General features: G+C 38.2%; 2 protein-coding genes and 1 long non-coding RNA gene across 5 annotated transcripts; 2 read left to right on the forward strand and 1 right to left on the reverse strand.

Moving 5' to 3' along the window:
- Window positions 1-21,909: 21,909 nt before the first annotated feature.
- Window positions 21,910-25,051, reverse strand: pax1a (paired box 1a). The gene is made up of 5 exons (XM_088433058.1): window positions 24,669-25,051; window positions 23,711-24,340; window positions 23,087-23,220; window positions 22,606-22,819; window positions 21,910-22,308 (listed from the first exon to the last, which is right to left on the reverse strand). Exons 1-5 carry the CDS (start codon window positions 24,670-24,672, stop codon window positions 22,217-22,219), a joined length of 1,074 nt encoding a protein of 357 aa, XP_088289184.1. The 5' UTR covers window positions 24,673-25,051; the 3' UTR covers window positions 21,910-22,216.
- On the forward strand, window positions 25,046-34,554 carry LOC148413077 (uncharacterized). Its single transcript, XR_015867773.1, has 3 exons — window positions 25,046-25,090; window positions 26,113-26,169; window positions 31,410-34,554. It is a non-coding gene; the product is annotated as an uncharacterized LOC148413077 (long non-coding RNA).
- A 30,542-nt stretch (window positions 34,555-65,096) lies between these two features.
- On the forward strand, window positions 65,097-67,965 carry nkx2.2a (NK2 homeobox 2a). 3 transcript variants are annotated; one of them, XM_088433303.1, is made up of 3 exons: window positions 65,097-65,124; window positions 66,215-66,482; window positions 66,739-67,965. In XM_088433303.1, exons 2-3 carry the CDS (start codon window positions 66,218-66,220, stop codon window positions 67,323-67,325), a joined length of 852 nt encoding a protein of 283 aa, XP_088289429.1. In that variant the 5' UTR covers window positions 65,097-65,124; window positions 66,215-66,217; the 3' UTR covers window positions 67,326-67,965. The 3 variants fall into 3 exon arrangements, with proteins under 3 accessions (XP_088289429.1, XP_088289427.1, XP_088289428.1); XM_088433301.1 differs by lacking the exon at window positions 65,097-65,124 and adding an exon at window positions 65,782-65,935; XM_088433302.1 differs by lacking the exon at window positions 65,097-65,124 and adding an exon at window positions 65,782-65,935 and having other exon boundaries at window positions 66,769-67,965.
- The last annotated feature ends 4,124 nt before the right edge of the window (window positions 67,966-72,089 follow it).

Genomic DNA, 72,089 nt, shown 5'->3' on the forward strand with positions numbered 1-72,089 from the left:
TTGCCGTTTGCGGTTATTACTTTTTTTTAATGCTCTGGAACTTTTTCTATGTGGGAAGTGATGATGGTGTGTTATTCTCTTGGGCACTATGCTGCTGCACAACTCCCGTCTGAGAAGATAATAAAAGTGGCCACTTCTCACAGAGCACCACCAACTAGGAAATGTTCCTCCTCATTTTTGGAAGGGGGAACACACCCAGACTCTTAGCAGATATTTAAGTTTTATGAAAAACAGCTTGACAGTTGCACCAACGAAACTCGGTGCTGGGCATCTTTGACTCGATGAATGAAGACAGCTGAAATGGATTAGTCTAAATGTCCTTGGAGGGAAAAAAGAAAAGGAGCTTGCTACAGAGTTAAGGAAAATATGACAACACAACACTGACCACTTTGTCCTCCCAACAGATGTGAAGATCAACTTTTATGGTGTGTTACATCTGTAGCAGAAAAGGACAAAACTATATTATGAATTTCAATTAAGTCTGAGGTGATAATGAAAAATATCATGTTTGTGTTGTTTTGACAAAATTATTTAGTATTGTCTTCTAAATCATGTTTTTGGACCATAAGTCACACCGTGTTATGAAGCGCAGTTAGCCCCTATCCCACTGAGGAGCGAAAGTTGAGTAGAAGCAGCTCTTTTGATCTCATCAGGGTGTGTTTAATACACCAACGTTTGCCAAACGGTCACCAGACATTTGTGTGTACTGCTCATGTAACAAGGAAAATACTGAACATGTTCAACATTGATTTTAAACTTTTTCTAGTCTTGGAAATGCGCAGGGTAAGAAGGTACATTGCTGCACATCAAGGAGAAAGAAACTAGAACAGCAATTGGGTCAAACTTTATTCAACTTCAGTTTGACGTGTATACATAAGGTGAACGTGATTATAAATTAATAAATAATGTGTTCCAGAAAAACTGCAAATAAGTTAATTTGCAAATGGGGAAACGATTACTCAAACGTGAATATAGAAACATGTTTTCTCACAATACAGTATCAATAAGGGTGTCAAAAAAACAGATTAATTGCAGTCACATCAATTAATTACAGTCAGTTGAGTGATATGAATTCTCATTGCATTAATCTCATTTCTTATCTTTAACTTTATGCTTTCTGAATGTTGAGTAATTTTTTGTGCATTTGGCTACTTGTGCTTGAGTTGCTGGGATTTGAAAAAAAAAAAGTCAGTCACACCCTGAAGAGGACACTGATTGGCTGTCATTGTGTTTAGCATAACCTGATAAGCTCTTGTTGTTATGGCGGAAAAGGCAAAAGAAAGGCTTGAAAATAGAAGAACACATGAGAGTTGTTGGTGTGATGAATGGTAAACTTAACCTAAAAAGAAAACACACCGATGGCACCTTTGATAAAGGTACTGTGATTATGCATTCTTTGGAAGAAGTAGCTTGCTCACCATAGAACAAACTCAAGTTTAGCCTACCACATAAATGCAAAGCACCCAGCTGTGACTGCAGCTACTGCTAACGATTGCAACAAAGATGCTCTTTGGCAAAACTTGGATAAACTTGGGAACACGTTTGAGCAAGTATTGGACAGACAGAATGGATGATGTTTTATTTTGTTTTACATTACAATTATTTGGTGAATAACAAAAGAAAACAGCCTCATTCCTTCTGATTGTGGAGATTGGAGCCAGAATTTGGGACTAGTCTCACATATAGCAGAAAGTAAACATACAGTAACTACTTACAACTAAAGGCTTTTCGAGGAAGTAAATGACAGAAGACACTTTTATATTGTTGGATGTCAATCTTTTGATTTGTCACTAAATTACATTTTTTTTAGGTCATAATAAAATAGATAAATTAGATTTGTTAATTACAGATCTCAATCTCTTAAATTTTAATCTCTTGACAGCACTAAATTACCAAATGGTCTTTCTGTCAAGGAGCAAAGCCTGGCCTTGTTCAGCTTCTGATATCAGACATGATTGTGCATTCACAGCAGAAAATGCTGCTTCAATAGCATACTATTGGATGAGTAAAAAATGCAAGCATGATATCCCATGATCTTAGAACACCCAAACCAGAACACTAACAGGAAAGCTGTATCCATATTTTGAGTGAGCATGAGGAATGGAATCACTTCATGATCTGTGCCTTTTCAGTTTCAGCATGCACATATCTATAACCTGTAGCACTGCGGGCAAAATGCCAAATTGCATCATTATTTAGCATTAGCATCAAAAGCATTCTATTGCGAATAATAATAAACCAGCCAAAGTCAAGTTTGGCACTTTTGGATTTCGAAGATATTATTGATGGGCATCTGAGGAACAGTGAAATTAATGTCATAAGAAAAAAAATATATACATTTATTTCGTTTTGTGTTTTTTCTTTTTTTATGTTATGCAAGGAGGGGGGGTGTTCACAAAGCTCTTGCTTTCACGTTCTTTAGAGACTTAAGTGTGAAAAGCGTTCCAATATTCGTCATCTACCACCCAAGTCGATATCTCCCACTTTGACGTTCCTCCCTCCACTGCTTCTAGTCAATGTGCCCCCATGTAGGAAAACGCTGCACAATCAGTTGGACCACAGCCCGGTCAGATTAGATGAGATTGGAAAAAGCACGTTTTGGCACTTTTGCAGCTCTTCAGGAAAAGAATGTTGATAGCAATTAGGATAAAATTCATGCTTTTCTTGCACGCCAACCATCATTTTAAAATTATTGAAATGTGCATTTCCATTTGATTTGGACTGTTTGAAAAGAATAGCTTGCCTGAACCATCTAAAGAGTAGACTTACAATGACTTTTCTGAATATTCAGAAATGACTGGAACTTTCGGGGTGTGAGGGACTTTTATAAAAACACATATTGTAGCCAGATTCATCCCAACCAGTGGAAAATAAAAGTCATGATGATGTGCAGACATATGGACCCTAATTCGCTTTTTTTCATTCTCATCATCAAACACAGCTAGAAAACTGAAGTTTAATTTGCAGGGTGTTCAAGACAAGTATCTATTATGAAATTGTTGTAAACCGAATGGAAAGTACAGCTAAAGGTTTTGACTCATTTTTTTATTTTATTTTTTTATTTTCATGACTGTTTATATAGATTTCTCATAGAAGGCATCACAACCAAGAAGGTACACATGGAACTATGTGCTTAACCTAAAAAGGTAAACAAAAAAATGAAAACATGATTTATATTTAATTTTCCTCAAAAGAGAAGCATTATCTCTATGAGCTTCGAGTGACATAGTTTTCAGTTCACCGTTTTGCCTCATAGAATAGAATAGAATAGAATAGAATAGAATAGAATAGAATAGAATAGAATAGAATAGAATAGAGAGCCTTTATCATCACTATCCAGCAGGTAATCGTGCTTTGGTGCATATGAAATAAACATGAACAATCAAAAGAATGAATAGAAGATGGTTAGGTTTGGGTGGCCTTTTAGGAGTTGGGGTCTCACTGGGGCCTTACTTAGGCCTCCCTCTGAAGCCAGGCCTAGGGAGAGGCTAGTTGCTGACAACCTGGCAGGCAGGCCTGCACCAATGGGTTCCGGCTGGGCACAGCCCAAAAAGGTAATGTGGGTCCCTTTTCTTATGGGCTCATCACCTGTGGGATGGGCCATAGGGATCCGGTGCAGTGTGAGCTAGGCGATGACCGAGGCGGGGTTCTTGGCAGTCTGATCAGCGACTGCACATTGCTCCGACCACCTTACGGTTTCAAGTAGCCTTCACACACAGGTTAAGTTCTGGTACCAGTCTTCTTAAGAGAGGTCGGACTCTCTTCCACTCTGAAGCTGCCAGCAGTGATCAGCACTGGGCTTGTACTTTGGGGTTCACCTCGGTGGCAAGAGATCTGCCTTTGGGTCGGGGGATGGGTGCAAGTTATCTACATAACAATGTAAATTTTAAAATGATATATATATATATATATATATATATATATATATATATATATATATATATATATATATATATATATATATATATATATTGCATCTGATATATTTTTTTGATAAACAAAAATTAAAGAAGGCAAAAATAAACAAATCAGTAATTTACCACACATAAAACATAAACTGGGTAACCGAGTCTGTCCTGTTTCCTTGACCTAAACTTAAGCTTTTCTTTCTTCGAATCACGTAACATTAATCCGATAACAGTCAGATAGTTTTGTTTTAAAATTATTGTATGCATTTAAAATAACAGCAGATGACTTTGCATGATATTTGACTTGGAATGGAAGTGCCCCCACCTGGGAGGACAGCTGATCTCATCCTTTGACTCTGAGGATAAACAGACAGATCCCAAGATATAAAAGGGGGACACTCACAATATTTAGCTAAGTGATTCAGGCAAGAGGAAGGTTACCCACCTGAGCCTTGGGAATGGCTTTTGTGTCGGTAGACAGGTCAACAGCGTATCCATTTTCACTAGCGGATGGGAATGTGTTTGCTTAGCCTATCTCTGGTCTCACTGTTTCATCCCGAATGACTGATACGCTCACTGATATTCCACATATCTTTGCAGCAAACTGTTAAAATTCACTGGCTATAAATATAATAATGTATTTAACTTACATTATAGGAAACATGTTGTACCTGAAAGAAAACTGTTAAACTAAACATTTTGTGAGCAGGTTACCTGGTGAAGGCAGGTCAACACCTGTCACACCTGGTTAAGCTTTTCACTCAGCAGTGTCTCATCTTTGGCTTTGCCTCTTCTTTATTTGGATAAGCCCCTCTTAAATGGGCATTTTAGGCACCTCATATGACAGGGGACAAACAAAGGGATTTTTTATCATAATACTGAAAAGTCCAAAACAAAAAAGACTTCCTGGAAAGACAAAAAAAAGAAAAACAAAAAACATCCATAATTGTGCCTGAAAATGAGTAATAGGTTTGATTTAAAAAAAAAAAGAGATTGTAATATTGGTTTACAATCTATCTTTGGACCTATTCATACCTGTTTACTGCACTTAAAGCTGACTATACACCAGAGCTATGAAAAAGTCAAATTTCAGATATCAGTTCACTTCAAAAAATGAATATGGGTTTGCTATAGATCCACCTGACAAGATGTTGAATGGATTTGGACATACAGGAAGTGGAAGTGATATCAATGCAACTCAGAGAACCTCCTTCTCATCACAAAAAGTCCAAAATATTTGGTCAGCCATTTGAATGGCGTACATAACACGCATTTCTGCAAAATAACATGCTCCACAACCATCATATCAAAAACGTTTTTACCCATGGCAAAAAAGGTACTAGGTAGGTAACCAGACTGACCACGGCTAATTCATCCCTGATGAGGAACTTGAAATTTGGATCACATGGGTCACAGAAGCCCCCCTCTGGAGTACCTGGTGGCTGGGCCTGAACCCATGGAACCCGGCACAGCCCATATAGACGACGTGGGTCCACCCTCCAATGGGCTCACCACCTGTGGGACAGGCCAAAGGGTCGGGTGCGAAGAAAACTGGAGGGCGGCCAAGGACGGGAACCTTGGCACAGTGAAAAATATACTCAACATGTTCCATTAAAAGCAACATCATACAAAATCTAAATTCATGATTCACTGTTATGAAAATAAAACATTCAGATGGGTATAGCTTTACAACCAATTTCATCAATCTTCAAATGTCCAAAATGTCATCCATCTTTGACCCAACACACTTTTTTGCATTAACATTATAATATATTTTGGCCCATAAACTAATCACCTATTCAGCTTTTTTTCCTGGAATGTACATTGCATACTGTTGTTTAGTTAGGTCTGAGCAAGTTTTAAGTGATTTTTTTAGCCTAAAAAAGGAAAAGTGACTCTAACTTAAATTAAACATTAAACGTATTTACTTGCTACACATGAAATTAAAATGTTAAACCATGTGGGTGTTAAATTCTTAAAAAGCTAATGTTATTTTACAGTCTTGCGTGCTCCTAGTTTCTTGTGTGCTCCTTTTTTCTCATGTCCTGCTTTTTTCTTGTGCGCTCGTTTTACCTTGGATGCTTCTCTCTTATGAAGTGTATTTGTTTGTCTTTTGTTTTCCTTTCCTTAGTTTTTTTGTTTGTGTGATTTGCACTTCAGAACCACTGTCAATGCGTGCTGACAAGATTAATCACTGCACTGACTACATGTGCCGCAATTACAGCAAAAACAATTCGTCTCAAGTCATTACTTTCATTTTTAGAGGTTAGATTGGGTCATGTATTAGCAAAGCAAGGCCTGGATACTACAACATATAGTATAGTAATACAACATTCATGTTTGACAGCTTGTCAGAGCAGTGAGACAAGACTAATTACAGCCTTGTCTTCCCCGGGGGAGCAAGAAAGTCCGACCTTGTATTGCGCGCATGTAATCACTCTGACATGACAGGATGAGCCCTCCTGTTGCCAAATATCAGTCATGAGTGACATTAGTCACCCCTTTGACTAATTATTTCACCTTTTGCTTTTTTTTATTTCATGTCCTGCAAAAAAAAAAAAAAAAGTATCTGGCACAGCTTATCAAAGCCCACAAACTACCATATGAAGCACAATTAGACCTCTGCAGCTATTAAAGCTCATTTGCCGTATCAACATAGTATTTCACAAATTATACACATTCTGTTGTGGCGCATGCAGATGATAAGGACCCTCCTTGGAGATTGGGGCAAATGGCTTAATTTGGGCCTTTCAGACACACTCATAGTGAACTTTGGCAGTGCCTTGGGTGCTCCCCTTTTTCTACCGCTTAGCCGTGAGCTATCTCAGCCTGAGATCTGAACATGGCAACAAAAGAGTCAGCATTCATATCGACGAATAGATCCCCAGGTCGACAGGGGTTACTGAGGTGGGTGGAGTGTTCAAGCTTGGAGTTGTCGAGTCAGGCCAGAATGCATCATCAGTGCCAAGTTTTCTGTTGTAGGTCCATTGCAAGCGTGATCTCTGAGTGTGTGGCATTGTAGAGGACATCCAGATGGTTAAGATGGAATTCCCTGATTGTTATTGAGAGCTGAACCCAACCGGTCCTGAAGCGATCACTATCGGCCAGCGCTCCTTGAAGCACGCAGCTATTCATTAAAGATGCTTATCGCAAAAGGCTGAGGTGAGAGAAAGGTTTTCAAGGGCAAATTGCTCAGTGGTATATAAGGCAGGCGACGCCGGCATCAATTAAAGATCCTTCAAAAACAATATTCGCAACACCCTTTTGGCTTTTCATTCCAGTGGTTGACACATATTTCAGCATGCACGCAAGATTACGGAAACATGTTCCTGAACAATAAACTAAACATCCCAGCATGCAACAGGAGATCAAGGCAACACTGCAGGAATTAGACATGTTCAGCTACCTTCGGAAACAAGTGTTGCGTGAGGCAGCTATTATCTCTGTGAATGTCATCTCATATTTCATTTAAAAAGAAAGTTGATTGGCAGGTTTCAGGAGTAAGTGTGCAAACTCAAAGGGATTTTGTTAAAATTTCTCATGGTTGGGCACTTTACATAACTGTCTTGCGCTATAATCTTATGAATTTATTAAAATGGCAAGTGGTGTGTCTGTGGTGGTAGTTCACAGCAGTAGAGGGCTCCCTTTTCCCCTGGAGTATTTTTTTATCCCTAATAAACAAATACACGTTTGATCTTACATGAAGAAATGTGTCAGTTTAAGTTTTCTTGGTGACTAAATTCTGATTTAATTGGCTTTCAATTGATAGTGAGTACAGATCACTTCCATGACCTTCAAGGTCTGCCTCAGCCCAGCATGGTATCTTGGCACAATTGCTTGAAGTAGACATGTCTATTTAACAATGCGCCTCTTCTTCACACCAGCTCGAATGATAATGATAGCTATCACCTTGCACAATTAACCCTTGTGCGGTATTTTGATCATTGTTTGGGACGTTTTCTTCCACATCATTCTCGCTGTATTTTATTCAAAGGAAACACATACCTGGTAGTGTGACAACTAAGTGGTTCTGCCATGTTGAACTTTGACATGTTGTCATCATCGTGGTGAAATTTCAGCTCCCAGGTGTTTTTTTTTTTTTTCCAATGGGTTCCCTTTAATTTGAAATGCCTTTGATGTAAAGGTCAAATGATTGGACAAAATACTGCAAGAGGACGAAAGGTAAAAAAAACTGGCAATGAGGTGAAGCTAGGTGTATGAGATCTTGCGAGATAAGAACACAATGAAATTTCTCATGCTATGCAGGCTCAAGGAAGAAAATCTATTTTCTTTTGGCTGTTTTTCTTTATGCAACAAAGTACACAAGATAATGCATTGCATTTGTAGATATTGTAGAGAATTATTTTCACCTGTATAGCACGCAATCCCACAGTGTAATTCTTACTCTGTTCACCTCACCAAACATGACTGTGTAGCAACATTTTGGTATTCTAGTTGAAGAAAAGGATGGTCAAATATTTGCCGAAAAGACAAAAATAGTTTGTAAACACTGCAAGGTAATTGTATTAATTAAACCATTGAGGAAGAGAGGATATCTCATTTGAAAGCCAAAGCTGAAGCTGAAAGCTGAAAAGCAGCCTCTTATTTTATGGTTACATGCACGTTCTAAATCAATAATTTTCTTGAAGTCCATTCAATTAAAAGCTAACGTCTCAAAAGTGCAACATTTAGGCATTTCCTTTTCATCGCAAATTTTGTGAAAATCATGTCTCATCTCATCTTGCGGATTCTTGGAATGTTCTTGGAGTGTGAGTATCTCGACCCATCCTATGAAGGTAACAATGTTTTTAACTTATTCTTTTATTACTTTTATTTTATTTTACTGTTCTGGTTTGCTGCCCAGGAAAAAACATCATGTGACTTGCATACCGGGCTGTACAATTATAGATGCGGGAGTTTCATCCAAGCGTAAAAAGTGATGCATCTTGATTTTCATGTCAGTCACAAACCTCATTTTGCCTGATTTTCATATTGGTGCGAGCCTCATTCTGCCTGTTTTGGAATTTGGCAGCCTGCCATGCTGGCCATTCTGGTGTACCAAGATCATTTCCTTAGACATGAGCCCGGCACATGTGAAAATTTAGTGGTTGAAGGTTGGCAAAACATTACAGCTGCTGAAACCACCTCTATTGATACTGGACTGCATGGACAAAGAGATGTCACCACAGGTTCACGTCACAGTAGTCATCTGTGATTGCCCTGGCCATATCAGTAATTACAAATTTCATGTTGATTTGTTAGGCAGCAAAATCAAGTTTGCTTTATTAAATTATGTCCAAGCAAAATTGTATTTAATTTATTTAATTGAATATGCTTATTATATATATATATATATATATATATATATATATATATATATATATATATATATATATATATATATATATATATATATATATATATATATATATATATATCAATCAATCAATCAATCAAATTTTACTTATATAGCCCTAAATCACCGAAGTCTCAAAGGGCTTCACAGAATGAAAAGAGGTCGTACAGAGACATCTTTTCAGTATAGGGTACACAACAGCATCCCCTGTCAAAGCTCCCAGAAGGGGAAGGAAAAACTCAAAAAACCCCAAATTAGGGGAAAATCAGAAACCTCCAGAAGGGACCACAGGTGGGAGGAGCCCCCTTCCAGGCCCACAGGTTGAAGTGGATGCTGCATGTACCAGACACAGAAACAACATAGATTACAGAAAACATAATGTGCTATATAGTGCAGTGATGTCTTGACAGCAGGCAAGGCCATTGGGCAGGAACCATCCCACATTCCAGCCAGGTGGACTGCAGACGGCCGAACTCCTAACCCATGATGGTCGACCAACGCAGGACCCAATGGAGGCGGTCAAGTCAACCCTCACCATCTAGCTAGCCCCCTCCTCCAGCCGGAAGAGGGGGGCAGGAAAAAAGAAAAAGGAAGAAGGCTACAGACAGGCTAAATTAACTAAATGCTTTTGAATATAAATGTGTTTTTAGTCGGGATTTAAAGATTTCTACTGAGGTGGCTGCGCGAACTTCCATAGGTAGGGCATTCCATAGTACTGGCGCGCGAATGGAAAATGCCCTTGATCCCGCAGACTTCTTTTTAGCCCGTGGGGTCGATAGCAAACCGGCATTTTGCGATCGAAGTTGTCAGGGCGGAACATAAGGTGATACTAAGTCGACGAGATAGGAAGGGGCTAAACCGTGTAGAATTTTATAAGTAATTAACAGCACCTTAAAATCACATCTCATGTGTATTGGAAGCCAATGCAGGTCAGCTAGAATCGGAGTAATATGATCAAACTTTCTCGTCCTTGTCAATATATATATATATATATATATATATATATATATATATATATATATATATATATATATATATATATATATATATATATATATGTAAATATATATATATATATATATATATATATATATATATATATATATATATATATATATATATATATATATATATATATATATATATATATATATATATATATATATATATATATATATATATATATATATATATATATATATATATATATATATATATATATACATTCCTCATTGCCACTTCGCCAGATGCAATGTTGAGACCCCAAAACCAAGCTCTTCAAAGCTTTAGCTGCTCAAATTTTGTCCATTAAGGTAATGAAGCAAAATGTTGACAAAGGGCACCTTTGAGTCCAAACCTCACTGGGAAAGAGTTCAAGTTACTGCCAGCAATGTGGACTAAACCCTGACATTGGCTGTACAGGGATCGAAGAGGCACTTTAAAAAGAAATCATTATAAAAAAATACATAGTTTTCACAGAAAAATATTCAACTTAAAGTGTCCTCTTTTAGGATCATAGTAGAGATCTGTTCATAAAAATAAATCATTAACTTGACAGGTAACGAGAGGTAGCAAGTTGGGTCGAACCATTCTAGTATGGGGAGGGAAGAATCTGGCTTTTTAAAATAATGAAATTGAATAACTGACTAAACATATGATTTATTTTATGAATTTACATTTTCTTTAAACATTTACTCAATTCAACAATTATTCTAAAATGATTTTTACATGTTTATTTGTTTTATTTAAAATCTTTGAGTACCCCCTGGAGTTCCTTCAAGTACCCCCAGGGGTACCTGTACCCCTATTAATGATTACTCATTTATTAAACTTCATGGCTGCTTGTCATTATGAGGATAACAGTCACCAATCCTAGTTGATTTCTGTAGGCGGGATGCAACCTCATTGGATCATTTGCCAAATCCATGACACATAGGTCAAGCTAAGACACAATTAACCGTCACATTCACACCTGCTATTTAGAATATTCAATTAAACTGAAACTTAACATTCATGTCACCGGAAATTGGGAGCAAGCAGATTTGAATCCCGAATTTCAAAATGTGAGGCAGTCATACAAGTAACTAATGTGCCATTTTGGATTTGCTCGAGGGGATTATTTCACCAGGTAAATTTAGTAGAATTATAATCATTACATTTTGAATCACCTGTGTTTGGTCTGAGTTGTGTATTTTTATTGTGACGTTTTCTGCCTAGGAGTGCCTCTGCCATTAATCTTACTGTGTCTCTGAGTGACACAATGGATTATCAACTAAAACTTTCGGCCACTTAAGATGACTACTGATGTTTAGGCTTTCAAGAAGAAGAAAGAGGAAACAACAATTCTTCAGGTGGAAAAAGCAGACACATGTAACCCATGTATTGTGGAAACCTTCAGCAGCCTGTAGTGTTATCTGGACAAACTAATATTTACTCCAGGACAGAGCAAACACACTCATTGACCCGGGTTTTATTGACTTCTTTGGCATTGTTGATGGATTAACTAAAATGTTGAAATCTAACTTTAAATCTTAATCTCAGTCTAACAGATTCCCCTTTGAGAGGATATCAGTCACTTAAAAAGGAATTACTCCAAAGTTAGAAGCAAACAACATGAACTCATGCGTTGACCCCGGAATGAGAACGAAGCAAGAGCGGCGCTTAAACATCACTGATCAGCTGCTACACTGTCATTGCACACATTGTCATGATCTGAAACCTCCCACAAGGATGGGAAAAAGAATCAACAACCGCCTGTTTCTCCTTTTTTAAAGCCATGTTCAGAGGAATAAGAGATTTGCTGCAGTTTGAACATGAAAAGGCAAAATAACGACTTGGCTTAAAGTTTGACCACAGTGTGGTGAATCTGTGTTTGGGTCAGGTCTGCTTTGAATAAAAACTGATTTGCCTTCCCCCCCTAAATTTAGTCTCCAAAATTACACACTCGGAAGAACATTGTAGGAATGTAAAAGGCCTAAAGGTCCTCCTCCTCACCAGTGTGTAATGAGAAACTACTTCTCCAAGGGGCCCTTCATGAAGGCAAACAAACACCTGCAAGGATGCGACGGGAACTTCCTTCAGCTCCCTATAAGCTCCCGATCAACACCCAATTGACCAATTAGATTCCTTCAAGTATGAAAGTAGATGAACCCCTTTGCTGCTTCACATGTGGGGAAAACCTAAGACTAGAAAATCCTCCAATATGAAATTCATCTGCAGAAACAGATGAGCAGATGCTATTCAAAAAGAGTGCAGAGGAAAGATTTCTTTACCAATCTGTAATCTAAAAAGATTTTAGTTAAGCAGGAATCTTTTCAGCCAATAAATCGGTCTTGCCAATTTGACTTGCTGGTAAATTTATATGGAGAATTTTGCTTTAAAAGGCTGACCTGGGAATTCCTCAAAAGTCACCCTGGCTAAAACGGAAACCCCTGAGTGTGTTTGTTTGTTTTCTCCTGTGTGTGTCAGGCAGGTAACATTGGGTTTCACTTATGAAGTAGCTGAAACCTTGTTAACTTAGTAATAGATACCGATACATCTTCCTCATTAGGGCCAATGAGAGGAGAAAGACGATAAAAGAAGTTCCTTTTTCATCCTGACACTCTCCTTTTGTCTGTGTGCGTTGTCAGTGGATCAAGCTGCTCTTTGCCATTTCCCACGTCGCCTCAGACTCAGAAAAGTCTTTAACATATTTTAAGGGTCTAATAATGCGTGTATTTCATGGGCATTTTGGGGAAGGAATTTTTAACATTACTAAAGGCTAAAAAAAATTATGTTTTTCCCCCTTTTAGTGAACCTTTGAATTAGTCAAGTTTGGATAGGATGAGGACTGAACCACAAGGCAGCATTGGGAAAAAGCAGATGGGCTTACAATAATTTCATCATAATTTAATAGTTTAAATCACTCCTTCTCAAATAGTGAATGGGTGGATGGATGTTTGGCTGTTGCATATAAACTGTTACCTGTTTCCCACAAGCAGGAATTGTTTTAATGTTAGCATTTCTAACATCACACAATTGTTAAACTAAGTTCACCGTTATGATGATGTAAAAGCAATTGATTCACGTGAAATGAAACTGCACATCCACGGCACAAGGTGGTGCAGTGGCGCTCTCATTGTCAAAAGTCTGTGTGGGGTTAAAAACTTTTTAAATTGCTGTAAATATATATTTTTTCAAAATCACTTTGTTTTTTTTTTCTAAACCACAATAATCTATACTTTTGTATTTTTCTCTTCAGTTTAAAATTTTAATGTTCCACATCATATATCTATCAATGCGTCAACTTTACCAAGCTGCTTATCCTTACAAGGGTCGCCGGCTTGCCGGTGCCTATCCCAGCTGACTTTGGGTAAAGTTAATTGGAAAATACTTGTGGCAATTTCTGGTCAAGACACTGTAGTTAATAGAGAATTTTGTTTTTGGAAACTCAAAATAGTTAATGTATCAGAGTCCAATTTATGCAACTGTTTTACAAATAGTCAGCTCACTACATTTTGCTCTTGTTCAGGTTGGATGGGATTGAATTGCGATGTATTGCAGCTCTATTTCTGGGTTTTGTGGGTGTTTGATATCCCCAAATTATTTGCCCATCACGTTTAAAATAAAGCTGTTCTGTACCAATTTATTACATTAACTTGTGAATATAAATAATATGTACCGGTAATTGCTTCCATGACTGTGGTGTATTGAATTATTTCAAAAAATATTAAAGTGACTCTTGCATCCTTCCATTTTTATGTATGCAGCTTCCAAATGAAAAAGTTTGGACACCGATGATTTAATTTATACCCTTGTGTTATTTTTACGTCCTCTGTCAATTTGACCTGGGGTCACTCATATATATATATATATATATATATATATATATATATATATATATATATATATATATATATATATATATATATATATATATATATATATATATATATATATATATATATATATATATATATATATATATATATATAATACAGTGTATACAAATATTCTTGGGTTTTGCATGTTTATCAAAAAAGTTTAAAAAAATTAAAAAGGAACTTCAAATAGCATCATCACAAAAAATGCATTCATAAAACTGTCTGCAAAGGCCATTTTTAATGGAGATGTTGGTTAGACATAAGATTTAAAATGCCACCCGGGATGCGAATACACCTGAATACATGAATACGTATTTGTATTCACAAGAGCATATAATATGACTGTTGACTTGCTAGTGCAACGGTAAAAATTGTGAGACTGTGCAGTGTACACTACAAACGTTTTTATATTGTCATTGAGAGTTTTTTTTCTCTTTGCTGCGGCAGTTTGCCGGCATCACAGAAGAACATACAAGGAAAGAAAAGATATTTAAATACTCATTGAACTGAACTCTCGCACGGTCATGGCATGAACGTATTTTCAAATGAGATCCCTCGAAAGTGTTCATCTTAGCCTGTCAGGCTATCAAGTATTTCATGTCGTTGTGATGTCATTGAGTGCAGCTGGGCTCCCAGTGCGGTGGTGCTATCAGACCCTCTCATTGACTTTCATGTCATGTTTTGGCCATGCCAAATTAGCAGCCAGCCTTTGGGTCAGTGCTGCATGCGAGCGGCTCTGAGCGAAAAGCACAAAAAAGCGCAGCATGCATGCTTCTCCGCAACTGGCTGCACACGGAAACCTTCAAAGCTGGCCTTTTTCCTGTTCCCTGACTTGCAGAGCCTGGCTGCTCATCAAGAGGCCAAACAAAAATATTGGCCGTTTGACTGATTATACTGTCAATGTGGGGAAAGCCAGACAGTTTTATACAAGTTTTACTGCATCCCGGATGTTTCTAAAGTCAATAGGTCATGTAAGTTAGTGTTTATTTAGACTTGAGCTTGTCCAACGTATCTCAGAATATGAGAGCTGATGTGGGCTGGCTGCTCCGTCTGGCACTGTTGTCACAACCAGCTAAGGTGTGGCGGCAGCAGGGTACAGTGGAAAGCTTGATTAATGACCTACACCTCTTGTTTACCTTTTACCTTTTGTTGCATTATCTCTTCAACTCACGACATAGTGGTACAATTCACCGCTGATCCTGCTGAGTACAGTATTGGACAAGACCAGAAACAGGTTTTGTCATGCGACTCTTTCGGTTGATTATCAAGCGTTTGTGGGAACTGGGAAAGATGACCATTTGTCCTAATTTCATCACAGTGGCTTCATTTAAACTTTCACTACTGATTTTTTTTTAACAATATAATTTATGGCATATATCACTTGTTTATAAGTCTGGGATGCTTGGAAAATTAGTTTAAAAATGCCCACTTCCATAGATTATGTAATAGGCCCTAGGATTGTTTGTCACATCTGTATTGTATAATAATCATCATCATCATCATAATAATAATGTAAAGGAGCCAGAGAAGTGAAAATTATCACCAAATGCCTTCACTCATAGTAATCAGTCTAATCTATAATAACACACACATATAGCAGGTATTATCAACGTATTTCCGCAGTACTAGATGGTTAATTCCCAAGAAATACAACAACGCAATCTTGTAACAGTTAACACATTTGGGAACACCTTCACATTTAAGCTATAACTCTTACAACGGCACAACTCTCAAGTGAAAGTCTGTATTGTAAAGTGACATCCACATCATAAAGTTGACTATGAAAATTACACATTATACCTTGGCAAAAACGTGCCTGCTTTGACCGATCTAAAACCTTATTTGGTTGGAATAACATTTTGATCTTCAGTAAATTACCCCTTGCCTGTTGCTCCTTCATAACTCCAATACTAATTTACAATGCAAGAAAAAATAAAAAAATCTAAACTTTTGACCTGTACTGATATCCAACACATTCAAAAAAATAAAACACAACACTTTATTGTAATGTTACAAGAGCAACAAACACTTGGAAAGCATACAAACCAACTTAAAATAATAACAAAGTGCTCATTACATTCCCAAGTCTGAGTGAGCCACAACAAAAGAATAAGAGATTCACATGTGGCTCTGGAGCCATGGGTTGCAGACCCCGGATTTAGACAAATTATTATTTTCTAATATCTTTTATAACTTTGACATCAGTATGTCAACAGCTACAAATCACTTTTGACTTTGGAGTTTTTATATTCTTATTTCTAGCCACATACTGGGGGAAATAAGGAGTTATTTTTTTAAGACTTAATTTTCCTCATCGTTATGGAAAATATTAAACCCGATAAAGCTTGTATATCAAGTACTATATTGGAAAATATTTTGAGCAGATCAAAATCCTTCTTCACCACACAGGAAGATGTATTTACTCGTTGGTAGGATTCAACCATGTTTCACACAGAACTTTACTTCCTCTTTTGTAAGACATAAATAAATGCCTTACCACTTGCATATTTGTGAGAGGCGTCATCATTTTATTATCACTTAATAAGAATTTGAGCCAGAAATGTACATGAAGGCAACCCACAGTGCATCTTGTTCACAATAATATGCTGTAACACAGTATATGTTTCAGAAAACTTTAAATAAGTTACAGATGGGCAATCTGGCAGAAGAATAATGCAACAAGAATGTCAATGTAGGATGTGTTTGTTGGTACTAAAAATGCTCCAAACAAGGTCTGTGTTTCATTGGCATTTAATGAATTCAGTGTTTACAGTACATATTAGTTTTATGTTTTTGTGCTTGTTCTCTTTATGGCTATTTTGCTGTGGCTATCTTGCAAAGACCAAAAACAATGCTTAAACCTGTTGGGATCAAATGTGAAATAATAGGTTTCCATTTGGAAAATCAAATGTCATGATGTCGCGTCTCGGCCCGTTCCGGTCCTCTCAAGCATCCGGTTGATGTGGTGAGTTGGCGGTGCAAGTAGGAACATGGTGAAGACACATTTATCATCCTGCAGACTCCAGAGCTGTAATGTTGCCTGCTTGGAAACGCTAGGGGATAGTCAGTCGAAGAAAAAAAAAAAAGTAAATAGCAGATGAATTGCGTGACACTCTTTAAAGACATTAATCAACCTTAATGAAAAATGAATTACTTCCAGTCATCTCACATTATTTTTTGATAATGTGTAAGACATTATGAATGGTGATCATGAGGTGTTAACCTCTTTGTGCTTGCACATTTATGAAAGTAGCGTTTTCCTCCAATAGCCCGCAGTCAAGCCCAGCTTCAAGCCAGCAGCAATGAGCAGACACAAACTTGTCCAAAGTTACACTTAGAAGAGCAGACTGCAAGTTCCACCACTGTGCATATTTGCATGCACGGTTGCCATGGTAAATCCATTTATTTGAAACTTCAGACAAAGAGGGATGAAGTGAAAGAAGTGCTGACACTTGCTGTCTTTCTGAGACAATGTGACGCTAGGCCAACTCTTTCACTTTTCCCGAGATGTGTTTCACCTGATTCAGTTGTCCTGAGATGATCCTTGGTTCGCTTAAAACGGGGAGATGAGAAGTTTTTACGGGAGTCTTACAGCCTGGAAAGTTTGAACTTGTGTGATCTGAACTGTATGTCAAGGATCATTTGCGTTTGATTTGAAGGCCCGTTCCTGCTTGTCATCTTTTGATGGCTGCTTGGAGAATTTATAAGTGGTCAGTTTTCAAATCCCTTCCAATTACAGATGCCCATCCTTTGGTCAAAAAGCAGAGAGAGCTTCCAATGACAAACGTAATGTGTTCTGAAATGTAAGTTTTGATTTGTTTGTATTTTAAGCTCTTTCCTCATTAAGGTTCACAGATGAGTTTACACCTTTGAGTATTTTAGGATGCTCCACGGCACGAAAACGCGTGATTTTGTATCCATAAACTGCACAATTTTAGCAATTGTGATTTACTTTTGCCCTGTAATTGACTGGTGACTGGTTCAGGGTGTTCCCCACCTCTTGCACAAACTTATCTGGGCCACATGCAGCACATGACCTTGGGGAGGGGAAGCACTACAGCGAATGGATGGATGGATGTTTAGCTGTCGCATGTAAACTATTGCCAGTTTTACCACAAACAGGACTTATTTTAATATTAGCATTCTTAACATCACATGAGTGATGAAATAGGTTAACCGGTACGATGAAATAAAGCCAACTAATTCAGATTAAACGTAGAGGAATAAATGAAAATGAGGGAGGCCTGCTGAAGACGTATGAGAACCGTTTTTAAGGAGAATTTGCAATAAACACACACATGCACACACATACAAGCATACACATCCTCATTATTTGCTAAAACTGTCATTATGACTTGGCTGTAGTGTATGAAAAATTTGATCCGTTCATAAAAAAAAAAAAAATCAACCATCTGCGGTTGCATCCTGTACTTATATTGAACATTAAAGAAACCACTGCACCCAAACTATATATATATATATATATATATATATATATATATAAAATTCACCAAAATGTCATGTAAATGTCATGTTTTGGTCTGATGCTACTATTTTGAGGTTGTATTTATTGGTGTGTATTCAGTTTGCAATGTTATCAACATATATATATTTTTTAAGTCTTCTAAATTATGTCAATTATTGTAAAGGGAGGCATTTTAATACAGCTCTTCCATATTTAATTTTATTAGACCATACATATGTACCGAATATGTCTGGTATAACTTTATAGTTAAATTTGTTTTTCACTGATGTGAGGGTTCAAACAAAATTACAGAAGCCCAATGTTCTTTTGCTCTGAATGAGTAGGAAACATCCATCCAAACGTCCCACCTGCTGTCCATGCAGCACAGAGAACACTGTGGGGGGTATCACAAGCGCCCCTGATTGATGAACATAGGTCCCGCAGGAAGTAACCCCGCCACCATGAAGGAGTGTTTTCTGAACCCCAAGTGGTATCCGGGAAAACATGAGCGACTTTAGTCGGGGAGCATGTGCATGCTCCTAAGCAGTGCTAATGTTTGGACATAGTGAGTCTCATGGGGTTTTGCTGCAAAACGGGGAGGAAAAGAACCAGGGGCAACAAAACACAGCATGGAGAGGACCTCCAAATTCGACAACCTGCCATAAAATTGTAACAGTGGGACATTTCCTTGAGTGGTCCCACCAAAACCATCCACGCAAATAGTAAGCAGAGGAAAATATGACTTAAATAATAACTCCTAATAATTCCATCTGCACTGTTTTTCACCATCTTACAATGTTTTGACATAATAATGGGTGTTGGTCATTGCATGTCTAATAATTACATTATCATTTCACTTTAAATTAGGGCTGTCTAAATTCAAATGATAACTTTTGAGAGTAATTTAAATTAAGTCACTGGCACAAAGACAAATAAAGATGGACTTTTATATAGGGTTACTTTCAAAAGTTGTTTAGCAGTTAATTGATAAAAAAAAGAAAAAGAAACACACATTGCAAAGCTAAATTGACCAAGTAAATTAATTTGATTGACTCACCATCTCAGACTAAAACAACCTGCACAATTTCAAAGTGTTAAAAGACTAGAAGAAAATGTATCCAACAATTAGCTAGATTAGGTAGTTGTGTTAAACATTTGTATTTTACATAAAATAATTGTATTTAAGGTTTAAAGAAAGCGACTACAACAGTTTTTGAAACTTACCATGATTTTCTATTTTGTCACTTAAGTTAATGTACTCAAGTAATATAATTTTACTTTTGTTGAAAATAGTTTTAATTTTACAATTATTTAGTTTAAAATTTTCAACCATTCAACAACACGAATTGTCACCGTTGAACAACACACACACACACACACACTCACACACACACACACTCACACACACACACACATATATATCGATGGTTTCAGGCAAAGACCTCCTTAGTCACATTTTGGTGAATTTCATATTTTTTTTAAGATTTATACAATCATTGAGTCCACACGTGTCAGTGTTCTTTCAACAAATTTTTGACCAATCAAAGAGTATTGGAAAATGACTTGCTCTCTTTTTATATGTATTTCTCATTTACAAGTTTGTTCAACGAACAAACTTGTAAATTTTCCGATGTCCTGAAAAGTGATAATTTTGTAACTTTGCCCAACCCCAACAATATACATTATTCTATGTCAAATCAATAAATATGGACTGGAAGTACATTAGGCTGAGTACAGCATATTGCATCTGCAAATTAAGTCATACATTGTCATAGAACAAGAAAGAAGCAATGACGAATAGGTTTTGTTATAGTTCAGTGTTGTTTTTGAAATTACAAACATGACTCATACGTCTTTCTTTCCCCCCGCATTTTTTTCAGGTAGCACTTGGATTTATATCAATTCTTTTTCAAAAACTCCAGGCATCCTGCAATTTTAAGGCAAAGACGGGGTATACCATGAACTGGCTGCCAGTCAATTACAGGGCAAATTTGAACAAATTCACACTGATATTTAAACCTAGACCATACTTAGTCTTCATGTACCCTAATATGCATGTTTTGGAACACATGCGCAAACCAGAGTACATACACAAGCATAGGGAGCATATCCAAGCTCCAAATAGGAAGAGGACTAAAGAGGTACCATGACTCCACTATCATTCCACTGAGCTTTCAATATGTAATAATGATACATACTTAAATATTTTCCAAATAGACCAAAAGGAAACTACTTTTTTGATCACCTATTGAAAAATAAAAGCACTACCTGATGGGCCTTTAACTTCTTCAGAAATACTTTTGTATTACCTCTATGTCATCATTATGTAAGGCCCTGATTTATTTCACAAGAAAGATGAACACAGTGATGAAGAGTTGACCAACCGCATTCTTTCTTTGACCATAATGCGTGTTTGTTTGCAGAAGAGAAGGCCAACACCTCAGTTCAGGTGTAAGGGTCAACCGAATGTCAAAAGTACAGCACTTGTTTCAAGTTTAACAGCGGGTATAACTGTCAAGCAGATGGTATTTAAAACTGAACCGGTTGTCTTTTTGCACTGATAATGCTCTCAGGAATAATACATATTTGCAGCTGTTTTCATTATACACACTGAAAAGCGTTTGCTCTCTCCAAATAACACCAGCATATGGAAATGAACATAACTTAGCTGTGACATCAAACAACAAGCTCTCACAAATGGTAAGAGTCTATTAAAAAAAGCTCAATGAAGACCACAGAGCCAATAGAGCAGTTTGGAAGGAGGGAGTTATGAGGTAAACGCTTATAACTTATATTCAGAAACTTGGCTTATTTGCTGTAGCTGCACACCATCAACCAACTTGCTCCATATCAAGCCTTCATTCCCATCATGGCAGCTTTCATTACAAGTCAGATAACATCAGTGGAGGCGCCGGGCTGTGAGCAACTCTCTGGAAAGGTGGGGTGGTTACACCTGAGTGCTCTTCCAGCTAAGCACCCATATAATGACCAACAAATATTATAATTCCAGGAAACTCTCAAATTAGGCCCTGCTCAGGCCTATAGGTACAATCTGCAGGCCATTAGGAGAGAAGTGCAAGACCTGCTGGAAAATCATCCAACAAAAACAACGAATGGACTGCTGCCACAAAATGGTTCAGAGCCCAAATATTAAAATCGTAATCCGACTTGAAATTTTTTCGAGGCCATCTACGTGATGATTTTACAATAAACTGTCAAAACCAAGGGCTACTATAAAAGGTTTCGATGTTATTGTTTTATATTTAATATTAAAATGAAAATATAAAACTATATTTGTAATCAAAGCTTTGGCAAACATTAAACATTCAGACTTTTATTACTGCAGAATGGAATTGATGGCACAAATCAACAGCTTTTTTTTTAATCAATGACAAACTGGACATGCAGATCTTTTTCCTTTTTTTTTTTTTTAATGACAAAAATAGTTGTTTTTGGCGAAGCGCCGACGCATCCATGCAAGCTTACATTCATAAGGCCATAAAAACCTGTTTAGACTTTACTGCATCCACACCATGGAGAAAGTCCCGTGTTTGTTTGGGTTCAGACTTACTGGAGTTGAAATGAGTTCAGTTAAATCTGATTATGAAGCTGGTAAAAGTCCCGGTTATGATGATGAGGTAGGGAGACTAAGTCCGTGCACACCGTTCAAGTCTTCATGTGGCTGCTTGCTCAGGGGACTCTGTTGTTTTCTTTCTCCTGAAATTCCAAAATGCAATCTGTGTCATTAAATTTTAATCGATACACACACTCACACATATACACAGAAGGCAATTTAATAAGCGTACAGACAGAAAAAATATCCGTTGGGATTCATTATTTTTTTATTAAGGCACACTTTTACGTTACTCATCAATGTTTAAAAATGTGGCCTACGAACTCGCTTATTCTGATTGGCTAATCGCCTCGTGACTGAGCGTTATGCAGCCGCAGACTAGCGCAGCCATAGTTTAAGTGGAGCATTTTGCAGCAAATTATAGATCCGCTGTAATGTACCTTCCCTGGCGTGGTGCTTGAAGGCCATCGGAGTGTGGATCTCTCCCGCGTGCATGCTCATCCCGCTGCCAGGGTGAGATAGGGCCGTGCTCTGCGGCTGCCAGTGGTGGTGACCCGGGGCCACGTAGCCTCCCGCAGGGCCGCTATACACCCCGTACTGGTTTGTGGGGGAGTATGCACACGCCGAGACGTAGCTGGACAGTGTGGAGGACGGCTGTGGAATATGCAGAACAAATATATATATATATATATATATATATATATATATATTCCCAGTGGAGTTGATTCCGCTCAGAGCACTTCACATTTCAAGCGCCCATTTAATAGTGAAATTCAACAAATTTATTTTATTTCCAACCATGTTCAAGCATAGCAAAACGAAACATTTGGTGAAAAAAACTGTCATACAAACGGTAAATATTATCTTATTAAACATTACAAGAAACTGCCACTGAAATGTTGTTTTTGGTAAATGCATTACCTGTGCATATTTTATGTCAGCTTCAATAGCAGATTTGTCAATGCCGTTGACTGAGTGAGCTGCAGGGAAAGCTGCTCGATTGACGCTGCTCCACTCCTCCATTTTGGTCGGATAGCCTTCTGTTCCAGCAATAGCTGAGTAAATAAAAAAAAATGTTTTAGGTTTTTCAGGGGGAAAAAATGGTAAAGGCTTTAATTCGATGAGTCTGTTATTACGCACATCAACAGTCGATTAACCAATGACGCATTATTCTGTTTGATGATTGGAAACACAATGTACAAACTATTCTTGGTAGAAAAAAACACATTTTACAATTTTATATTAACAAGCGAGGACCAATAACGTTGAAATAAAAATTGCAACTTTTGAATGATATTGCATTATATTTTAAAAACCGCAGACATTAGTTTAGATATTTTTTTAAGCTTAAGAAGGACGAATGAACTTATTCAATGACTTTAAAAATGTCAAGAAAAAACGTCTGCATTTGAAGGATTATGGGGTTGACGTGGAAGGTGTTTGCACACACGTCATGCGTGAAAAGGTCCATTGAAAGTGGCCTAATGGACATTTTGTCGAACAGGTTTGCAGACGAAAAGCAGTTCCAATAGGTGTTGCGCTCACCTGCAGGGTCCATGAAGGCTCGGATCCCCAAGATATTGCTGACTGTGTGCGCCGAAGGCCAGGCCCTGGAGATGCTCACGTGTCCCGCTGTCACCGGTACTCCGGGAGGGGAGCCCATTTTAGTGGCCGCGGGAGACATTGTGTTGGAGTAGGAGTACGGATAAATGTGGTTGTAAGGCAGTCCGGCCTGCGCTGAGGCTTGCTTGCCGCCCTCGTACTGGCCGGGCTGAGACAGATTCCCGATTTTATTGCGTAAAATCCTGCTGATCGAGCTGACCGACGGCACGTTGTACTTGTCGCAAACCCCGTCCGCCAAGAGTCTGTCTCGGATCTCCCACGCAAAGATCCCGGGGTCGTTCTGTTTGTATTCCCTGATGTTTTTCACCACGTTGGGCGTGGTGACGCGAGGTTTGCTCCCGCCGATGGCGCCCGGTAAGATTGAGCCAGTCTCGTTGTAGCGGGCCAGGATCTTGCTCACGCAGCCGTGCGAGACGCGCAGCTGACGGCTGATGTCGCACGGCCGGATCCCCAGCTGGGCCAGCTCCACTATTCTCAGACGGATGGCGTTGGGCAGGGGTCTTCCGTTCACGAACACACCGCCCAGTTGGTTCACCTCGCCATAGGTTTGCTCTGTACCAGAACCAAAACATTGTTTTCAAGCCTTTCTTGTTTTGCATGATTTAAAAACAACCTCCAAGGAGGAAACAATCCGTTATTGAACCATATAGGCTACATAAGCATTATAGGGCTCTTTGAAGGAAAAAAAAAATCACAATCGTTGTCATTGTATCATTTTAGAATGAGACTATAATTTTAAAAAGTGCTGGCGTTGCTCCTTTCTCAACTCGACAATACACCTTTAAAGAGGAATTGGCGACTTTACGCAAGTGTGGTGAGGCGGACACGCGTCCATAAGATTAAACCAACCACGCGTAAAGTAAATAAGATGCAGCCTTACCCATTTGCTTCTTTACGTTCCGTAATGTTTGCAAACACGCGAGCACTTTTTTAGATGGCGCCACAAGAAGAAGCCGGGGGAAAAAAAAGAGAGTCCACTTAAATGTCCGGACGATGTTCTTCTATCGTATGTCATGCAGTAAAGGTGGCCACCAAAAGTGATCTTCATCCGATAAAAGCAAATTGAAGTGATCCCGGGGAGTCGAGACTTTGCTGGAATTAATTTGACGCGTCCTCTCCACGTCAATCTTAGCTGCTAGAGTCAGAGGTTGTGCTTGGGTTTCATTGGTCGCCCCGAGCTGTGCGAAGCTGTCAGCCAATGCAAACCTCATCCGGTTGGAGCCGTGCAGCCTCCTCCAGTATTTTGCATAGGGTAAGTGCAGGCAGAATGGGGAAACGTTTCATCCAACAAGCAGCCTCCCGGTAAGAACTTCAGACACAATGCGCAGGAAACAAACCTATTGCAGGAAGGCAAAAATACAACAACAAAATCGTGGGGCTACAAAATTATTATAGTAGCTATGCTATCATTATAGTAGCAGTCAAAGTTTAGGGAACACATACTAATTTATTAGTTTTTTATTATTATTACTTAAAAATGCTGAACTTGACATTATAAATACATATTAATATAGTTATTCAGTAAACAATAAATGCGAATCAGAGAGAATATGTTTCATAAATTAGATTTTTTATCGTATAGGCACCTCTTGCCCAGATAACAAATTTGCACTTCTTGGAATATTTGTGATGCAGATGATGCTTTATGACCTGGAATGACTTTCACTTCTTGAATTTGTGACCTTTTGATCTATTTGAGAACATAAGAATTCAAAGGTGTTTCTAAACATTTCACCGGCACATGCAATCGAAATTGCAATGTGTTTAAATAAATAGATAAACAAATAAATACATAATTGTTACACAAGACCATTTTTGTTTCTGTCCGCAGATAATTAGTGGACATGCTGATTTCGCAGAATGGTTGCAAGGGAGCAAGTCTGAAGAAGTTTATGATAGGAAAGAGCTAGAGCATCAAACCCGAGGGGTCTCGTGTAATCGATAGCGCTGTACATTTGCCACTTTTCCAGACTGAGATATCAGCGCAGACTCCGCTGACACGCATTATCGCAGCATGTTTGCAGACCCGCCATGCGAGGCAATCGTTTATATGCTCGCAAAATGCCTCTTGTAAAAAGAAAAAAAAAAAGTCCATCTAAAGGTAACAAGGTGCAGTGCCCTTATCCCCTATACCACCCCATCACCCTCCTCCTCCTCCTCCTCCTCTTCCGCCTTTTCCCCCTCATCGGAGCACATGGAAGCCTTGTGCACCAATTTCTGGTGACACGAGACAAGCAAGAGAATCCACGTTATGTCTTTGTTAACTTGGAAATCCTCCTAAATTTAACAGAGAGCATATGTCTCATGATGTCCTTCTCCTGCAGGACTCCCCCAGCTGGACATCAGAACAACTGCATGGTTTTGCGGTCTCACTATGCAGGGTAAGGTCCGTACGCTGTTTGCATGTTTAACACTCAGGCCACGTATAGTATTTCTGTTTTTAAACTCGGAGTGCATTAGTAATTTCTTTGAATATACTGTATATACAGTTTTAAAAGTACATGTACAAATTTATCATGCATAAGATTACAGTTTTTGCCAATTTGGCAAATGTCTTACGAAAATTATAATTGTTTTATTATGTGTGCATGCATGTATATAACGCACTAGATCCATCAGTCTTTGGTTCGTTATATTTTAGGCCCAAATCGATCTACAAATTATATATTCATAATATGTTGATAATCGCCTGCGCTTCCAGTTTTATTTTTGCTTAATTCCTATGGCTAATTCTGTTCACTATTTTAGAGGTTTTGATAAATAAATTACACATAACAAATAGATACACAGTAAACAACACATAAAATATGTGGCGTGTTGGAGATTTTTAATGTATTACAGATACTGGTTTTGCGTGGTTTCGGTGATTTGAATGTTTAGTTTGAGTTTTGCTCATCAGAATTAAAAAAAATAACTATAAGATATAATGCGTAAAAATCAGGCAATATTATTTTACTTTTGCGACATCAAAGTTAAACCTACTTAATGTAGACAATCCACAACAAAACGACAATTTTTGCTTTTCAAATCAAAAAATTCGAAACTGCAGAGAAGGTCTTCGCTTGCCAGTTAAAAACAATTGAGCCCTCCTCCGCCATACAATTGACAAAACCGCCTTAACTTAATTTTAAATTAGTGTTGCGCAATAAGAAAACTCTTATTGAACGAAAAAGACTTTTCAATACTGTTAAAGTCCAACTCGCCTGAAAAATGGAAAATGTTGAGGTAAAAGTTAGTAACACAATCTAACAAAACCAAATTAAAATCATTGGAATGCATTGCATCAATATGTAGTATTTTGCTAGTCGTGCCAATTATTTTAAAGAAACAACAACACCAAAAATGAAACTGAGCATTCAATTAAAAGACTCCGCTTTCTTGTTTTTTTCCTATTTGGTCACTCAAACGTGGTACATAGCCATAAACCTTTTGAGTATATTCCAAAATGTGTTTTAGATTTTTGTTGTTGTTGTGAAGATAGTATTAAAGTACAAATAATAACGATTAAAATAAAATGTTGGCTGAATAATCACGTGGTTAACACCTGACACCAGCAAGGTGTAAGGACTCTCCTATCCCTCTCCCAAGCCCCCCTTTAGTAAATATTAGTGTTGGTTTAGAGTTATCCAAGGATTCACTTCCTTGAGTGTATTTTGTCTTTAAATACTCTTAGTATTTTGTGTGTGTGTGTGTGTGTGTGTAGGGGGGGGGGGGGGGTGCGACCAAACGCGTGTGTTCTTTTTCAGCAATCTATAAATATATTCACACTCAGACTCTAACATTTGCACCAGAAATATGCATATGTTTCAAACAAATGCCACGCCAAACCGTTTCAAAACGCATGATCGCTAATATTGCATGCAGCTAAAACAGACCCCCTCCTCCACCGTGCGCAGTTCGACCCTCATGCATATAATATCTGCCTTTGTTGTGCTCCGACTGGCGGGGCTGTGCTAAAATGGAGGCTGTAGGATAGCAAGCTGACTTCTTTTATAGGCCCAAGAACCACGAACACGCCTAATGAGAGCGTGCAGCGGTGCCATGTGAGACATGCCAGTTTTTACCAGGCTGGGTAATTGCTTGTGACCTTCAATAAACACGTCTCATATGTCTTCATCCTCTCAGTACAGTACAGAAAGTCTGTGATGTGCATTCAGATGCATCAGTTCACACAATATTGGCCTTTGCTCCTTTAATATAATATAATGCTTTTTGAGAGGTATTTACCGGAACACGCAAAGTGTGATCATCCAGAGTGTTTCCTGGTCATGTCAACACATTTTTTTTTTTTTTTTTACTTTTTTAATCTTCTTCAGGCATTAAATAGACTCAAGGTCAGTTTTATCTGTTTAGCCTTCAGTTTTTCTCCCTCTTAGGTTAACTTGTGTTACATAAAATGTGCTACCAAAAGACAGGGATAAGGCTGGTTTTGATTTAAGTGACAAAAACTAGAGATTAAAAAAAAAATAAAGATTCATTAATTAGGGTTTTGATTAGATAATCTAAATAACCTTTATAAATCACAGATACCTCCGCCCCCCAGAAAAGCCCCAAGCATTTTTTTAATATATAAATTACATACATTATGTTATTTTTACACATTAAAAATTGACATAGAAAAAAAAGTGGCTTTGGTCATTTATTTTCATTATCAGGGGCAGTTGTAACCTTAACCGACTGCTGCATTTGACACTAGTTCAAAGTACTGGCTGCAACTGTTATTTTACTTTGTCAATTGTCAAATAAAGAGGACAAAAACTAAATGTGTACATCTTGTCTGTCTCAGACTTGCTCAAATGGGGTGTTCTCAAGTTAAATTTGACAGAGAGCTTTGTATGGCTTGCTACATAAATATCTTTGTTGCAATCATTAGCTGAGGCTTACCTCTGCAGTTGGGCGCTTCGCATTTATGTGGTAGGCTGAACGTCAGATGCTTCTGCATTAAGCAAGCTCTTTTTTACAATTAATGTGTAGCACTCAACATTTATCACTGGAGCTGTGATAGTGATTTTTTTTAAATACATTTACTTTTCATTAGACAACTCTTCCATTTCCTCTTCTTCGTTCTGCCCCTGAACTTTCCCACCCATCCACAACAGGAGCCTATCAGGTGATGCCAAACAACTTGACAGGCAATCAGCTATCTACTCCAGTGTGTGACTGACTGTTCTCGAAAGACTAACTAACTATCCAAGCACAAGGAAGCCTATATATACAGTATAATAACAGATCTAACCATCCAACAGAAATAAAAAAGATAGTTATTGAAAATGCAAAACCTTATCACTTTAACTCTGACCCAATTATTTGATTGTGTGTATATATATATATATATATATATATATATATATATATATATATATATATATATATATATATATATATATATATATATATATATATATATATACGTATATATATACGTATATATATATATATATATATATATATATATATATATATATATATATATATATATATATATATATATATATATATATACATACACTATTTTTCTCAAAGTTCTCTCCTTTTCTTTTTTTAGTAGTCACATGCAACATGGCTTTAAGAGCTGAGAGATATTTATTTTCACTGCAAAACTGCAGGAAGAACAGGTGTGGTTTCCCCATTTGTTTTTAGATGTGTTATCCTGAGCAGATAAAAGAGAACTTGCACTGCCACAGCTCTTGTGGTTCCAATCAAGTTAGGGCAGTCATTGTCACAGTGGTCTATAACTAGACCTGTGTTCACAGAAAACAAACATGCAGCCAAGAGACTGATGAATAATCTCATGAGAATTAGGTGTAAAATTCTATTCTGTTTTAGTCCAAACTACCCCCCAAAAGGACATGACAACAGAAGAGCAGCATCGCAGCTGCAGCTGAAATTCTCACAGATGTCTGTTAAAATGATCATGCACCCAAGAGGAACATTTTCCATAATTTTGAAATGGTGTTTTTTAGGTATTTTCAGAACCTTCATAATTAAACCACAAATTTCTTGTCGGTCAGCATATGGGACTTTAAATGCTTTGTATATATTTATTATTGTTAACATGCATGGTTTACATATCCAAGATTGCAATATAGAAAATGCTGATCATAGAAATATTGTCATGGCTAATTAAAAGGTCAATTTATATGTCTATTATACTGTATATTGGGATACTTCAGTGGCTGGTCTTACTTATCATTCAATGTTGTGTGATCTAGAGTTTTATTCAGTCTACAAGTGTGGCTGGTAATTTTACAGATATTGACCCAAATAAAGTGCAAAAAAATGGCTTACTCTCTTGTTCACAATGGAATACTGATGGTTGAACAAAGATGCCATTTTTGGGGTCTCTTGAAATGTTATGAATTTGGGGATACAATGATTCTACCCAGTGACAGCGAAATACCTTTCACCTCTTCTACAGCACACGGGGGAGGAAATCAGTCAAAAGTTTAGAAAGTTTCAAATTCCATGCCCTGAAATTCATGCCATAAAGCATCATCAACATCATAAAGGTAACACAGAAACTACAAAGATGTGTGAAGCTGATATCTGGGTTAAAGGAGCTTAATTTGAAGAATGTAAATGATAAAACTCAGTTGGGTTGTTACTAACATTCACTCTAAAAAAAAAAAAAAAAAAGTCAAAAAAGGACAGATACTTTGCTTAGTTTGACCAAATGTTCTAGGTGTTTTGTTTTTTTTAGAAAAAAACATTTTTTTAGATTGTCTTGTATTTAACTCCCCTTTTTTGTATGTGTGAGAACCCCAACAGTTTTATCAAACTGACTCAATTATTGGGTTGGTCCCTTTTAACCAAAATGCAATTATTTTTTTACCCCAACTGATTTTACTGTTAGGATTTTTGCAAGCCAAATAAAAATCCCAACAATATTTAGTCCGAATTATTAAATATTTTTACAAAAGAGTGTATTAGAAACTGTTTTCGAAATTTTGACTGGTTCTCCTTGTCACATTGACTAATGGTTTACTGACTCAAATTATATAGGTGTATGGTTCACTTTAGATTGCTCAATTGAGAAGTATTAACCAAGTTATTGCACCAAAGATTTTTTTTTCCTCAAATAAACACCAATCTTTGCAAAGTGTTTCTAATTTTTATTGACAAAATTAAGGACTTAAATATGTAATTAATAATTGGTGGATACATGAGGGGAAACATTGTAGTCATCTAGAACCACAAGTAGATTCTTAACAAATATTTTTTTAAATAATTCCAAAATATGTCTGCTTACCAATGCTGACACATTTTTGAATGCATTCTGGCTCTCGCATTTTCAGTCTTCAGTCAAATGCTTTTAATAGTCACGTGCACGTTTGAATACCTCTACAGTTGGGCTGTTATGAGTTTGTGCAACTTTGCCGCGCAGGTCTGTTGTCAATTAGCCGAGGAACCTAATTACTTTGGGAGCACTTCAGACTTCATCTACAGCTGCTGCTGATTCATGCTTGTTCTGCTTGGATTTCAGCCACAAAGTTTGAAAAACTATGGGTCACACATGGCGGCTGACATAAGCCTTGTACACAATCTTCATTTGAGATCTGCTCCGATGTTTAACATTAACTTCTGACTTTCATTTTAGTATCTTTTTTTTTCTCTCATTTAGGCACCGTGATGTCCTTCAGGAGAAACTCTACTCCACCATCAGTTGGTTTTGCTACTCACATGCATCTTTAACGCAACTAATAAGCGCCGCGTTCACTGATCCTCTTCAAACTGAAAAGCCAAATCGCGTGTCATGAAATGTTGCAAGTCCCGTGTACCGCTTTGCTTTTACGTGTAAGAATGCGGGATCCATTATGGAGAAGTCTGGAAAGGGCTATTCAAGGCCTTCTATCAGAGGCAGTGTGATATTGTTTTCCGCCAAACCAGAAATCAAGGACTTGGACAAGCCTTCTTTATGTCAGGAATAGGGGTATTGTATTTGCTCTGACAGCTGCTCCTTTTAAGATTAATAGCCTTATGAAAACCGTGTGTCTTTTTCCCAAAACTAGACCCTACATCATTCAGAGATACCTCTTCACATACGAAATCGAGGCGGGATAATTAATGTGATACTTGTGTGAGAGTGCTTCGTGTAGGTGTGTGTGCATGTGAATTAGGAATGCCCAGATTTTTTCTCTCGTAAAGAGTAAGTCATCCTAAAAAGTCTCTTTCCGGTATACTGTATGGAGCCCCACTAGTCGAAACACGATATGCTGATTAATGATGTGTCAGTAAAGTACAAAAAGGGATAAAAACTATATAGGCATTTTAAGCAATGAAAAGTTCGTCATTTGTCTAAACCTGTTCAATAAATTATTTTTTATGTGCAATTAATGCAATTAAAAAGACATCTTGCCACTTGGTGTCAGCTGAAAAAGAAAGGACATGCACTCAGGGCACAGTTAACAACCAATCATGGCTCAGCATGCAAACATCACATGACTTAACACACACACACACACACACACACACACACTCAAAATACATGATTGGTCTTTTGTTACCTGAGCCTTGAGCACTTTTATGTCGTTTCGGTAGACACCAAATTGAATTTTTTTTTTTCTTATGTATTAATTGTCTGTGGAAAATAATTCAGTAATCTGGTTAAATTTAGTCAAAATATTACATTTTTAATGCTTAAAAAGACTAAATTAATCTAGTAAACCTTTAAGATGAAAATCTAGCTATCAAGCTTGCTTGATCATTTGCCACTTACCGTCCAAACGAACACACCATCACAGATGCTCAGTGTTCCTTAAACAACCAATCATGGCTCAGTTTGCGACTGTCACATGACCAAACTCAGAAAACAGTGAATTCATGATTAGTCATTATCTGAGCTTTAAGTACTTCTGATATTCATTTTACAGTTGACAACAAGTTTAAAAGGTCACTTTAAAGGTGTTAATCATACTTAAAAATATTTTAGTTATCAAATTAACTATCGATAAAATGTGAAGATTTTATTTTTGAAAAGGTCCTAATAATTTTAGTATCCCTCGAAGCAGTTTTTATTGATCTCAATGTGCGGCCATTTTGTCACCTACCTATAGAAATGGCGTCATAGCTACCCACTAAAGATGAACATTCATGGCTCAGCTTGCGAACAGCACTCGATTAAACTCTGAAAACAGGTGAGTCATGATTGGTTGTTTCCCAAGCCCTGATTGACTACGACGCTGTTTTTATTCAACCACACGTGACAAAATGGCTGCTTTCCATGGACACAGTATTAATCAGAATGTCATGCTTACACTACCGGGGTCAGATAGAACATACCAAAAAGTTGATTTGATTTCCCATTTAATTTAACTTCCAGTGTATGCATAACAGCCAGGTGTCACTCTATTTTTGTACTTGTAATGTAATTTCCCAAGTCTGAAAACTAAATAATAGTCATATATCTTCTCTGTTGGTGGCCGAAAGATTTGGCCTTGTACAATGACCTCACTGAACCACACGGTCATAAATACGCTCCCTTATTTCTACCCTTGTGTGCTTGCCAGTTAGGCCGCGAAGTGGGTTTGTTTTGGGTGTCCTGTGTATATTCCCGCAATAGCCATGCTTTCAGGACGTCCTGAATCACATACGCTATGTATTCCCGCCTGTGGTCACCTGTCATGAAGATATTCTGCTGAAAGCTGCCTAACCTGGGTCCAGGGTCTGCATAATGGACACTTGTCTGTCCTGCTGCTGATGGTTTAATTAACTCTATGTCTGTCCTCTGTGAATTGTAATGCTGTTCTGAAGTCCGCATTCAACAGGGCCGCACCTGTAAAAGGACCTTTAAGTGAGAATGTGGAGCTGACTGATGTCAGAACCTCAGCCCACATGGTTATTTTTTTGGTCAAATGCGGACACATTGCCTTTCAGCTCATGAAAAATTACTATTTATTTTAGGGTTAGCGCACATTTCAGGAATCCCTCTTTTCTCTCATCGGCATGCCGGCGTTTAGCAAGAATAAGTTCATGCCTTTTAAAAACTAATGAAGCAGTTTGGCTACATTTGATATGTTGGGCACATTTCAAGCTGACAGTCAAGTGCGAGGTAACGATCAGTTCACTCTACTATATGGGGAGCTGAGCTCACTCATCCCGGTGGTGAAATGTCTGACATGTTTGCACTGAGTTGGGGCAGACAGGTCTGCAACCAAGCCCGGACTTGCAGGCCAAGAAAAAGCCCCTCCGTGCTCCCCCGTATTCCCAGGAAGATGAGTCCCCTCCCCGGGGTGGCAGCTTCCTTCGTTCGTTCAGCCGTCATATGTAGATTTCGTTGACATCCATTGTCTATTGTTTTTCAGTGACTGTTGCGTATTTAAATTGTTGCACAATGGCGAAGTCTTGTGAACTACTATACATTGTGTGCCTTTACAGATGACAAAAAGACAAGCAGAAGTGAGCTCAACACATAAAACAAAACATAAAAGCAAATTATTGCCTCTAGAATTCAAGTATTTCCTGAGCCATGGACTAAAACAGGTTGATGAAGAAGTTATTTGCACCACTTTATCCGTTCTGCCTGTCACTATGCATCACTGGCATAGATAAACACAAATACAATATTTGTAGCACAGAATCAATATTTTCTGAACCAATGTTGTAAAACTGGGTAATTTCCTGCGATAATTTAGAAGTAGTTTTAAAAATGTCTTTAAAAGGTGAATAGGTGAGAGGAATAAATGGCTTTGCGTGTATACTTACCATACTGTATATGTTTCGTGCTGTCTTTCAGTTTTGATAAAATAATAAAGTTTTTGTTTTGGTCACAGATTAGTTTATTAAATCTAGTATCTCAGATTAATTAAAGAAATAGTGGGTATGCATTTCATACTATTTTTTTCTAAAGTATACATACACACACTCACGCACACATGCACACACATTTTGTTGTGAAGTCATGTTGAGTATAATGAAAAGATAAACCTTTATCTAAAACAGATTGAGTTCTTCATTCATTCGTTCAACTCATTCGTCATTGTGAAATGTAGTTGGTTGTGTAGCCGCTGCTGTTGCAATATGATTCAATTCAGTAACCTAAATTTAAGGTGGTAAATGCCCTCTAGTGGCCATGGTGTGCATGAAAAACAAAACAGCAAAGGTATTCTACTGCATGTTTTTAATGCGAGGAGTTTACCGCACAGTGGCAGCTCAGGGTCATTAAAATGTGCCAGAAACCAGAAATAAATTCCTATTTTTAACAGAAAGTTGTCCAATACAAAAAACATAATTTAGTGATATGCTTGAAGGCCTGTGTCTTTAGTGAATGTGATGAGCATAATTGAAGATAAGGTGATGATGGAACCCCTATGTGATGAAATTATTTTGCCGAGCAAACAAAAGATATCAGTGCCATTTACGGATTTCCCTTTTGGCTTCCTTCAAGGGGTGTATGTTTGCAGACAGAAATTTTTGACAGCAGGGGACTTTTCGCCAAAGCATATCTATGTCTCGGATGTAAACATATAAAACGTCTGTGCAGTGTTAAAATTAAAACCATCCAACACTGAAGTACAGAAAAGAAGAAAGAAAGAAATTGCCAAATCTATAATAAGCATTAATTTTCATACATCAATTTCTAGCATGTCTTTCACTTTGCTTCAACCATCTTTCATCTAAATTACTTTCATTCTGTCTTCAAGTGTAAAACTGGGTATAAGCTTGACGCATCCACATAGCTCCACACGTCAAAATGACTTTATTTTGGCTACTACGATCCTCCGCGCAGAGTCCAAGCAGGCCAGATTTTCTGCAATGTGTACCTTCCGGAATTTCTTTACGACCAGAAAGCATGGCAGACGAACTATTGCTTATGGAAGGTCGCCAGTACAAACACCTTTAAGATTAATCTGAATAGGACCAACATGATCTAAATACCATAAACAGCGAGCACCATGTTGGGGAGAGATAAAGAGTTTGTTAAAAAAAAAAAAAAAACACTTGGAAGAATGTAGACCATTTGCTGTAGACTCCATTTGCTGCCACCTACAGCATGGGAGAAAATCGTCTGACTGCGGAGGAAAGCTGCTCCGAATAAAAAGTGCTGGAAAATGCATGTCATTGGGTCAAGTATAAACCAAGTTAGACTTTTGCTGGAAGCGTATTTTCGCTGAGGTGAATTTCATTGCAATGCAAATACAGAAAAGTTATTTTGCATTATGCAACATGGAGATTTTTTTGTCGTATGGGGAAGTAAGAAATAGAGAAAGCCTTCAATGCATGGATTATTTTTCACACTGGTGGGTATTTTTGCACGTGTAGGTTTCACTGCAGAGGAGTTTTACTGCACAGTATATATATATATATATATATATATATATATATATATATATATATATATATATATATATATATATATATATATATATATATATATATATATGAGTGTGTGTGTGTGTGTGTGTGTGCGTGTGTGTGTGTCTGTGTGTGTGTGTTGTGTAAACAAGTTGGAAAAATTTTGAAGTGCTATCATAAAAATGTAACCGTAGTTTACTCATGTATATCAAATCCAACAGGTCACATAGGACTGTGTGTCCCCTAACCAGATGGAAGAATGACAAAATTAAATTTGAATAAGAAGAAAATATGTGCATATGTCTCTTTTTTTACTGAACAAATATAAAGCACAATGTCTTAATATATGTTTTATTACTAAAATGCTGACATTTTGAAATCAGGCCTATTCTTTCGCACCGCTTAATTCTTCATCCAGCCTTATTTTGTGTTGCCTAAAATTGGTTCACGTGGAAATGTTATGTAGTTTCTAATAAAGCTTTCAACGGTTACTCTATTTTTTTATGAATGTATGTATTGGGTTTTAACTATCAAATTATTTATGTATTGCCAAAAAAGTTTTGTATGTTGTTCCATTAACAATATATGACCGTAACATGATTCCTTTCGACATGGAATGATTTTCGGCAGATGTGACAGGATTCTTCAAGTATGCATTTCACATTAAAAGCCCCTCAACAATCTCTGAGTAACCAATTGGCACCATCTTGTTTTTTGCATGCTTCTTTTTCTTTCAACATAACTAAGATCTCTGGGTGTTTTGAGTTCATGTTATTGTGGTGTCCATGACAACGAAGACGCAGTGTTTCATTTAGCAAATTTCTTTGTAATGTTAACCTGGCTAGAAAACATCTAGAAAAGAGCAGTATCATTTGGAGGAAAATTTTGATGCCTGTTGTGCATGTATATTGTTGTGTATGTATACAAAATGAAAAGTGTTTCTTGTACAAACACGTAGGAATGAGGAGTGTCTCTTGTTAAAGTATCATTTGTCTGAAGTTTATATGGTTGATTGAATCTGACCTATGCTAGTATTATCATCGATGGTGAATCATTTTGGTTTGATAAATGCTCACCAATCAGGTGCAATGTCACTACAATAGTAGTTCTATATCGGCACTTACGTTCTTCCAGCAGCACTGTGTAAATCAAAGGTCACCATCATGTTGTCCAGGGACCACATGAGTAGCCCAGAGGCCCGTTCTAAAAATAGCTCACCCATGATCATACATTGTCATTTCCCAGGAAAGTTCTACAAGTCCAAAAGGAAACACTTTCAGAGATTTAGAGAAAGAAAGTGTTACGTAAGCATATTTATTTTCTGTCACATTGACAGAGCAAAATTTCAAGTTGAATTTCAAAAAGGGTGGTGACCCCTGTTGTAAACCATCTAATTAAGAATGGAATTAGACTAAAGAAAGCAAGATTTGATTAGCATTGCTATAAGGTGTGACTTAAGGTTTAGAATGGCTGCGTGCTTGCCTTGAGATGACTCATACTAAGTCGCTCTAGCTTCTTTCTCCTTTACTGAACTTGAACCCAAACATGTACCAGCAAGTCTTGGAGGACAGGTTTGATGGGCTACTGTTAATAGTTTTCTTTTCTACACTCACACATTCAACCGGCTGCAAGATTGGAGACGATAACCAAACAAAAACAAAAAAAAAGTTTGGGCTTGTCTTTAAATCTAAAGTCATGTTTGATTGAAAAGAGTAATGCATAATGTGACACACTTCCTAAAAATTGTGACATTTCCCTTGTAGCCATAATTCGGCCTTCATTTTTTGGCTGAGAACCAACGGAAGACTTTTTGTTCTTCACCTTTTAGCACTGTGGGTCATATCAAGTTCTCAGCAGCGAGAATGCTGACACCGTGATAGCATCAACAAGATGGTGCAAAGTGATGACAAGCCTGCAGATTCAGCCTGCCTGACGAGCGAGAGGTCACGGGTGATTGCCAACTTGTAGTTTGTTAGTCATGCCATCGTCATTAAGAAATGAGGATTAGTTTCCTCAACCACCACCTGGGACACTGACTAGACAAATTTCAAGTTCTAGACATCAGCTGGCATAAAGAAATAACATACTTTTCTTTTAGTGCTACGTATGTCTTTTTCAGGTTAGGGTATGAATGTTTAATACCACTTTTTCAGACTGATAAGTAAGAGTACTCAACTCTTGAGTAGTCACTGATACTGATATCAAGTACTGATACTAGATGATACATAAAATGTACCAAAAAGAGAAGACAGATATATTTTTTTTAAGAAATCAATGCCAATACAGCATTTCTCATTAAAAAAAAAAAAAAAAATCAATGGCATATTACCAAAGTGACTTGATGTGCTGACCCTTGTCAGGGGAACATTGCATCTGTCATAGAAAATGTTAGTTGAGAAACCGGTCTTATTTTGAATCACAACTACAATGTGCTGATAACCTGGTGACGAATTTGCGTCAAATCTTCAATTCAATGTAATGGGTATAAATCGCGTAACCTTGGCTTGGGTTAGCTATTTTATTTGGGTTATTAGGGTTTTTATTTCATTTGGGTTACTTTTGACCAAACAGTCTTCATCCTGTAAACAGTATGGTTCTTCTCAATTTTTTGTACTTTCCAACCTCTTCACATGCACACACAATACAGACTGTATTTATCATATCACTTAGTATAATGAAAACAAAAGGGAGCATGAGTGCACACAGCAGAACAAAATGGGTACTTGAGCGAACTCTTTCCGAAACATTTACATGTAAACATGTTCAGTATGCAGGTGGAAATACGGGCTGTTGGTAAATAAATATTTATAACCTGTATACCTGGATTATTTGGTAAATGGTAAACTTGGACTTGACCACGCTGCTCATAAATGGAAAATCAGAATTAAAACATACTGGGGTACAGGACATTGCTTTTCTCTGAAATATAACACATTTCAACACATTTTCAAAACTCCAATACAGTATATCAATTGTTGATTTCTTGTAGCATATCTGTTTAACTGACAATTGTTTTGCTTTTGTTTTTGTTTTTGTTTTTTTTGTGTGTGTACACTGCTCTCTAAAAGTGACGGAACATTGAGGACAATTTTGTTATTTTTGCTATAGACTCCAAATATTTTGATTTAAAAAAAAAAACAAATATGAGGCAGGACCAACATTTCAACATTCATTTCCAGGTTAAAATAAAAAAGTTTGTAATGTTACACAACATGTTTAGGTGAGCAGAAGATCATATTGACTAAATTTAAGGCGGACCTAAAATGCTTTTCTACTGGATTTTTCTCAAACACTCATCTGTGCATAAAAAATGTTACAATATATGTTATGCTCACCACTGTAGTATTTATTGGAGTCTAACCTGCCCACCTTTTTCTTGCTGCTAATCAACTGTTCATCTTTGTCCATACATTCACTCATGAAGTTTCTATATATGCACACACATTATGTATACAGAAATAGCGTCTGAGCCACCTAAACAGTAAAAAGAAAAAGATACATGACTTGCACAAAGAAAGGGTTTGCACATTTCTATAGATGACACAAGATGGCAGCAAAGTACTTTTTTTATCAGCTATAGCTATGGTCTGGTAAACTCAAGCTTCCAGGAACTATGGGGATGATGAAGATTTAAAGTAGTGTATTTCCAAACAAAATTTTGGGGAATCAAGGAATTAAATAGCTACTTTTACAATGATAGTAACACTAGGTTTTGTGAGGGATTTGTTTCAACAGTGTTTTTGAAGGTTGGAGTATACACAGTGTGTCATATTTTGGTTTGTTAGTTGCATTTATTGGGCAGCCTAGTGGAAGAGTGATTAGCACGTCTGCCTCACAGTTCATAGTCCCAAATTCAAATCCAGCACGCTCTGGCCTTCATATTGTGTTGCTGATGCCTTTCAATGTCTGGTAAAAATATCAACTAGAGCCACCAATATTATTGTTCACCAAGATAAAAGTGCTTATAGGGTACAAGGTGTAAAAAAGGAAATCATAACAAAAGTAATAGTCTGTATAGACATGAGTCTTTACTGATACAATTCAGTAACAGAAACGTTTTGTTGGATGCCGCTCCGAGTTTTGTTACTTAAAATACTTCTGTTATTGTTTCGGTAGTTTTACAATGTAGTATTTTGTAGTGGAGCGTTGAATATTTTGCCGACACGACTAGTGTTGAGAGTAATGCATTACAAAAGTAATGTATTTACTGTAATTATTGTCACTGTAACGCGGTACTGTAATATATTACACACATGAAAATAGTAATATTTTACTCGTTACGAATGTGAGAGTGACCAAAAAAAAAAAAAAAAAAACACTACAAGATGGGACAAGAAAAGTCCGGGACAAAATGTTTACTTGCTGTTGTATGTATCTACTACAGCAGAGATGAATGCGGCAGCAACAGCAGACAACAGGTTGAATTTGGACTATACGTACACAGGATGGATATACGCCCATTAATTGCAGTTCGTCAGAGATAAAGAAAAGAAAATTAAAGTAGTTAGGCGCACTAAAATGCGCGACGGAATGTCTTCACTCGAGTGTGAAAAACATACAAAGTTCCTCCCGCAGATGGCAGTATTGGCTCGCAGAACTAAACGTCCTCGTGGCGTCTGAAAACGGCCAGCAGATGACAGTCTTTACCAGTGATGCGCATAAGGCACATACTGAAATATGCGATTTTTTTATGATCGTCTATTAATATTACTATTAATTGACAATGTGTCAATGGAAACTGGCAGTTTTAACTTGTTTGTATTTACTTGAAGTTATAAAACGTCATTAAAGATATTCCTACTTTTAAACTTGGTGGGACCCTTCCATTAAAGACAGAATAACAAAATGGTCACCAACATTTAGCAAAATATAATCTTTTAATGATACAAGGGTATTTTTTTTGTTTTCAGCCCATTTTCCCCCCACTGGATCATAAAAATAAAACAATGAGTAAATTAATGATCCTGATCTTTTCTGTAAAAGTTGATTCATTGTGACATTTCGAGTTTTTTCAATTACCACCAACGTAAGGGGTGCCAACACAATTTTGCTCAGGATGAATAATACACTGACGAGTCACAGCAATACATGTGCACTACCAGTCAAGCGTTTGGGAAAAACCTGCGTATTCACTTCTTTTTAATATTTTAAACATTTTCTATGAATTGTAGATGCTCGTCATAAAGTTTATCTAAAAAATTGGACGGGATTAGTTGGTAAACAAAGAAATCTCAATAAAAACAGAAGATGCTTGATCATTTTGAGTCAAAGAAGCTACTGGATAGTGTTTGGCGAGTAAAGCGAGCAGAGTGAGTAAACGACTAACGAATGTCTATTGCAAATGACTCGTGGTGAATAACCGGCTGTACAAGACAGGTTGCATACTGCTGAGACAATACCTGCTTCAGTGCAGGATAAAATATTCACAAATAATCTGACGCATATAAAGCACATTGTCTGTACTACAAAACACACAATAATCTTTAGTTCGCTCCATGGGGCTGATACACTACATTTCGATTTAAGTTAGCTTGCAGTATTTGCTGGATTTTGTCTTCTCCGAAACTGCTTTGATTGCACAATAAAAACTACTTTAATTGAGCAATAAAAACAGAGCGATCAATTTACCTGCCGAGTGGCAGCTTCCTTGCGTCACACGTGCTGCCTGAGGTCATCACCAGGGAAGCCTAACAATAATGATATAATTTAATCAATTTATTTTTTGCTGTGCTGGATAACTAGAATTATTTCTTCACCGCATTATGTGTTTGAGAGAGCATTTGAATTTGAAGATGTTTCCGAACTTTTGACTGCTCTTGTGCAAATTTCATACACTGTATGATTTGTACTGAAAAAAAAAAACATGCTTTAAAAATGTTTTCCACAGACCAGCGTGGTTTGCTTAAAAAGTATTGTAGTTTGTCTTGATCACTTTTCATCATACAGCCTATAGGTATTGAGTTTTACCTATATAATGGTTGCCTGGTTTTAGAAGTGTTCCAATATTGCAACCACTTTTCAGTATGATTCAGCATACAATATAGTTCTACAGCATTGAATAAAGCAATACTAAGTATAGTCACCTCTCTATGATTGTTTAGACTACGGTTCCTGTAAGATGGGTCTATTTGAGTCTAGACATGTCTAATTAAGGATATATGATGTCACAAATGAAAAAGAAACTCTTGTTTGTTCTGTAATTTCCCCTGTGGAGAGTGTATTTAGCTAAGTTTGGCTGCAGCAGGGAATGTGCTATCACCATCTCACATCTGCTCAGAACTGCACCAAGAAGTTAAAAGACACCGCTGATTAATGTGACACTATAAAAAATATATATCATTGACAGCAAGGCCCACATTGCTCACGGGGTTCAGCAATGTCGGCTCCTTTTCTTCCCATCCTTCATTCGCTCCACCCGGTCCCCTCCACCATGAAAGTCGAACAAATGCACTGACATTGATCCTGTCTCCGCGCCCGGCCTAATTTCATTCCAGCCCGAGAGAGACGACTATCTCCAAAGATCTTGACAGACAATTGTATTTACTATTTTCTTTTCACAAGCCAATAAAGGGTGAGCAGTTATTGCATCAGATTATATGAAAAAACGTTTAATGATTCCAATTTATAACTCTAGACTGAATAATGATACGGCTAAGAGCTGACAGGTGGTGATAAATGAAGCCTCATATAAAACATATTTAGTGTGAAGAATTGCTGGAGATGAATTGCGCAGTGATACAAACTCATGATAAAGAATAGTAAGAGCCACTAGAAGACTTGATAATATGCTGTTGATTTTCAAGTGATTTTCCTGGTTAATAAAAGAGCACAAATTAAAAATATATTTATTGTAGAAAGATGTCTGGGAATATTGCCTGATAGCTCTGCAGAGTGAGCCACCATTGAAGTGCTGCCCTTTTTCTTTAAAGTGAAAGCTGACTTGTGATTATTGCTGCCGAGTCAATTGTGTTTTAATCTTTTCTTCCAACAAAAGTCAACTGTGTTTAATCGTCTTTTTTCCGTATTTATCAATAACAAAGAACATTAGGCAGAATCTTGTTGTAGGTTTCCTGTAACACCATTTCTAAGACAATATATGTTCATGTATGGATGTAATTGCAGTAGTTAAAACCTATAACATGTAATAGGCATATTGTACCCTTTGGGACTTAATTGCTTCTTCATGTCATTAAAAGTTCAAGATGCCCTGTGCCGTTGTTCTATGAGTAAATTGCTAGCAATGACAAGGCTCTACAACCACTTTGTTTTTCTTGTTGCTTTTTGGGGGACTCCATTTAACATTGAAATTAAAAACATGGTACTGCACAGGACACAAAAATTGCTATTACATCTGTAAATACAAAGATATTAAGAACATATAAATGATGCATTTCGGATCTTGGCCTTCAACACGGTCATCACTACTATCATGTTGCAATTTTTTTTACAAAAATGATCATCAACTATAGCAAATTAACTAAAGAATATAACAAAGCATAACAGCACATAGAAAGAAAGACATTTCACAAATACTGGATGAATACCATTATTATTAAAGCTAGGTAATTAACCACGTATGGAGTCAGAGCTAGCTTGTTGTCTTGCTCATACCATACAAGCAACTCTGGAATGGTTGCGTCCTGTCAATTCAAGTTTAATTGTATAGCCATTAATCATCACAGTCTCAGCGGGAGCCACAAGTGAAAAAGAAGTTATACAGAACATCATAAACACACAACAAAATCCCCTGAATATAGCTCAGAGAAGCATAAGAAAAAACTCAAAAACCCCATCTGGGGAAAATAAGAAACCTTCAGAAGGGACAGTAGATGAGAGGAGCCCCATTCCAGGCTAAACAGGTTGCATTAGATGCCGAGTGATAAATATAACACGTTGTGCCATATAGAGCAGGAAGTGTCCATCGCAAAGATGCCTTGACAACAGGCGAGGCCATCAGATAAGAGGCTCCTCACAGTCTGGCCACGTGGGTCCATCCTAACAAAAGAGGAGGTGGTTCATCTCAAAACCCATATTGGTCAATCAATGCAGGTCCGCATGACAGTGTTCAATTCGTCTCTCATCATTTAGCCCCCTCTCCAAACTGGGAGATGGGGGCAGGAAGGAGAAGAAGAAAACTGCATTCAGACAGACCCATTAACTAAATGTTTGAGTGTATTAATGTGTTTTAATCCGGATTTAAAGATTTCTACTGATGTGGCTTCGCGGACTTCCATAGGTAGGGCAAATCAAGTAAATGCACTGAAACAACATGGTTGAGTAAATGCATTTAAACAAGCCAGCAGGCTACATCGCTGGCCCACCCACCCTCATAAGGTTCACTTTTCCTGAAAAGGTTCGCCTTGTAAATAAATGTATAATCATGTCCGACAGGCATCCTCCTCCGTCACTGACTGCGCAAATCACAGGTCGATTAGGCTCTGATCGTCCGTCAGAGGCTGAAGAATCAATGGCCATATTATGCTTATATTTGAAGTTGGCATCTAGAGGGGTGCTTGCTCCTTTTATTGCCATCATATCACATCTCAACCTACATCAACACACCACAATTGTATTATCATATTAAATCGCTGATTATGGACACTAAGAAATCACGTGAAGTCCATCCCTGTACATTGTAGACTTTTATCATTCTACACAAGCTGGTATATATCAAGATGAACCATGGCAGTGAAATTATTTTTATATTTTACTTATTTAGAATAAATGGTCCATCTAGTCACTTATGTTTGCGATACCTAATCAAAGAAATTCTGTCTTCCATTTTAGTGGTTTGTATGTCAATTAAATTAAGGAATACAGTAGCATTTGGCACCACTGCATTTTGGCACCTTCTGTGGAAAAAAGACACTTCCTTTCCAAAATGTAATAAATGTAAAAAAAAATAAAAAATAGCTTATTAAATTATCTCCATTTATCATTCTGTCTTCCATAGCAGACTGGTGTAGATCATGACAATTCTTTCAACATCTAAAGAGAGAAGCAGAAATAACTGTCAAACAAATCATTTTGATTCGAAAATGGATTCTGAATTGAATCAGGGACACAAAAATCTGAATCCAGTCATAACAGAGGTAAAGATTCCTATCCCAAATAATTTGTTCAAATCTCGTTGAAGCCAAGGTTTTAAGGGCATAGCAAGAAATTTCTTGAAACATCTCAATGGTATTATTTATTACATGGAACAATTTGAATGAAGATCCTCATGGAAGTCATGGTGCTTGATATAATTTTACGGGCCACAAAACAAAGTAGCCTGCTAAATTTGGTGCCCGGGCCTTGTGTTTGACACCTGTGTTCTAAGCTTTCACAAAGCCCTGGTTTCAGCAATATAAATGATTAACAAAAAAAAAAAAAATTACTAATAGTGTGTTTGAGTGTGTGTGTGACAAATACAAGAGCAAAATAAGAAGGGGTCACAATTCTTTAGCTTTGTATGTTTTGTTTTCATTCTACCGTATGAAAAACACAATTTGTTGGCCTGTTATAGCAGCATTGATAAAGAATAAATTGACTTTTTCCCCGTGCTATACATGTAGTTTAATGAGCGCTTTTCATCACAATGTTGTACTTGCAGTCATTGGAAAACAATGGCTGCCGAGATCCTCAGGTGGCTGACAAACATGTATGGAGCACTTGAGAACTACACACCTCCCTTTTGTTCCCCGGGGTGATGTGCCTGGAGTGCAAGGGCAGCACCCTCCGCCATCCGCGCATAATCCATCCAATTTTTCAAGCCTAAATTAGAATGATAAAAGTGTATCACTGATGAGGAAATGTAAATGAGAAGAGACAATATGGACTTCATTTAATGGTCACGAGTGCATGGGGAGAGAGGTGAATTATCTGAGAGTCACATAGACGCCTGGATCACACATGAAACTGAGACTAGTGTTTTTGCTTTAATGTAGATACCGAAGGGTCAGCGTATGCTGAGAGGCAGCCCATGCGAATAAATGACCCCGACGTCTGTTTCGGAGAGCTGCATCAAAAAAGGGCTTGAACAGCCTGTTGTTCTATATGAGCACGTCCTTTAACACAGATTGACATAGACCTCACACTTATGAAGGCGTATTGCTCAAAGCACCACTTACTGCAGGACCATGCTAATACATTTATCGCCGTTGCCAGTCATCCCTGGTTCACTGGTTAGAGAGAGTTTATTCTTGCCCCTCTCTGTTTTATATTTTTTTGCAGAGTGATAAAGAACTTTTTTGATATTGCATCATGTGCTATTAAGCGCTAAATATACTGATTATGACATTGAGTGAACGATAGTGATACAATCCGAATTTTGATAATCACTTACTTTCGGAGCATCATTTCTGCCTGCATTCACGATGTGTCCACAGATCCATCAAGCTGCCCATCTAACACTCTCACCACTGTGATCTAAATGAAAGCAAAATGGCTGAAACCCCACCTGTGTGTTCCCTCCATTTGCCGTAATTCATTCAATCGCGTTTTGTACCCCTACCCTGTCTGTTTTTCACAACTATATTAATAGATAAATATGGTCTGACAGCTCTATGCCAGTGAAGGAGCCAATATGGCATTACAAAATGAAAATTCACTTATTTTTAGTCCACTCACTCCTTCGCTTTCCAATATTGCCATTTGAGGTTGTCATAACAAATATTTTTAAAAATAATTAGCCTTCTGATTATGTAATTGATTAATCAGACAAAATTTTATTTTGCCGATATATTACAAAACCTCTTTTCTCCAATTACTGTTGTATCAAATACTTATTCTTATTTATATGGGACTGTTTAGTGATTAAAGAGACAAAAGATCAAGAACTATCACATGAGACGATTTAATGTTATACTTTCCAAACTTTTGAAAATCGGATCAGTCATTTGTTTCCAAAGTAAAAGGAGACATTTACATAAGTTTTGTTTTGATTAAATAACAAAAATAAAAAAAATCAGTCCACCTTCATTACAGACAGTAACAGGTTATCAACCTTTTTTCAATCATTCACCCCCTAAAATATTTCTTTTCAGACAAACACGCCTTAACCAATGCAAAACATTTTTAAGTGAAAAAAATAGACTTAAAACACTTAGCGCCGTGCCTTCCAGGAGGATCCCCAGGCTGGCCGAGAGACATAGTCTCTCCGGTGTGTCCTGGATCGTCCCTGGGGCCTCTTTCCAGTGGGACATGCCTAGAACACCGGGGAGGCATCCGGAAGGCATCCTAATCAGATGCCCGAAGCACCTCAACTGGCTCCTCTCAACGTGGAGTGTGAAGTTCCCAACCCCCTCTCGTGCCTGCACGTACCCACATTTGAGAACCACTGGACAAGAGAATTCAGAGAGCAAATGCTTTTGAAAATCTGAAAGTAGAAGATTTGGACAACTTTAAGATAAACTATGGCTCGAAACTCTTACTTGATTATTAAAATAGTAAAATAATTTGGTAATGTATTACTTGTGGATTCATTGATAAATCTTGACATCACTATTGCAATATACCTAACAACAAATCAAAAAAGAGGTGGAAACTCTCAAGGTTGTATGTTGCAAGAAACATTGAAAAAATGTGTACAATTGTGACTGAGGTTTAACAAAAGAAATCAAATGCATTACATTACATTTCTGATCAAGGTAGCTCCAGCGAGTTACCAGGCGATGCGATGAGAGAGTAGTACGGATGGCAACGCAAATCTATGAGAGGCTTGTAAAACCGCAGGCTGTTTCTCTCAACAGATCCTCGAGATGTAGCTCATCCGTGATTGCCTGATAGTTCCGGACACAGAGAGGGCTGAGCTTAGACCTCCCATAAACAGCCTGGCAACATGCTATGACCTCATCCCTCTGCCACCCACCTTTAATGGGAAATGAATGAAGGAAAACAATGTCGCCGTTCATATTAGACAATTTGATTCCATTAAAAATATATATCGTTGTTGGAGCTCTTGATTTTGTTGTTGTTGCGTCTTTTCGCAACTACCATTTATTTAATGCACGCCTGCATATTTGCCCCTGAACCGGAAAAGTGCACTCTCAGTACATATGAAGTCCTATAAAACAATCCATCAAGCTAGTGAAGCTGAATCTTTACAAACCAATTTTGTTTCATTTCATCCTGACATGAATGAGAACATAAAAAGTGCAGAAACAATGTGCATTGTATTTCTCTTGTTGTTGTTTAGCCGTGTTAAACCCTTCAGACCCAGGCCTCCCACCCAGAACCTTCAATTCTCATACGAGACCTCAGGCGACGGTGAACAAGGGGCATCTGAATGGCCCTAGACTGGCCTTTGTGTGGCCCTACTGCAGTGTCCCTTTATTTACACAGTCTTTAATGCTGTATGTTTTCTTTCCCTTAATTGCGTTGGCCTTTGGTGGCCTCTGGTCAATCAATACCATCTTTCCAATGACATCAGCACCTCTATTCAGCCTGTTTGGCCTTGCCAGGTGATGGTGCTGCTCCGTGGGAGAAACTAACAGCTTTCTTTTTTCTCCCATCACTGAGTTCACCAGGTACCATGTACTGCCGTGTCACATCAGGAGATTACACCACAGATAAACATGTAACAGGAATCAGAACAATTCTCTACCAAGAAAAGTTATCATACATTTGTTATGTTGGTATCCTCGTTCTTCCATATGTTGGTATACTTGTAGAAATAATTGCAGGGCAGATATTGGTGGTATGAGCATGACAATGGCCCTATTCCACTTAGCTAGAGGGGTCTCAGCTCAACTTTATGAGCGTGAGTCAGGCCCTTTCATCGAGCACCAGTATTCTTTGTGATTGCAAGAAAATGCTTCCTCGTGTATCATCTGATTAAACCTGCCCTAGCTATCGTCCCGACTAGGGCTCGGCGGGTTAGTCGGCCGGCCGATTAAATTGACCTACTGTGGCCCTTCAGACATCAGCCAAAAATAATCGGTCATAGGGCCAAGATTTGCTGATTGTTTAATATTTTTTAATACCCCGATTCAAAGTGATTATCTGTGGAAATCAATTCAAGCTTTACAAAACGTTAACAAAAAATTTAACCATGTTTTACTGACTTTCTGTGACAGCTGAATGGTTAACTTTGCAACCAAACTAAGAGGAGAGACATATATGTTTACGTATTTTTACTTTAAAAAGAACCTGGACGGTTCACTGTTTAAAAAAAAAAAAAAGTAGCTGCCCACTCTGCAAAGCCAACTTTAAACATCATATTAGTTGTTATCTTTGCCTTGCAGAAGTCAAGTGACCTCCAAAGGGCCTCACAAATGTTGCCGCAGTGCAGTGCTGAAGGGCAGAACTAAACTGAGGAGTGAGAAGTTTTGCCTTTTTTTTCAAAGAGAAGACAATGAGAGAAAATGCTTTTTAAATTGAATAGTACTGTATTTTGATGATGATTTTACTCAAGAGTACATCTGTAACAAGCACCACAGAAAATAGTGGTTGAAAATGTGATTTATCATGATTAATAAAGGAAGACTTGACCAGCATTTCTTCTACCTTCTATATAAATAAATGACTTGACTTGACTAGACTCACCCAATCACAATTTAGAGTGTCTAATATACCTACCGTGAAATGTTTTTGGAGTGTGGGAGGATGTCAGAGTGCCTGGAGAGAACCCACGAGGTCTCGGGGAGAACATGCACGCTCCACACAGTTTAGTCCAATGTATACATGTATACATATATACATATATATATATATATATATATATATATATATATATATATATATATATATATATATATAACCTGATAACAACTACATATGAGAAGGACTAACGTCCTTTTGACTTCATTAAATAAATGCCTTGTGCCACGCAATGCAGTCTGGGAACAGAAAGGTAAAGAATTTTTCTTTTGCGACAATCTATTTACAGTTGATGCCCATTGAATTGTATTGGGAGGTAACAAATGCTGGTTTATTCATTATAGATTTGTTTGATCAGTCAGCCAGTTAATCATAACTTTTCCATATGAGTAAAAAATCTACTAAAAAATATCCTTATGAGTTGGGCCTTACTTTTAAGTATACAGTAAGCAACCCACCATTTCTCTATTTATCAAACGATGCACATTTTCTCATTTGGTTTTTATCAGAGGCTGCACCTTCCTCCACACTAATGGCGAAGTCTGCTCAACGCAACAATCACTGTCATCCAAACAATTTTGCTGACCTACGACACTGGAGATGAGTACACGAGAGAGCGAGTTGACATGTGTCCACGGCTACCGTGTTTGTGTGAGAGCCGGAGCACATTCATCAGAAGAGCTGCCTCTCCTGTGTCCAATTCAGCGATGATTCTCTAGTGCGCCACCACGGCAATGTTTAGTCAGAGCAGGACACAATTATCTTTTTGTGTACTTTAATAAGGAGACATCCGAGTGTTCAGATGACAAGGGCACACACACTACAAAACTCCCGTGCTGTGATATTATCCCCTCCATTCCATGTAATTAAAACAAAAATAATCAAATGCCGCTAACTAAAGTAACTGGTATGCAAATTTGAGGATCTAGTGAGTTGAAGAAGGTTTTTTTTTTTTTTTTTTAATGCCAAATGGGGACCATTTAAAGTTGACCTTTGGAAATGTTATTTTGAATGCAATGTGATGGCGCTGTTTAATTTGAAGAGGTGCTTATCTCAAAGTCAACATCTTACTTCTGTTTTCCTGACGCACACTCACTCATCATATATTAGGCAGTAGCCTGGCAACCACAAGAGTCGGGCTGTAGCAAATGGATATGTTTGCAATATGCCAGGCCTGGCGTGCTCCTTACTGCTGACCCCGCCTGCCATTTTGTTTCGGTCCTGTGAAGGTGTCACTGATAAACGTTACCTTGTCTCAGCAGGTGTGCCTGGATGGAGGGCCCCGCCGTACGGAGGAGGTCAGCAACCCCGCAGTGTTTCCCCCTTTTATTTGAATAATGGGCCATTAGGACGGCTGGATGTCCGACGTTAAAGTAGCCGTATGTGTCTCTTAGATAAAAGACATAATTACCTGAAAGAGGGAGGATGTGTTTGTACACCCTTTTCCTCAGAATTGGCACACACTTCCACCAATAGGTGGCGACAGAGAGACGAGGGACAGCCCAGCCATAACACTCAAAAATGTTTGCTGCACACAGTATTCAGAAAACTCGTTTAGATGATATATTCCAGTCCAATAGAATGGATTTACACAAAGACTATATTGTTGTGTTTCACTGCCATCTTTATTGCATTCGTCTCATGATTACCATGAGCAATTCTCCGAATAACAATTTAAACCTTCAGCTAGCTTTTGGTGTTCTTTTCTGACGGCATTGTGGCTTCTTTTGGCCCACATAGTGGTAGTTTAAGAGCGACTTTCCATAAAATCAATTCAAATGTGGATCGGACATTTGGAGTGCTATTTCTCAAATCCAAAATGGGTGCCAATTAAAGATGAGTTCTTTATCATTTATTTGCCCTTGAGGGTGTTATGCCTCCGCTGCTATCACCTTATAAAAGCTTCCTTTTAACGCAAAGAATAGAAGCCCATTTTCATGACCTCCTCTAATGTATTTTCATCCATCATCACTGCTTGGAAAAAAGTTTTCACCTCAGCACAAAACGTGTTAATTGCCAACGCGGGCCTAGTATAAAGAAAATATCTCCACGTTGATTATCTAAATATGTCGGCAACCCATCTGCAGGAAGCCATTGAAATTACTAAATTGTGTATTCTCCTTTTCGTCTTTCAATTTGAATGCATTCTTAATCAAAAGGCTTCAGAAATGTGCAGATGGGTAATCCTTGTGTCTGCAAGGAGCAGCCTGGTTCAAGGTGAATGTTTCACACCCCTAAGCCCTCGTGTTTTGCTCCATTGTCTGGTTTTGGTTCGTATCCTCATAGGTTGCTCGCCGCACTCAAATGGGGACTTGTACGAAACATGTACAGACATAAGCAACTACCCAAGCACATACTGTACAAGTATATTGATATAAATCAGGCCGTCAGCCTAATTATTGCAAATAATTGCTAATAACGATTAATGATCACGATTGCAAATACAAAAAAAATGCTAGCAAAGAGCAACCTTCTATCAACCTCTAATTATATTAGTTAACTGTTTCTCTTTGATCTAATGAAAGTATTTATAGGCCTCCTTTTTTGGGGTACAAACGACACACGGACTTGAGACCAGTGACTATTCTGTCATACCCGTAAAACATTTATTTTATAGTCTCCGACCCAATTGCATGCATGAACGATATCATGCTCTCTGTGACTTTTTCATTGTGAAGCCCTTTGAGACTCTGTTGTGATTAATTAATAAATTTGACTTGACTTGAGTATATTCAAATAAAATTTCCAAGTACAAGCTGAAGTTGAAGGCTTTTCTTGGGTTTATTTTTTGTATGAAAGCACTCAAAAAAAGTTTGATACATGCAATACAAGTAAGATCTGACCTCTATAAAGAATTATGCATGTACAGTAGGGCTGTGCAGTTATCCAAGTATTGCTAGCATCAATATTTAAGTCAGTATCCGTACGGTATTGATACTAATGTGTTAGCATTAATCATTTACATGTGTTTATATATTCATTTATTTATATATTTAGGCTTCTCATGGATCATGGATCACACAATCCCTTTCAGTGTGCACATAGGATACTTTTGCAGGCCAGCTATGCGATAGAAACAATCATTTATGTTTACAATATTGTTTAATACTCTTTTGGAATGCAGTTTATTGATTTGTTGTTGCTTACTTTTAATTCCAGTTTCAGGTTTATCTGACCAGTCCTACTTTCATTCCATTCTTTTCTACCTGCCTCCCCATAGTCTATTTATATATATATATATATATATATATATATATATATATATATATATATATATATATATATATATATATATATATATATATACAGTATATATATTCTTAACTAGGACAAATGATATACAGTACTGTATTATTTTATGAGCATAAAAGTATTTGGTATACATATAGGCAATACAGCCACCAGTATTTACTTTCTATCTCAAAAATCTCAAGCATTAAGCATACTGTGGCTCTGACGTACAATATTTGTGTGCAGCGTATTTATGTGTTTGTGGTCGGTGCCAGCTCTGAAGAATGTAGCTATTAAGATCGCAACCACCAGCAAGCGCAGAGAAGTGATGGCACAATAAACATTTATCCGTGGTTGTATGATTTTAAAGTTTTAAATACACCACATATTTTTCACTATATATAATTTAGAATAGAAATATCCTTGAGATATTCCTGTTCAGATTCAATCAATCTTGTTCAAGCAACGCTATTCAAATGTATCATATTCTTTCCTGCCATACTTTACTTTGGACCTATGCTGAAGGTTAAAGTCGATCTCTCAGTGAGGCTTTCAAATCTCCACCTGAGGATGCTCCATGAAGAGAGGACAAGGACAAGCTGTCCCCATCCAGCAATAACCCGCCCTTGACTCATGCTATGAATTATTGTTTTTAAAAAAATGGAAGAAATCTTGGAAGACTAAAGCAGGCCTACTGTTGCACCCTGTATTTCTGAAGTTTTCTTTTCATAGATTCACAGTGAAATCAATTCAACTCAACACGTTGACATCTCCCGGCTACCTTGAGAGACCGCCACTGCGTCTTCATTGTAGACGTGCTTCTCTTCACTCCCAGCTCTTATTTACCACATGATTTGCTTCTCCACCTGTTTAAAAAACCTCTCCAATTGAGATTGTTGAGGAGGTCGTAGCTGTGATTTGATACTGCTCCTCTACTTTCACCTTGGGAGATGGCTATTGTCCACTGCGTTGAAGCTGAACCAGCGAGGTGACCTCCTTGATTGATTTTATCGCCCCTTCCATAGCTATTAAACAAGAACGTTGCCTCAACGCTGCATGGATAGACCTGCCTCGCAGTTAATTTGCAGCTTTTATGTGAGAAACATGTGCCAGGCTTCCTTATTTCTTTACTTGAAGTATGACTCTAACATCGTATACAGTAAGTACTACTAGCATAGCATCAGTCAAGAGAGACTTTTTCTGTAATGTTTCACCTCTATCAGGCTCTTTGGAATCAAAACATCAGACTTTACCTCTCTTTTGCATCTGTAGAGAGAGCCATAGAATACTCCTGAAATAGTTGTTGAAGGTTAGGCTCAGGCTAACCCTCAAGAGTGAGGAAACAGGAAGTAAACTTGTCAGTTATGGAGCTGGTTGCAGGAATAACGGCTTTGGCTCTGAATTTTTGGTCCGATCCTCCAGAAGAACACTTTTCAGGTCAGATGTCAGTGAGAGAGTGTGTGGCTCACACTCTTGATTGGAGTCAATCTCAACTGTTTGATGAGGTGAAGGTCAGGGCTCTTAAGTGCTTCTACACCAAGCCCATTCTGCTGTATGTTGATGTGTTATGAGAAATCCGGAAAAACTGTGTGATAGTAAAGCTGTGTCCTAAAAAACTGCAATGAGAAAACTAAACTTTGCCTTTTTATGTAAACATGTGCCTATACCTTTGTCGATTGATGGCTGAATTATTTATAACAAAAATGTTTCATTATCCATCCCTTCATTCACAAAGAGGACATTATTTTAAATTAACATTGTAGAAAACATAAATGAACAATGATTCAGTATTGGTTTCGCCCCTTACTTGTCATAAATTAGAGCTCTGCAGCTCGATCCATGTTTCTGTTGAATCACTACCACTCAATATCGGTATCATATCGATACTGTATAAGTGTAGCTCTTGAGTTCACATGGAAATATATATATATATGGTTCATCAAGAAAAATGGCATCCAATTGTATTTTGTTTACACTGACTTTATTAGAGCAAATTTATAAGAGTCTACAAAACTTTCTGTCGAAGAGGCCATGGTCGCAGCCATCTTTGCTCCTGCAGGCTGAGCCATGACAAAGAGTCATTGATGGACAAGTCTTGTTGCTATTAGCTGTAGCACTCCACCAGCTTGCACAGGATTCCAGTCTGTTAACGCTATAAACATGCAATGCAAAGTGTAAGGCTGCCCCACTAATAAGAGGAAAAACAAATATAAGCATTGCTTTTGCCTAAACTTATTAATTCAGAAAGTAAATTCATCATAGAAAGGTGGCTGTATAGAATGGATATTGGCCACTCAGTGAACATTTTAGAGTGTAAAATGACTTAGGCAGGATAAACATATTTACAGGGCAGTATCTCATAGGGATGGGAGGAGATTTGTTATTTTAGTTTGGTTTTTGTTCATTTTCTCAAGCTTTTGAAACCAGGCATGCAAAGAATACATGGGACGCAGCCGCTGCCTGTCATCTACTCCATAATTGTGAATCAACTACATGTCAGCCAAATGTTGTGAGAAGACCAGTAAATGCTTCAAAATAAATTGCATTTTACTAGTAATGTGTGATGCATAAGGCATTGGCCTTATATTTTGAAGTTTTTCCCAAACTTTTTTCCTTTAGACAATGGGCTACTTGGTTTTAATCAGCTCCGAGGTAAACGGCGCTGTTTTTATTTTTTTGATTGATTGACGTTCTTTTCTTTTTCGGCTGACTCGTGACGTAATTCTTTGATGTTATGCACATATTTACTACATAGTGAAACAAAACTGAGAAGGGGTGATGAAAAAAAGCTCATGCTAAGATAAGTTGATAGTGCATTAAAATGGGGGCTCTGGGCAATTGGCAATCCATTTCACTTGACAAAGGTCTACCTAGAACCGCGTTAAGCAGAGTATATCCAGCTTTGAACGGCAAAATAGCTGGAAAATGTCTGGATTACATTTTAACAAGGAAGAAAGGTCTTCTGTGCTGTTGGAAATCTTACAGGTTTGACATCTCATCGGGAGCGACATGAAATCACTTGTTGCTCAAGCCAGTGATTTTTGTGGGCGACATATGAGTGTTAATCAGTCCTTCCAAGTCAAGCATTTTAGTCCATATTCTTCAATTTTGTCCGTAGGCTGGTGTTTATGACAACGAAGGCACTCGATATCAGTCTTTGGCCTCCAATCAAAGTAGCGACTTCCTTCCCTCCTCTGCCCCATCCGTTAAATGAAACATAACATTTTCTTCCCCTGACAAATCATTCTCGCTGAGACTGATTATGAATCAGAGGCCTTTTCTGGCTCAACTAAATATCCGTCCATCCATTTTCCAGAGTCACTTATCCTCACGAGGGTCACAGGCTTGCTGGCGCCTATCTCAGCTGGCTTCAGGCAGTAGGCGGGGGACGCCCTGAACTGGTTGCCAGCCAATCATAGAGCACACAGAGACAAACAACCAATCACGCACCCAATCGCACCTAAGGACAATTTATAATGTACAACCCACGCGGACTCTGGGACAACATGCAAACTCCACATAGGAAGAGCCAGACCCAGATGGATTTTAACCTTTGAATTGTGAGGAGGACGTGCTATTCACTGCACCACCGAGCCACCCACTCAATCAAATATCCATGTGGCCCATTCCCTCTTGACTTTGTCAGAATAATCCATTTTAGCAATGACAACTACGATCTGGCATTTCACTCGGTTGGGCAAGGAATAGCACTGTTAATGACTCAATGTCACACCTGTTCCCAAGACAGTCGTCCTTTAAAACTAACTGGAGTGATCTTGGGCGAACGGTTTTGGTAAAAACAGGATGAGCCACAAAAACTGGAACACCAGCTATTCATCAAACTGTATTGCTCCCTTTACCCATCAAGACATCAATATTGATCCTTTGCATTTATTTATTTTGGTTTGGTCTACAACTACTATCATTTGTATTTTCAGTATTGGTTCATAGTGTTTGGTGCACAGTTTACAAAACTTTACATACTCTTAAGTCATTTCAGTTCTCCCCAAGTAGACTCAGTAAAACTATTTTCTGAGTTTGGTCATGTGATATTTGTAAGTTAAGCGGTGATTGGTAATTATCTGAGGTCAGAACAAATGTAATGCCATTTTTATTTGACCGCAGGAGGCAAACTGCATCGCAAGGTGGATTTTGCTGTACAATAATACTTAGAGTGGAGCGGTTAAACTAGTAGGACTGAAAATAACCTTATTTAAAGTATTTTTTTGGTACCTCACGAATATTGACGCATGTAGGTTGACTTACCCCTTAAATGCCATTTTTGGGTACTGATAATTAAACTATTACCATAATAAGTTTGAAAAACATGAAAACTGTAGTGTATCAACTGTAGTTCTTTTGTTGCCATAATATTTATACTTTGCCAAACGTTTGCACTATTGAGAGCCTTATAAGTTCATTAGTGAATGAACAGCTGAGCCTCAATATTTTTGTCCCCATCCACTATACAGTATAGTCTGTAATTCCAAATCAAAGGAAAGATGTTGCCTTTCAGGTCATGAATTCGACTCAAGCCTGCATGCCTTGCGCTGAAAAAGAGGTATTCTAGGTAGAAGATGTTTGTGTCAAGTACAAAACATCCATAGATATAATGATTTGATGGCAATAGCTGACATTTCCTGAGTGCCCACTGAACCTCTTCCATGCTACGGTTCACAACACATTCAAATAACTCGATCCATCCCTTTCTATTTCACCTCTCGAGCTTATAACGTTAGTTCAAAAATGTGAAGACCTTCATATTCTAGAGTTCCTTGCATTCACAATGCGCACGTTGTCATGTAAGACATGCAAATACTCAACTGATGTGAAACATTTCTTGGACAACAGCTACTTTTGCTCCCTGCTCTTGAAGGGCTAAAACCAGCCATTCATTCCCTCCTTAATAGTGTGAATCTCACGCTAAACCTTCTAAGTGCACACATTTGGGGAGGAAACTTGCTAAACCTTTCAAACGGATCTCACCGGCTATCATCAGATGTGAGTCTTCAGCGTACAAGTGAGTGCTCAGGTTTAATTGAACTTTTTAAAACTGCATCATCCATGAAAACCGTACGCGTTTCTTTAAGAAGCTCTCCTTCTTTCCTCTTGAGTGGTCGATACATTAAAACTTGAACTGATTGATTTCAGAAAGCCGTGCCACCGGTGTCCTCACCCAGCCATTAACAAAATGTGAAGTATGGCCATCATCGAGCTTAAGGCCAGGGATTGATAATAGCTTGACCGACAGGGCCTATCTTACCCATCCCTTTTCAGAAGGTCTCTTATTTGGCACCCAGAGCACTTGTGGCGAATCTCAAACAACACAAGTGTATTCTCCGAGCGGCTGAATGGAAAGCTCCTTTCTCATTGGTGTGAACCCCATGAATACATTCCGTGTTTAACTACTTTGCCTTAATGTGGAATTTCCAACAAGGTTTGAGGCCAATTTATTTATTTGTATCCTTCAGGTCTTAGTGGCACCCTTGAACACAGCGATGGCAGGGAGGATAATCTCACTCTTTCATCGACAAAGTGGCACTGCACAAAACCGCATCAGCCGTGTATTCACCATTGATTGATGGTCACTCCTGCAACACCAGGCAACGCTGTTATTATCATGCACGAATTCCAAGCTCCCCACAATAAAATCATTGTCTTGATTTAGCTTCTACACCCCCAAAGTTGTCATAATAGCTCGCCGCGTATTTGCCTTGTATTGCCGTCTTCCTAGACAATTAGCTGCGTCCGCTTGTGAGCTTCTATTTTGTCGGATGCAGGGGATGGTGCTTTGTGTCATAAAAGAAAAGTGCGTGTGCAACTGGTGAAAATGAAGACAGCCACAGACCTTTAGTATTAGATAGATAGAGATAGATAGATAGATAGATAGATAGATAGATAGATAGATAGATAGATAGATAGATAGATAGATGGATAGATGGATAGATAGATAGATAGATAGATAGATAGATAGATAGATAGATAGATAGATAGATAGATAGATAGATAGATAGATAGATAGATAGATAGATAGATAGATAGATAGATAGATAGATAGATAGATAGATAGAGATTTTGGCAGATTCACCTTTCAAATGCCCAACCAATACTATGATATTGACCTGAAACTTTCGTGAAGTGTTAAATGAACACTGGCGGTAGCAGGTAGAGACATCAGTTGAACACTTTAAAATCAGAGGAAGTTTAATATGTCAATTGAGGATGTTTAATGTATCAATTTATGATATTGTGCAAAAAATGGTTCTTTGGCGTCAACTCAAAATAATTTTCTACTGAGTTCACAATTAATTCCAGAGACATCACTTGCTTGTTTTAATGTTGCTATGTGTGTGTGTGTGTGTGTGTGTGTGTGTGTGTGTGTGTGTGTGTGTGTGTGTGTGTGTGTGTGTGTGTGTGTGTAAGTGTGAATGCGTGTGTGTGTGTGTGTGTGTGTGTGTGTGTGTGTGTGTGCGTGTGGTTTTTAATGTCAAATTATCGCAATGTACAATTTTTGGCAATTAAAAGATGATTTGCCATTTGGTGTAGCCAAGTGGTGACCAGGTTTTATTGTGGATATTATATCTAAAAAGTATTTGGCTACGAAGAAAAAGACATTTTAATAATTCAAAATCATATGTTTCCAAGAATGCGCATTGTCTATTATTCTCTAATTTTTATACACCTCAGTTACAAACTGAACTCTGTGGCTGCTCTGAAATTGACCTAATTGACCCAAAGGAGATTGTTTTTGTATCCAAAATTCCAAAAATGGGCCTTTCCAAGGAAAATGTGTATTTTTGTCAATAACTCAAAATATCCCTGACATACAAATGAGTTTGGCGTGTATATTTAAGTCCACCCATGCGTAGCTGGGCAAGCCGTCGGGCAGACAAGTGTTTCATTTCAATGAACATAAAATGTGCTGAGAATTTTATCATTTTTCTTGACACACTTTGGTTCTGCGTCTTCTCTGGGGCATGAAAGGCATTCAAGTTGCTCTCAATAATCCCATCTACTGGTAAAAACTTATATTACAATTTAAAATGCACATCTACTATAAACATATTTACAATACTTTCAAAAATGACTTGGTCCAGCTCCAATTGTCGATGTGTCCTGCCAGTTTTCCACCTCTGAAAGTAGTTACTTCTGAATACAACCACATCCCCAATAATAAGTGACTGTACACTTGAGCAACAACATAATCACATGAGTTCTGATTTGTTTAACTACATTTCTTCAAAATGTATTTAATTGAGTGTTCAGGTCATCAGTCAAATTAATGGTGGAATAAATTTGAGAAAATATGTGTCATGTTTTCAATTTTGTATATCTGTAATCAGAAAAAAATGGCTGTTTAACAGAAATATGTTGACATAGTCTATTCTCTTTATATTTGGTTTCTTAAACATTAACTGCTGCGTTTTGAACATGTGTAACATGTAAGGTACCATATAAATTAGATCAAAATGTGGAGTTATAATTTTTGAAATCATTTAAACTGAATTAACAAAAGTGATGAATGAATGGGAAAAAAAAACTGTGTGTGGGTGTTTTATTTGGTAGTTTTTTTTTATTTATAATCAATATAGACTTTTAGTTTAAACTCAGCATAAAGCTCCAATAACTCAAGAGCACTTTAAAACGAACAGCGTTGCATACAAAGTCCTGCAAATGGCACAATATCATACAATTACTCAGACCATTTTAAAATAATAGCAAAAAAGAGTAAACACCACAACCACTGCAATGCAGGGTGTCATGCTGAGTTTAAAAAACACACACACAATTTGAAATTTCATGTTGATGTAATCCAGTCAACTTCAGCAATTTTAAATTTTGAATAAAGAGAATTATTTGATTTCACTAAACTTTCCTGTGTTTAACTAACATGAAAAGTGTTACAAAGCATCAATATGCACCGCTATGTTTAATTCATCTCTGAAAATGTTTACAGTTTCAAATAAGCCCTTCAACTTCATTCCTAGGAAATCACAATGTCACTTTAGAGTTTGCCAGACTTTAGTATGTTTTAGAACACGACAGGGCAGCGTCTTGGTGACTGGCATCTTCAATGTTCTTGTTAATCATTGATAATCCACTGAAAATCCTGATTTTTTTAGAGCTACTTTAATATATATATATATATATATATATATATATATATATATATATATATATATATATATATATATATATATATATATATATATATATATATATATATATATATATATATATATATATATATATATATATATATAATAGTAGTAGTGGCAGTATAAGTGTTTTGTTGTTGATGCGGCTTCTGATATTGATGCTGATGGTTTTTGCAGCTTGTACTTTTTTGCAGTAAGAGTCAGAGATAGGTTCGCCAGCAGTAAAAGACAGTGTGGTTCCACAATGTGGTTTGCGAATTGGTGTGAGCGTGCAGGCCGGTCATCAATCATTGTATCAGGGTATCTAATGTAAACGTGGCTGCGTGCTGGATAACATGCCACATCTGCTCTTCTCTCGGTTCTTCTTGGTTACCGAGCCATTTATTAGAGAGCCCTGCGTGGAGAATAATGTGAAGATCAACCTGCTACCCTCTTATCTCCTTAACTATAACATTATTCAGCGACATTGTAGTTCACGTCGGTTACAGATGGCAGGGAAAAAAAACCGACGAGAAAACCAAATGTGCAAGCAGGGTTGATCCACGCGCTGCAGTGTTTGCGCTTCTGTCCGTTTTATGGCCCGATGAACATATGGCCAATATTTTGTCTCACGTCATAGAAGGGAAAACAAACATTGTGCAATGCAAAGGAGTTAGCAGGAGCAGAGGCTCTTGGCCAGCTATGCAAACGCTCACGGACAATACGAGAAGAGGAGCACTTGCTTTCAGGGTATATAAACCACATCAGGCTTATCTGTGCACGCACTCCTCACTCTCATTTGGAGATATTTCATGATCCCCGCGCGCTGTCTTGACGCGGCCAAGACTTGCACGACCAGCCTCCATCTGGTGCGAGGTAAGCCCACTGAAAGTTTTTTCTTTTGCTGGGCCTGCATGCGTGGAAATGGCCATCGCGTGAGAGGACCAAATGAAAACACTAGTATACTGGATATTCGACGTGATAATATAAAACCAAAATAAAACAAAAACTCACTTGCAAACTATAAACCGACGATCACGTGAGAATTATTGTGGATTTTGGAGTACATTTTCCTTTTTAAAAACGAGCTACACTTGATAATAGTAACGTGTTATCCCAAGTTGTCCAGATTTGGTTGTCCTCTATGTGGTTACCCCCTGTTGTTTCTCAAAAGTGCCGGTAGGGCACGCTAGAGCTCTACAGATGTCAACAGATGTTCACGTTATTGTGACACTCACCAAACAGGCTGCGGGAAAGGAGGGAGGACACGGTTCTATATGAGCGTGACAGATTGTGTTTATTTCTTTACTTGTTTATGTGCGCTGCGCACTTACGATGAATTTTAAGCATATTTGTTGAGATTTCTCAATAAAGCCCATTTGTACGATTGCTTAAAAGAAGAATTGCAAGCCTTCTTACCAATTCGTCGTGCGCACACGCCCGCACACACAGGTGAAAAGCAAAAAAAAAAAAAACACTGCGTGGCATGAAATCCACCGTTACAAATAAACTGGTGCTTTAACAACTGGAGTCATCCTCTGGGGGCATGGCCGCGCCGCTCTAATCTCACCGTGACATGTTTAATTATCACACCAATAGAGACGAATAAAGACTTTCCCTTTTGCCTGGAAGTGGTGGATTCTGTTTAAAAAAAAATCTCCCCTCGAGCTACATGTCCACAGGCCACGGCTTAGTCACCCTTTAAATAAACCGCAGTGGCTTTACCTGAATATTAGATGTAGTCTTTAATCATAGAGGAGGGAAATCGGGTTTGTCACATTTATCACGGGTGCCCTGAGGCAGGAATGGTCAACCTTTATCAAAGCCTCACTCTCCACCCGAGGCGGCCAAACGCGCTGAAATTCAGCGATTAAGAGGAAGGGGCAATGATCAAGATCATTATGGATCCTCCCGCGGCATTCTTATTTGTTAATTCAATCGAAAGATGTATTTAATCAAGAATATAAAAAGCTTTTTCTTCGTATGAGAATACAATTGTAGGCATGATTATTTTGGGAGGGTTTTTAACTAATCAGAAGAAATGTTTGTGGGAATCATCTAAAACAGAACGTGAAAAGACATTGTTTTGCAAGTAATCCGTTATAAAATAATGCTGCACAAAAATGTGCGTCTATTCACTTAATAATCTCTATCATATAAGGTCATGAGAGCTAAATTGAACACTATTATTTTATGTAATTACGTGTCTCTTTTAATACATTCATACATACGTACACACACATACACATATTATATATATATATATATATATATATATATATATATATATATATATATATATATATATATATATATATATATATATATATATATATATATATATATTATAGTTACAATTAGTCATGAACAGGTGTTGTGCATCAATAGATCAGCACTCCTGCGCCCGTTTTGTCCCATGAAAAACCTCTGCATCTGCAGGCTGTCTTTATTTATTTCCCCATCACATGCACAAAACATTCACGCGCTATAGAAAAGTCAGCGCTCATCATGATCAAATACATGCTACTACTACTACTACTACTACTACTACTACTAATAATAATAATAATAATAATAATAATAATAATAATATGATAATAATGAACAGGGGGGAAAAAGTTGAGGGAGTCACTGGGGAAAGGGTGAGAGTGCTTGAAGTCACAGTGAAAGTAAACATGTAAACACGGCCAGATACTCTCTCCAAGTGGATAAGTCCACTTAGCCTGCCTGTGCACTTTTAGCTCATCCTGCACAACCCTCACGAGACTGATCAAACATTCACTACAACCACACACACACACACACACACGCACCCAAAAAAAAAACAAAAACGTCCTAGTCCGGTCCGCAGCAACTACTTTTGACACCCTCTTGTCACAGTGCCACACACACAAAAGCAAAGCTCCGTGACATGGGCCGATAAGCCTGCGTGCTCTAAACAGAGTCTAATCTGGCTGAGCGCACTTTTTGGGGGTAAAAAATGCAACAGTCAAATGACACCCTGCAAGAGCCCGGTGTGATTCGTGATGAAGCAGCAGCTGCTCGTGCGGGCCTTTCCTCCGTACTGCCAAAAAGTCTCTCTGGGTGTATGCTGTGCTCACCCCGTGTCCCCTCTCACATATCGGATTCAGCTGGGTGCAGCATACACTTGGTGGATCAGGTCAGTCACCTCCCTCTCCCGCGTAAGGGCCTAAGAGCCAGCTCCAGTTTGTCCACGTAACTCGCTCAACTGAATAGCGCCTTTGTGAGATGCTGCGGATAATCGTGCCATATATTTGTGGAATATAAGGCCTAACCGCCAGATACACGCTTTGCGCGTGTGTAATACATGTATAAAATTGATTTTAAATTATTGAGGCAGCAATAAATGATTTGGAAAGAAAATTTGTTTCATATTGCACAAAAGTAATATAGATAGAAAGCTGTCGAAATGTGAGCTTATCTATGCTACTGTCGTATAATAAAATAATACTAATAATAACAATTATTATTATTATTATTATTATTATTATTATTATTATTATTATTATTATTATTGTTTTTGTTGTTGTTGTTGTTGTTGTTGTTGTTGTTGTTGCTTAAAATGCGGATAGCACTAATAATTTTGCACTCAACAGTTTCCGCCCATGCATAAGTTTTCACAAGTTTCCTATTGTACGCGCGCGTGAGCGTGCGTGTGCGCGCGCCCCGGAGGACTTTCCTTAATACTGTGCAAGGATCCAGGGATTGAATGAAGAGATAGTCCATTGAAAGCCGTTGAATGCCATGACAACTAGGAACAACCTCAGATTTATTCCAAACAGTTAGAAAGCATTGTGCGCGGGGCGTCAATCATCTATTATTTGGGGGTCTGAAATAAATGCAAAAACTGCAGAGGCACAAAAGCTTCCAACAGGAGCCGGACATTTGTCTACATTTCCCCCATTGTCTGCAGCTTAGCAATCGGTTTGTATTTGTGTTTGCCCGGCTCCGACCACCCAGGATGCGGTTGGAAACTTGCTCAAAACGTGCAACATTGTCACCCACATCACATACTGCATGGCGGGCAGGAGGGAGGAGAGCGGTAGGCGAAGTGTTGAAGGGGAGGAAAATAAAGTAAGCAACATTGATAGCGCGGGAGGAAAAAGCACGTTGGGGCGCTTTATAAGAGGCTAAAACAAATATTAGGATGTGGTGTCAAGATGGGAGTGGCGCCGGATTGGAGGGATTGATTTCGTCGTTAGCAATAAAAATACTAAATGTTATTGTTGTTACTATTTACGTTCAAGGATTTAAAAAAAGTGTAGACAATGACGTTGAATTTATTATTATTATCATTATTATTATTATTATTATTATTATTAATAATAATAATAGATTTACTTAGCTCTACCGTTTGAAACGAAACAAACAAAGCCCTGCTTCGACCTCTTGTCCTTAAGCCTTGGCCAAAATATTGACTCAGGAGGTTTCCATAAATTACACCTTCCTATTTAAACAGAACCAAACCGCGTTGGAAGCACGAAAATAACTAACAAAATGTAAAAAAAAAAAAATAAAAATAAAATGACAAACATAAAATGAATCATTCGTTTAATAATGCTTGAAGTTGCTTGGTTGAAAATGCGCCTTCTTTCAAAAGTCCATTGAATCTACTTGGAGTTTCTTTGTATGTAAATAGGGAGTAGAAAAGGCCCTCCCAGTCTTTGTAATTAATTGACACGTTATACCACTCATCATGCGCTGAAGCACCAATGGTAGATGCTCGGATCTCCCCAAAACCCACAATTTCACATCTGCAAACACTGTCTTCATCCACTTGACTCCTAAGACCCGCCCACACGTGGCCAACCTTTCGCGTGTTTTAATGCTTTTCCACTGCAGGTTCATGTGTGGAGACCAACCTTATATGGACGCATCGGACAAGGTAATGGCTTATTTGCCTCCTGCACCCAGCACCGGCACTGTATCCATGAGCCGCCAGTATTGCACTTGAGCCACTTTGGCATCCCTCACTGGACTCTCGGAGACAGAACCGCAGCGAATTCGGCAGGCGATGCTCGCCTCTCCATAGCCTCGACTCTCCTTCCCCCCCTTCAAAATCCAGCTCAGCTTCTCCTTTCCTCGCTGTGTGTGTCTCGGATTGCCCAACTGAAAAGGTGCTGGTGCTGCAACTTTTTTTTTTCTTGTTGTCGCCCCCCACCAGAATATGTCGTTGACCAACACAAAGACGGGCTTCTCTGTTAAGGACATTTTGGACCTTCCGGACACAAATGACGAAGAGGGATCTATCACCGGAGCGGAGGAGGACACGGAGGGCTCGGAGAGCACCTCCACCACGAAAAGCGCTGGAGTTTTGGTGAAAAGTCCCCTGGAAAACGTGCAGAACCTGCATTTAAAGACTCCCTTTTATGACACTAGTGACAATCCTTACACGCGATGGCTCGCCACCACGGACAGTATTCAATACTCATGTAAGTAGAGGCTCGTCGTCTTAAGAATTGACTGATTCGGAGCAAATACAATGAGGCTTTATGGAAGTGGATGTGTTGCGGTTGTTGTGCGTGTGGGAGACTTCCAGGCATGCACACAATGCCCATTTGAACGCTTCACTGAGTCTCGCGGTCATTTGCTTTCCAGACGCATGTTGAAATGTCCTTTTTATTCATAATATTATAATTGCTATTATTGCTGACGCACGCGAGCGTGAAGCGTCTAACATTTTGACAGTGTTCCTCCCGTTTCTCGCCGCCGCCGCAGTGCACGGCCTCTCCGCCGGCTCCCAGGACTCTGCCAAATCCCCCGAGCCGTCCGCCGATGACGAGTCGCCGGACAACGACAAGGAGACGTCCAGCAGCGGGGGCAGCGACTCGGGCAAGAAGCGCAAACGGCGGGTGCTCTTCTCCAAGGCGCAGACCTACGAGCTGGAGCGCCGCTTCCGCCAGCAGAGATACCTGTCGGCCCCGGAGAGGGAGCACCTGGCAAGCCTCATCCGCCTCACGCCCACCCAAGTGAAGATCTGGTTCCAGAACCACCGGTACAAGATGAAGCGAGCCCGGGCCGAGAAAGGTATGGAGGTCAGCCACCTGCCTTCGCCTAGGCGAGTGGCCGTACCCGTCCTGGTTAGGGATGGGAAGCCCTGTCACACCCTCAAAGCTCAGGACTTGGCGGCCACTTTTCAGGCCGGGATTCCCTTCACCGCGTACGGGGCGCAGTCGCTCCAGCACATGCAGTACAACGCGCAGTACGGCGCGGCCGCCACGCCGCACTTCCCCACAGCGCACCATTTGGTGCAAACGCAACAGTGGACTTGGTAACGGAAGCGATAGGCACGGACTTGTCTTTGGGAAGGCGCACTATAGGCGGTTTCACCACTCGCAAGGGTCGGGGTGGGAGGGGGGGTAAACCACAAGAAAGACTTCATTTTTTCCCCCCGCTGTCCACTCCACACACTAGCATTTTTATTCGGGGCTCTGTGTGCACCGTGTTTACATGTTTTCGTTAAGAGAACTGGCTCCGTGGACACCCCCCACCCCTCCAACACACCGCGTCCCAAATAGATTTTATCGAGAATGTAAATGCTCTTCTTGTGAACTTTTTTTTCTTTTTGTAAAAAGTATGTTGTGTGTTGGTTGTAGATATATTTTATCGCCCCACTTGCCCTCGTGTTATTATCAGCACGTACGAACCACTTTATAATTATAGAAATGTTAATTTCTTGCTTCTTTTATGGACCGAAAAATATTTATGGCCATGAATAAACACTGGCAACTTTTCAGATTTCCTTATCAGATTTGTTTTGTTTTTAATTTAATTAATTGGTGTCAGCGTGTACGTAAATTTTGGATGACATTTAAAATAACGCCATGCGGTTTGATTTAATTATATTTTATTTGCTGTTCCCCATGCGCCTAAAATGTAAAAAAAAAAAAAAAAAAAAAAAAAGCAAAACAAAAATAAACACAACGCGCACGCTAAAACGGGTAGACAAACATTATTGTATCACGGAATGGTGTTTAGCCCTTAGGTAAATTTAATTCACGGGAATTTTTCTTCTAAATCCAAACGCCCTCACCAATAAAGCCGGAGTCACTTGTGAAATGGTAGCAAAATCCACTCACTTAATAGAAGAGGGCTTCTCAACAAGAAGCTTTTATGTCAAAAGCTCTCCTTTTTGTTGCATTTGCAACCGGCCCCCTCCCCGGCCTGGTGCAAAAGTAATGCAATAAACCTTGTGTTAGTCGTGTAATTTGCAAAACGCTGTCATCAGAAATAGCCTCGCACTTTATTTATTACGTTCCATTTAAACGTCTTTCACAAAAAGATTTCCTCTCCCTGTCAGATATACACTTTTCCTTATTGTTTCTTATTAAATGTGCGAACAGACTCCCAGTAGATTATCTGACTCCAATCAATATCTTAAGTAAATATGATAACCTTGCAGGGAAAAAAAAGCCTGCGTTTCGTTTTGGCCCAGAACACATATACACACACACACGCCCGCGCGCAAACAAAATATCGCAACAGATGTTAGAGCCGCCCATATCATCAGTGAACAAACAGCCAAATTGAACAGATTTGCTAATTATTTACAAAACGATGTCTCAAGGGGGTTACTGCTTTTGGAGCATGTGTTCGCACAGCATCGGCTACACTTAAAGGTTAAAAACGATGTCATTTTTAATGCATTGCATGGCCACACATTTAGCCACAAGATTATTCCAGTTATAACTGAATGACTAAATAAAAAAGAGGCGTTTTGTTGGACTCTATCATTGCACAATATAGTACAAGACCAAGCCCAGAGATAAAAGGCCAGGCTGCATTTTGGAGGCGTGCATGTTACCCAGCAGCTAAAGGCGGTGGGATGTAGACAGTGGGAAAAAATTAAAGCAAGCGTGTCAGAGTTTTTCGGTGGTGTTCAGAGTCAGGGAGATGCATCTTTGGGCTTTTTGTGTCGCCTGTCATTCGCTTTCATTGTGATCTTTTACTACACACGTCGCATCCCATATGGACAGCTGGGCTCGGACAAGGAGAGCTGGTGGAAAAAAAAAGGATCCTTCACAAAACCCAAATTGTGTCAAGCTTTCAAATAAACCATTGTTGTCTCTCCAAGAAAAACGAATTAAAAATTCGTGCTATATCTATTCTGGTCCGCCAAAAGAAGAATCTCTATTCATAGATAACAGGGAGTCCTTCTTCCTTGATAGAGCCAAGCCAACAAGCGCCCTCTCATTTCTCCCCTGCCTCCATCCTCCTGTTTTGCGAAAGTGAAAGGCTGATTATTGTCTCTCCTCAAAAGCGTGTAACACAGCGCGAAAACTATTTTTAAAACCGGACACAGTTCTTCCTTGTTTGCCTTCACTCTTCGCTGCTCCCCACAAAACATTAATTCAATTAATTCAATTTTTCAACCGCTTGTCATCTTCACTTGCTGTGAGTCTGTGAAAAGAAATTCAATCAATTGTGTTAATATTATCATCTCTTCGGCATCATAGCTATCGATCAAATATTGATTTACGCATTTGTTGCTAAAAATAAGTGTACATTCCATGCTGATAGCCGTCGGAATGTTTTTAATTTAACGCATTATTTTATTGAATACATATGATTTCACAAAACCGGATAAATGAGTGCGGTAAAAAAAATCATAACTTTACTCCAACATAACCAATTAAAAAAATATGTCAATGCTGGGGACTTAAATGCCCTAACATATAGACCCCTTCTTTATTAATTTACACTTGTAATTCGACGCTAAAAACACGTTATGCCTACCCGGATTTTTATTCTGATGTCAGTATCTAAATTGCATTTGATATTTGAGGTTGTTTTTCATCGAGCATCTTTTGTATGCGCAGTTCCAATTGTGCGGATAACACTAGTTGTACATACAAGACGGGAGTTCTATACTTAAGGAAATACGCACTTGGACCACTGTGGCTCTTTGTCATCCTGCCCATTTGAACCCCGACACGAATCTTTTTTCGCCCTGTCACGCACCTCGCCAAATAAACGAGGATTTCAAAGCTATATGAAGCGGCGCCTTTTTTTCATTCAAAGGAAGCTATCTGGGTTTTATTGCCTTAAAGGAGATCCAGATTAGATTCGCCAGAGCGCTGATATTAAGAACAGAGTGAGTGATGGAGGGCGGAGGCGCCACACGAGGGGAAAGATGATGATGCAATGGCCACAAGATGGCAGCAGAGGTCTTTAGTTTACTCACATTTATATGATTTAATGCAAATTGGTCTAAGACTAAGCTTTTATCAATGTAATGCGCATTCCTTTTGAATTTTTAAGAAGAAAGACATTTACAATTAAAAGTAGGTTGTACTATTGCTTGGACATATTACCTATAAGACAGTATCACTTGAAATTGTTTAAAAAAAAAAAAAAAGAGGGGGGAGCCGGACAGGCAGACAGAAAAGTAGACCAAGACCGATTTATTGTATACTTCCACAGTGTGGCGCAATAGGATAGGGGACGGAAATGCTGCAGCTTATTTCACTCCAGTGAAATTGAACAATGGCGTTGAAGTGTGGTCCTCCATGGGAAGTCTTCACTCGGCCGGAATTCATTCCAACAAAAAGGAATTTGCGACAAATGTCCTCAACTGTTGGAGGCGAACACACACATACACACACGCACACACACTCTCACACACACGTAAAAAAAAATATATTTATATACTTTCAGAACGGGTTGACAGCGGCACATTGAAAATATACCTTGTTCTGGAACTGCACATTTGCATCAGCGATGTTTGTGTGAGGAGACGCCGACAGGGGGCCTCATTGAGCCAAATTATGCAAACTCAAGCAGGGTGGCCTGAGCGACTGCAACGTGATGAAAAGAAGCTGGAAAGTCTTTATCTTTTCGAGTTCAAAGCTTTAACTGAGGTCAATAAAGAATGAATAAATATTCAAACTCCACAAAAGGGAGGGGCAAGACGCGTAACATTTCACAGTCTGGTCCAGGTCTCCCCTGTATAAACGATGAATAAACATGGGAAAAGTCAATGACTGACATTTCAAAGTATTGGAGAACAAAGTGCACTTCGGCATGAACGCATCCCATCTCCACACAAAGCGGAATGTGGGTGAGAACAGAGCCTTTGGATCGGCCGCGAAAGGATGAGCATGCTCGGTGACTTCCGAGACGTCAAACAAGACAAAAAAGACCTGCAGCAATATGGCGACATTTGATAAGACGCCTTCGTCGGAGCATCGCTTCAACGTCTTGAAAATACAAAATACAAGTTTACACGGTAAAATACCAGTATATAAACCCTAACCCTTACCCTTGTATAATATTATACAATAATATATACAACGGTTTTTATTTCTGACTGATTAGATACAACTGATCATTCAAGTTTCGTAAATGTTGAGTAGCCATGCAAAGAAGTAGTTATCAGAAATATAATATGGAATGTGGGAATGCAATGGGAGTGATACAGTGGTATTTATATATGGTATATATAATAATGTTTACTTCAGTACTATTGGAAACACGACTTAAACCATTTGAATAATAATGTTAAAAAAAACAGGTAAAATCTGATATGTCAAATATTGAGTAAAATGTACTGAAGCGTGGAGCTAATAATGTGGCGTAACCATTTTTCACTTGCCTGGTCCAACCATATATTTTATATTGTTTTTGAGCATATTTGAGAATATTTCAAACGTATTTAAATACATTGACGCAGAGCTGCAAGTACAGCATGTCCGAACAATTTGCAAGTTGAATGTATTAAAATATTTAAATGTGTCTGCAAGTATTTTCAATTGTATTTGCGGGTGTGTTCAAATGTATTTGCAAGTACAGTAGATGCAGATTTACAAATATGTTGAAACATGTTTGGAAATGTGTTTAAACATTAGCAAATATGTTCAAACATACTAAACAATGCTAAAAACGTCTTTTTTTTTCGTATTGCAACGTGACACGCACGAGTCAATACCCTAAGACTGATAAGGTTTTTAGCCTTAAAGTTAAAATTACATTTGAACATGTTTGAAAATAAATGTCAACATTTTATTTACAAATATCTTAAGACGTATTTGCTGGTCACA

Source organism: Hippichthys cyanospilos, chromosome 14 (assembly GCF_059441005.1).
Source record: "Hippichthys cyanospilos isolate Australia breed blue-spotted pipefish chromosome 14, RoL_Hcya_1.0, whole genome shotgun sequence".
Lineage (NCBI taxonomy): Eukaryota > Metazoa > Chordata > Actinopteri > Syngnathiformes > Syngnathidae > Hippichthys > Hippichthys cyanospilos.

Bases quoted from the DNA above. Each gene is read 5' to 3' on its own strand.
- pax1a (XM_088433058.1), bottom strand. The intron at 23,221-23,710 runs GTGAGCGCAACA...TTATTTACTCAG, and splicing joins AGCCTTCATGGACCCTGCAG to CTATTGCTGGAACAGAAGGC. The intron at 22,820-23,086 runs GTAATGCATTTA...CATATTCCACAG, and splicing joins CTGACATAAAATATGCACAG to CCGTCCTCCACACTGTCCAG.
- nkx2.2a (XM_088433301.1), top strand. From the start codon at position 65,876: ATGCTTTTCCACTGCAGGTTCATGTGTGGAGACCAACCTTATATGGAC. The intron at 65,936-66,214 runs GTAATGGCTTAT...GCCCCCCACCAG, and splicing joins ATATGGACGCATCGGACAAG to AATATGTCGTTGACCAACAC. The intron at 66,483-66,738 runs GTAAGTAGAGGC...ACATTTTGACAG, and splicing joins GGACAGTATTCAATACTCAT to TGTTCCTCCCGTTTCTCGCC.